At 41.2% G+C, this 72,089-nt stretch overlaps 1 protein-coding gene and 1 long non-coding RNA gene across 2 annotated transcripts; both read left to right on the top strand.

Moving 5' to 3' along the window:
- The first annotated feature begins 33,413 nt into the window (after positions 1-33,413).
- Positions 33,414-36,336, top strand: LOC132113290 (potassium channel subfamily K member 17-like). The gene is made up of 5 exons (XM_059521103.1): positions 33,414-33,647; positions 34,182-34,296; positions 34,401-34,567; positions 34,731-34,899; positions 36,049-36,336. Exons 1-5 carry the CDS (start codon positions 33,414-33,416, stop codon positions 36,261-36,263), a joined length of 900 nt encoding a protein of 299 aa, XP_059377086.1. The 3' UTR covers positions 36,264-36,336.
- Positions 36,337-40,857: 4,521 nt separating this feature from the next.
- On the top strand, positions 40,858-48,779 carry LOC132113291 (uncharacterized). Its single transcript, XR_009425135.1, has 3 exons — positions 40,858-41,151; positions 41,367-41,441; positions 47,662-48,779. It is a non-coding gene; the product is annotated as an uncharacterized LOC132113291 (long non-coding RNA).
- The last annotated feature ends 23,310 nt before the right edge of the window (positions 48,780-72,089 follow it).

Consider the following 72,089-nt stretch of genomic DNA (forward strand, 5'->3'; position numbering starts at 1 on the left):
TGCCTCCCGAACAATGTTAGGTAATTTATTCCAGAGTTTAGGCGCCAAATAGGAAAAGGATCTGTAGCCCGCAGTTGATTTTGATATTCTAGGTATTATCAAATTGCCTGAATTTTAAGAATTTAGCGGACATAGAGGATTATAATGTAACAGGAGCTCATTCAAATACTGAGTTGCTAAACTTTATAAGTAATAAGCAATATTTTAAAATCTATACGATGTTTGATAGGGAGCCAGTGCAGTGTTGACAGGACCGGGCTAATATGGTCATACTTCCTGGTTCTAGTAAGAACTCTTGCTGCTGCATTTTGGACTAGCTGTAGTTTGTTTACTAAGCAAGCAGAACCACCACCCAATAAAGCATTACAATAATCTAACCTTGAGGTCATAAATGCATGGATTAACATTCCTGCATTTGTCATTAAGAGCATAGGCCGTAATTTAGATATATTTTTTAGATGGAAAAATGCTGTCACAGTGTCTGGGTTGTGTTCCCTGGGTTTCCACTAGATGTCCTCTTTCCCACGGTGTCTGTCACTTCATTAATCACATTCCTCACGTCCCTGCCTAATCAGTGCACCCAGCTGTCACTAGTTATCAATTATCTCACTCTGCCAATTTCCCATTAGCGTTTGTCTCTCCTTGTGTATTTAACCCGGTCTGTCTTAGTATGTGTCACAGAGTCCTTGTGTATTCATGTCCGTCAATCAGTCTTGCCCTTGCCCTGTGTTCATGTTTGCTTATGTGTTGGATGGATATTTTGGTTTTGACCCCTGCCTGGACTGTTTATGCTTTTTGGGTTACCCCTTAAATAAAGACTTCCTCGCAAATTGGTTCTCTCTCCGTGCTTCCTTGGATCCCGGACGTGACAAAAGGACTCCTTCACTGCAAGAACCAGCGGGATGTCTTTTTCCCGTTCCCCAGCCAGGATGGCGGAGCGGAGAGCAAGGTATCTCCGGTTGACCGCCTTCCACCAAGAAGGCAATGAGGTGGGTGCCCTGGCACAGGTGTTATGGTCCCTGGCCGAGGGTATGGGGTACAATGATGTGGCTTTGAAGGACTATTTCAACAGCGGGCTGGATGATTATTTGTTTACTATTTGTAGCATAGGCTTCCGTGGGATGCCCCAGCCACTCCTGTCTCTTCCGCCAAGATGGCCGCTAACCCAGCGCCGATGCTCAAGTTGGCCACCGGTCCAGAGCCACGGTTCAAGATGGCCGCCAATCCAGCGCCACAGCACAAGATGGCTGCCAGCCCAGCACCACAACACAAGATGGCCAATGGTCCAGAGCCACGGCCCAAGATGGCCGCTCGTCCAGAGTCCTGGCCCAAGATGGCTGCCAATCCAGCGCCACCACACAAGATGGCCGCCAGCCCAGCACAAAATGGCCGCTTACCCAGCGCCAATGCCCAAGATGGCCACTGGTCCAGAGCCACTGTCCAAGATGGCCGCCTGTCCAGAGTCAGGACCCAAGATGGCTGCTTGCCTAGCACCACTGCACGGGATTACAGTCACAGCTGATCCTCCGGAGTTGAGTCAGGTTCCTGTTGACCCTCCAGAGTCGAGTCAGGTTCCAGTGAACTCTCCAGAGTCGAGTCAGGTTCCAGTGAACTCTCCGGAGTCGAGTCAGGTTCCAGTGAACTCTCCGGAGTCGAGTCAGGTTCCAGTGAACTCTCCGGAGTCGAGTCAGGTTCCAGTGAACTCTCCGGAGTCGAGTCAGGTTCCAGTGAACGCTCCGGAGTCGAGTCAGGTTCCAGTGAACGCTCCGGAGTCGAGTCAGGTTCCAGTGAACGCTCCGGAGTCGAGTCAGGTTCCAGTGAACGCTCCGGAGTCGAGTCAGGTTCCAGTGAACGCTCCGGAGTCGAGTCAGGTTCCAGTGAACGCTCCGGAGTCGAGTCAGGTTCCAGTGAACGCTCCGGAGTCGAGTCAGGTTCCAGTGAACGCTCCGGAGTCGAGTCAGCTTCCAGTGAACTCTCCGGAGTCGAGTCAGCTTCCAGTGAACTCTCCGGAGTCGAGTCAGCTTCCAGTGAACTCTCCGGAGTCGAGTCAGCTTCCAGTGAACTCTCCGGAGTCGAGTCAGCTTCCAGTGAACTCTCCGGAGTCGAGTCAGCTTCCAGTGAACTCTCCGGAGTCGAGTCAGCTTCCAGTGAACTCTCCGGAGTCGAGTCAGGTTCCAGTGGACCCTCCGGAGTCGAGTCAGGTTCCAGTGGACCCTCCAGAGTCGAGTCAGGTTCCAGTGGACCCTCCAGAGTAGAGTCAGGGTTTCGTGTACCCTCCAGAGTCAGGGCTAGTCACCGATGACCCTCCAGAGTCAGGGCCAGTCACCGATGACCCTCCAGAGTCAGGGCCAGTCACCGATGACCCTCCAGAGTCAGGGCCAGTCACCGATGACCCTCCAGAGTCAGGGCCAGTCACCGATGACCCTCCAGAGTCAGGGCCAGTCACCGATGACCCTCCAGAGTCAGGGCCAGTCACCGATGACCCTCCAGAGTCAGGGCCAGTCACCGCTGACCCTCCAGAGTCAGGGCTAGTCACCGCTGACCCTCCAGAGTCATGGCCAGTCACCGCTGACCTTCCAGAGCCAGGGCTAGTCACTGATGACCTTCCAGAGCCAGGGCTAGGTACCATGGACTTCCCAGAGACAAGGCTAGTCATCGTGGAACTTTCAGAGTCAGGTCAGGTCACTGGTGATTTTCAAGGACTGATGCAAGTCACCAATAATCTTCATGAGCAGAGCCAGGTCTGCACCGATCTTCTGGAGTCCAGTAGAGACACCATGGAATTACCAGAGTTTCGTCCTCCCGTTGATCCGGCCGCACGGAAGTGGTGGCCTTCTGATCCGCCCTGGGGGCTTTGTGCATCGACCACAAGGATGTGGTGGTCTTCTGCTCCGCCCTGGAGGCCTTCCGTCTTGACCACAGGGGTGTGGTGGTCTTCTGCTTCGCCCTGGGGGCCTTCCACCCTGACCACATGGTGGTGGTGGTCTTCTGCTCTGCCCTGGGGAACTCCAGCCTCGACCACAAGGACGTGGTGGTATTCTGCTCCGCCCTGGGGGGCTTCCGCCCTGGGGGGCTTCCGCCCTGACCACACGGTTGTGGTGGTCTTCTGCTCCGCCCTTGGGGGCTGCCGCCCGGATCACACGGTTGTGGTGGTCTTCTGTTCCGCCCTGGTGGAAGCCACGTGATGTCCTTCATGGACTTATGTTTTTTGTTTTCTGTTATGTTTTCTGTCTGTTCCCCTCTGTAAGCCTGGCCCTCCGTCCCTCCCCCTGAACCTCCTCCGGTCCTCCTCGCTCCTGGTCTCCCTGTTTGGTGTTTACACTTCTGGTATCTGTTCCCCATGATTTTTTTTTCTCCTGTCCCTCCGTCCCTCCCCCTGAGCCTCCACCTGTCCGTCTCCCTCCTGGTCTCTGTTTCTTGTCTGTCGTGGAGCGTCTGGAAGCCGCTCCGTAGAGGGGGGGTATTGTCACAGTGTCTGGGTTGTGTTCCCTGGGTTATTCATGTCCATCAATCAGTCTTGCCCTTGCCCTGTGTTCATGTTTGTTTATGTGTTGGATGGATGTTTTGGTTTTGACCCCTGCCTGGACTGTTTATGCTTTTTGGATTACCCCTTAAATAAAGACTTCCTCGCAATTGGTTCTCTCTCTGTGCTTCCTTGGATCCCGGATGTGACAAATGCAGTTTTACAAATGCTAGAAACGTGGCTTTCTAAGGAAAGATTGTGATCAAATAACACACCTAGGTTCCTAACAGATGACGAAGAATTGACAGAGAAGCCATCAAGTCTTAGACAGTGTTCTAGGTTATTACATGCAGAGTTTTTAGGTCCTATAATTAACACCTCTGTTTTTTTCAGAATTTAACAGTAAGAAATTACTCGTCATCCAGTTTTTTTTATATCCACGATGCATTCCATTAGTTTTTCAAATTGGGGTGTTTCACTGGGCCGCGAAGAAATATAGAGCTGAGTATCATCAGCATAACAGTGAAAGCTAACACCATGTTTCCTGATGATATCTCCCAAGGGTAACATATAAAGCGTGAAGAGTAGCGGCCCTAGTACGGAGCCTTGAGGTACTCCATACTGCACTTGTGATCGATATGATACATCTTCATTCACTGCTACGAATTGATTGCGGTCATATAAGTACGATTTAAACCATGCTAATGCACTTCCATTAATGCCAACAAAGTGTTCAAGTCTATGCAAAAGAATGTTGTGGTCAATTGTGTCAAACGCAGCACTAAGATCCAATAAAACTAATAGAGAGATACAACCACGATCAGATGATAAGAGCAGGTCATTTGTAACTCTAAGGAGAGCAGTCTCAGTACTATGGTACGATCTAAATCCTGACTGGAAATCCTCACATATACCATTATTCTCTAAGAAGGAATATAATTGTGAGGATACCACCTTTTCTAATATCTTGGAAAGAAAAGGGAGATTCGAGATTGGTCTATAATTAACTAATTCTTTGGGGTCAAGTTGTGGTTTTTTGATGAGAGGCTTAATAACAGCCAGTTTGAAGGTTTTGGGGACATATCCTAATGACAATGAGGAATTAATAATAGTCAGAAGAGGATCTATGACTTCTGGAAGCACCTCTTTTAGGAGCTTAGATGGTATAGGGTCTAACATACATGTTGTTGGTTTAGATGATTTAACAAGTTTATACAATTCTTCCTCTCCTATAGTAGAGAATGAGTGGAACTGTTCCTCAAGGGGTCTATAGTGCACTGTCTGATGCGATACTGTAGCTGACGGCTGAATGGTTACAATTTTATCTCTAATAGTATTGATTTTAGAAGTAAAGTAGTTCATAAAGTCATTACTGCTGTTATGTTGGGAAATGTCAACACTTGTTGAGGCTTTATATTTCATTAATTTAGCCACTGTATTGAATAAATACCTGGGATTATGTTTGTTTTCTTCTAAAAGAGAAGAAAAGTAATCAGATCTAGCAGTTTTTAATGCTTTTCTGTAGTGTAGGTTATTTTCCCGCCAAGCAATACGAAATACTTCTAGTTTTGTTTTCCTCCAGCTGCGCTCCATTTTTCGGGCTGCTCTCTTTAGGATGCGAGTATGCTCATTATACCATGGTGTCATACTGGTTTCCTTAACCTTCCTTAAGCGTAAAGGAGCAACTGTATTTAAAATGCTAGAAAAGAGAGAGTCCATAGTTTCTGTTACATCGCCGACCGTAGAAGGGAAAAAGTAATGTTGTCTAGACAGGAGGCTCTCATCGACGTCTGATGGGAGTTAAATACTCACAACATCAAATGGGATAGCCTGTCTGAACGTAGGACGGAAGGGTAAAGTTGAATGGCCAGTATTTGGCCAGACAGTGAATTTTTTTTTTTTTTTTTTTTTTGAGCAATTACTTTAGTGGTGATCGATGTGGGTTTGGTGAGCTTCTTTAATGTGAAACAGATTGGTTCTGATGTAGCTTTGATAGCTTCTGAAGACCATCTTCATAGAGTTTGGATCTGCTGCTTGGAGAGGCCTTTTTGGAATGCTGATGTTGCTGCCCCAATGCGAAAAGAGTGGCTAGAGAATTTTTTTTGCTGGGATACCTGACAATTGCATGACGGATTTGAGATGATTTTGGAACCAGAAGAGAGTGACAGGATTTTTTTTTTTTTGTCATCTAAAATAGAGGTTCGTGGGAGAATTGCGTCTGAGAATTTCTAAGGAGTAGGTATTTGAAGATGGACTAGCATGGTTGGATTGGAGAAGAAAAAGTCAGTTGTCTAGCCAGGAGGCTTTCACCGACATCCGACGGGAGCTCAATACTCACTGCATCGAACGGGTAGCCTCACTGATGTAAGAAAGAAACGTAATGTTTTGTAGCCGGGATCACATGGGAGCTCAATATTCATGGCATGAATGGGTAAGATTCACTGGTAGTTGGATGGAAAGGCCAAGATTGCGTAACCGGGAGGGCTCTTGCAGCATTCAACAGGAGTTCAATACTCAGTGCATGGATGGGTAAGCAACACCGTTAGTTGGAGTTCAAGGAGTTCAATACTAAGAACAATTTGGTTTTCTAAAAGGGTAGTTGCTATGAGGATTACTTGCATAATTGTTTAACAAATCCAATGAGCTGCTTCCGATAAAGAGTCAGAAAATCTTGGTGCAGTCATTGTATTAAAAAATTAAGTGTGAGATCAACGATACAGAATGACGACAGAGCCTATGGAATCACCAATAATCAAAAAAAATATATACTTTCAGATGTACTGATAAACTGACGTTAAATATAAAAATACTATATTTAAAACAGCTAGTTCATATAGGTGGGCACGACTGTCATCTCGCTTGTCCTGTGAAAAATTTGCTGCATCTGCGCACGGAAGTTATCAGTCTAACGGTGAAAAACAATAGTAGATTTCATTTAAAGTAAAACAATTTAATCCTAATATGGATGTAAACGAACGCATTAAATATAAAGTACAGGTAAAGTACGATACAGGTATGAAACAGGTAAGTTCATATATTTGGAGCAAAGTTCAGTTAAACTGATGCATTGGTCATACAGCACTCTGGACCACGCGCCTCATGATGAGAACGACGCACCGCCACAGAAACAAGAATGAGATGCATTCTAACGTAACTGTGCCATTAGACTCATTGAGACCTCGTTTAGAATATTGCACATATATAGGCCGTTCAGATTATCTGTTAAAGTGCAATGAAATACCTTATATGTGCAGACGATGTACGTCTGTTTGTCGATAGAGACTTCTTCACTGACTACAGGCTCAAATCATCCTTTGCGAGCACGGGCGAGCCCGAAATGCGGTGCTGAAATGAAATAACAGAGCAGTTTGATAGCCAAATTATAGTAGGCCACCTAATAATGATAATAAAATACATTAATAGGAGAATGAGCCTAATTTCATCTTGACTATCGTCGATACACAATACACAACACAACAACCTAGGATGCATAGGCATAACTTTGAAGAGGAGGTGATGTCGACTTTTGCCAGAAAAGTGCCAAGACCCATGGAAAGATGAAAAAATGATTTTTTTTCTTCCTTATCTCCTTTCTTCTCTCTCTCTTCGAGGTGATTATGTTTGAAAACGGCGATTTATGCAGAGCTGAAAGATCGATTAGGAGTTTCTTACCCCAGAATTATCCAAGTAACGTATTTTTCGGACTATAAGTCGCACCTGAGTATAAGTCGCATCAGTCCAAAAATACGTCATGACGAAGAAAAAAAACATATATAAGTCACACTGGACTATAAGTCGCATTTATTTAGAACCAAGAACCAAGAGAAAACATTACCGTCTACAGCCGCGAGAGGGCGCTCTATGTCTTCAATGTAGACTACTGGAGCAATGAGCAGCATAGAGCGCCCTCTCGCAGCTGGAGACGGTAATGTTTTCTATTGGTTCATTTCTCTTGGTTCATTTCTCTCGGTTCATGTCAAATTAATTTTGATAAATAAGTCGCACCTGACTATAAGTCGCAGGACCAGCCAAACTATGAAAAAAGTGCGACTTATAGTCCGGAAAATAGGGTAGCTGCTCCAATAGCTAATGCAAAACTGAGAATGTGGGGCATCGAAAGTGGATCATGAACCCTTGTTCAAATTCACGTCGCCTATTGGGGAAAACTGAACAGCTTATTTCAGTGAAATGGCTTAACGTAATGAAAATCAGAAAAATGGCAACTTTTGATGTCTACATTCATGGATTTATTTTTGATATAATGAGCATGTACATTATATTGTTAGCGATGCATTACATTAAGTTTGTTTCATGGAACAGTATAATTAATTGCTTTTCGAGAATAGTGTCGAGCGGGTTATTTATTTATAATTTTTTTCTTTTTCTTTTTTTTTATAGGCTCCCGAGGGAGCAAAAACTGCTGCGGTAGTAGGGAAAGGCAGAAAAGGCTCCTGTGGGAGCGGACACTGCTGTAGCAGTGGAGAAATATAGATAGAGGTTCCTGCGGGAACTGCTGCGGCAGTGGGGAGATACAGAAAAGCTCCTGTGGAAGCAGACACTGCTGCGGCAGTGGGGAGATACGGAAAACAGAGAGGTAAAGGGGAGCATGAGAGAAGGAGGAGAGATAGCTGCTTGAGCCGCCTGCGGAGCTTGCTTTGGCTACTGTAGTTGTTGGCTGCAGGAAGAGTAGAAGGGTTAGTAACATTTGATGGGGAAAGCTAAAAATGCCTGGGTAGCCTACTGTGTTGCCAGCTTAGCAATTGGTTGCCTGATTTGACAATTTCTCAAGCCTTGTCCGCATTTTCCTGTTGGAAAAGCATCTTTTCCTCTCGTTTCGGCTTTCCAGCATTTTTAACCCTTAAACAGGCAAGAGTGGAAAATAATAAGCAAAAAATATTTTAATTTCATTTTGTACATCATCTGAGCTTAAGTAAAACATATCCAAAAGAATTTTTGAAATATTTGATATATTTTGGATTTTATGAGTTGTGACTCCCAGGTCACGTTGCCTGATTAGGGTATAAAAAAGGACCAAGTCATTAATATGTTAACTGTTACTGGCCTACTTGCCACTGCATGCCTAAAACAATGATATCCTATACTTTACCTGATGTAATGTTGACAAATTATATATCATTCAAAAGGATACGAACTCAAGATTCAGCCTGTGAAAACCATTTTGAAATCGGACCTTGCTTTACCATGAAAATGGTACTCTGTTACCCCCCATTTATTAAATAGGCATTAAAGTGCACTATCCAAACTTAAATTGCTGTAATTTATGAACACTTTGGAATATAAACCTAAGGTTGGTCTCTTTTTAAAGAAGAAAATTAGCAGATTCTGGCAAATGTGAATTCTTTCAAGAAATTGAAGTATCAAAAAGTTATAGAAGTTTAAATGTACTGTAAATAATATGCGCTATATTAATTTTATTATATTTTATTATAAATATTTTACATAACAGGTTTTACTCTAAAATTGGTATACAATTAAAGAATTGTGTCTAAATAAGTTATGTTACAAATTTGAAGTTGATATGAAAAAAATTGAGGTCCATGTGAGATTTTATTTAGGGCGTCATACCACACACAGCCACTGGGTGTCATCAAAACTATTTTGAATTTTGCTTAATGATTTTTTCTCTAGATTTCTCTGTGAATTTCACTTCTATCTCAAAATAATTTTATAATCTTGGTTTGTTGCCAAGATTATAAAAAGTCTTGATTCTAGAAGACCGTAATGCATAATGTTTTATGACACTTGACCCTGCCCACTAAGGGGGAGGTGACCGCCATTAGATTTTAAAGTACTATTTCCATGGTAAAGCAATGTCCGATTCCAAAATGGTTTTCACAGGATGAATCTTGGGCTTCTAATCTTTCAAATGATATATGATTTATGATGATTACTAAAAGATTTAGTAAAAGACAACAGAGAAAAAGACATCAACAAAAAAGAGTGCCAAGCGTCCCACAGGTGGGACAGTGACAGTTATGGGGTTAATTTCTTTTACCAAGCTCTTCACATAGTGGGTGGTGTCAGGTTTTGTATTACACAATTTATTTGAACTACTTTATAAAAAAAATCTTGACAAAACACATATCATCAGAAAGTTCTGAGTCTTACGGTCCCATCTGCCAACTGTTTTTTGATATTGAGAAGGAAATTTATAAATTTGATACAGGAGAATGCATAAAAAAACACCCAGTGGCTATTTTTGGTACAACGCCTAAAAATGTCATGGGAAGTTACATTTTGTGATATCAAATTGAAATTTAGAACACAAATTGGTTAGACATATGACTTTGATTTGATAGTAATTTTAGAGTAAAAATTATTTTGTAAAATATATATTTTATATAAGATATTTAGAGTACATTTGATTTACAGTAAATGTAATCCTTTTTTGAAGTTACTTTTTTTATTTAAAAAAAAAAAAACAAGACCAAACTTATGTCTATATTCCAAAACATTCTTAAATTACAACCATTTAAATTTAGTGTAATGTTAAGTATATTCTCAATATACTCAATACTCTCTTTTTTATACCCTAAACAGGCAACGTGACTCAGGAGTCACATACATTTCAAAATGTGCTAAATAACAAAATAAACAAAATATGACTAAATTTTTTTCTTCAGCACCCTAAGACAATGTTCAGAATGAATGTTAGCAGTAATATAATTTTTTTTCCAATAGAAAAGTAAGTTTAATATATAATTAACTACCTCAAAATCTGAATGTTCTCCACCACTGGCAGCTAGGGTGACCACCCGTCCCGCGTAGCGCGTGCGCGCACAGCGTTTGAAGCCCAATTCATGCGTCCCGCAAATTGAGATTGTGTCACGCAAAATCAATGCTTGCTCAAAAAAAGTTGATGGCTCTATATCCTCGAGCCCCAGGCAGCCAAACGAACATTACTTGACAGTTCAGCACGCTACTGCGAGAGCGGGAGCGAGCGAGTTTGAATGAGAGATGAAGTTTACATCTTTATTATTTCTGTTTTAACGTTTTTCCTACATTATTTATATAAAAATATGTTATGTAGGCAATAACTCAGTTTACTATTTGACTAATTTACTGAGGTGGCATCGTTGTTAACTTACAAAAATGATAATTTGGTGGATAATTGACATTTTTCCGTTAATAACAGGTAGTGTATTCCGATGTAAAATTAACAGTCGCCTGTGGACGCTCAACAACCATCTTATCTGAGCTCAAAACGCTGCTTGAGCGAGTGTCAAGATACTAAAAGTAATAAATACATAATTATGAACGTTTATGTGTGTTTATTTTTGTTCTCAGTACGTTATTTTAATAGCAATTACTGATTATGAACATAAAAGCATTACAATATATATATATATATATATTATTATTATTATTATTACTATATACTATCGATGAAACCACAAAGCTGACGCGGGAGGTATGTATAACTTATAACTGCAATATAAAGTAATTTTGAGTATTATTGCTATTAGTATTATTTTCTAAAATTAGGTAGATGTAATATAAAAGTACACATGGCAATGTTTTTGCAACAGCTCCAAGTCTCACGCGCAGTGTAGGTTATACGTCACTGTCCGAATCCGTTCACTTATTTATTTGTTCACTCCTTCCTGATATAGTGAACTCAACTGCCATACACTATATAGGGATTAGTGAATGAGTGAATTCCCTTCCCTTGAGTTGTGATGTCAGACTTTTTTTTTTTTTTACTTTTCCTGTGGTGTTGAGCAACTACAATTCATTTTAATCCTATAATTTTATATTATAATTTATTTAAAGTGAATAAATTGTAATGAAAAATTAATAAAATAGCATATAGCATAAAATAGTAAATCGTAAGTGGAAGTGCATCTGTCAATTCTGTCATGAGCATACATCAGCAATTACACATGTTAAGGGGAATAGGGCATTATTAATATACCATGTAAGGTGGTATGTGCTAGAAATGGTTAAACCACTATCAGTGAGTCTGCCCATGGGGTGTCCCACATTGTCCCTCAGAAACGTACCCCTTGTCCCCCCTTGGGCTTATTAGCAGGTGGTCACCCTACTGGCAGCCATGTTGTATTTAGATCAGGCTGACTAATATACCACTGAAAACTTGAAGCAAATCATGTGACCAGCATACGTGAGACAAACCAGGCATTGATAAATGATAAAAGGATTTAATTAAAACAATTTTCTTATGCCCCAAAAAAGACAATAAAACTATGTGACTCATGGGTCACGTTGCCTGATTTAGGGTTAAACAGCCTCGAGAGCAGATAAATTTGGAACGCTGTTTTCATGTTGTAGTATGGACTGTGGAAACAGAGGCTTTTGAAAACGATGAAGCATGTTTAGTCTTGTAAAACATTGTACCAATAGACATGATTATAGCAGTAACGTTAATTGCAGTTATGTGCTTTTCACTTCCAAGTGGTTTCTAAAGATATTTACTTTGTATGCTTTTAGTATTAAAGTCCTAAAAAGACAACATAAATTTTACTCACACTTGCTGTGGCAAAACACGAGGGTAGTTGTGTTTTAGATAAATTCTGAGTGATAATATGTCCCTAAATAAATTGATCCTGCCAGAATAATTGCATTAAACTTATGTCTGTTTCATATAAGTGAGGTTTAAACATGCACAGTAAGGCAAATGTAATGTCTTCGTACATTTCATTGTGGATGACGACTCTGAAAAAAATGCCTTGGCTTCATGGTTAAAAATGGCATCGTCATCTGACAGAATTACGTCATAACGTTGTTTAATAAACTTTAGCCGCGAAACCTGCATTTAGCGTCTTCACCTGAAAATTTATTGATTTACAACACACGGTCAGTGGAGTCAGGAGGCAGCCTCAAACTGCGCCTCGGCCGGAAAAAACTGTGGTGAAAGGCTGAGCCGCGGCGGGAAGCGAGAGAGGCTTGCTGCGGTGAGAACTGGGGAGCGGCCCAGGCTGGTTGAATGACTGCTGCTGCTGCAATCCAGCGCTCGAGGAGAGCCGGGTCTTGGGCGTGACGATTGTGGTGTCGAGCGAGGGGCTTTGCACGGTCTATTGGCCATAACGTGTCTTTCAAGGCTGTAGAGGTCCTTTCTAGGTGCTGATCCACCATCTGGTCTGGATACGTACTGGATCCGGGTGACTGCAATGACCCTTTGATCTGTATACAGACTGGATCTGGTGGCTATGGTGACCTCGGAATAAGAGAGAAACAGACTAATATTAGCGTAGATGCCATTCTTCTAATGATGTAGCAAGTACATCCGGTGTTACCGGAACTGTTCCCGGTTCCGGTTTACCTAATTAATGCAGCCTAAAAATCTTTTAACGGATTTGGATATTAAAAGCATATTAGTGTGTTATGTGTAAGCCAGGTTAAAGATATGGGTCTTTAATCTAGATTTAAACTGCAAGAGTGTGTCTGCCTCCCGAACAATGTTAGGTAGGTTATTCCAGAGTTTAGGCACCAAATAGGAAATGGATCTGCCACCTGCAGTTGATTTTGATATTCTAGGTATTATCAAATTGCCTGAGTTTTGAGAATGTTGCGGACGTAGAGGATTATAATGTAAAAGGAGCTCATTCAAATATTGAGGTGCTAAACCATTCAGGGCTTTATAAGTAATAAGCAATATAGAAATATAGAGCTGAGTATCATCTCTATAACAGTGAAAGCTAACACCATGTTTCCTGATGATATCTCCCAAGGGTAACATATAAAGCGTGAAGAGTAGCGGCCCTAGTACTGAGCCTTGAGGTACTCCATACTGCACTTGTGATCGATATGATACATCTTCATTCACTGCTGCAATCTGATGGCAGTCATATAAGTAAGATTTAAACCATGCTAATGCACTTCCATTAATGGCAACAAAGTGTTCAAGTCTATACAAAAGAATGTTGTGGTCAATAGTGTCAAATGCAGCACTAAGATCCAATAAAACTAGTAGAGATACAACCACGATGAGATGATAAGAGCAGGTCATTTGTATCTCTGGGACGGCAGTGGCTCAGTGGTTCATGTAGGTTGTCTACAAACCGGAAGCTTGGTGGTTCAATCCCCAGCTCCACCTGACCAAGTGTCGAGTTGTCCTTGAGCAGGACACCTAACCCCAGCTGCTCCCGACGAGCTGGAAGTTCACAAGAATCTTCAATACCTGAAGGAAGCCAAGAGACTCAATCCCTGCCAGGTCAGGTGGGCCTTATTCTTTACCAGGTTCCATTTCCAAATAGCTTACCGTCCAGGATCCAAGAACACTAGAGCTGATACTCTGTCCTGCCTCCACACCCTTGAGGAGACCCCAGAAGAACCAGAACCCATCTTGCCCACCAAGTTATTTGTCAATCCCATCCAGTGGGACCTAGATGAAATACTCCGCGAACAATCACAACACCAGCCCATCCCACCTGCATGCACATCTGGTAAGGTATATGTATATGAAGATCACCGTAGACCCCTCATCTTCCATGCACACTCTTCCGTAGGAACAGGTCACCCCGGGGTCAGTAAAACCCTCGCTTCATTACAATTAAAATACTGGTGGCCAGGAATGCAGGAAGACGTCCAGGAATTCATCCGAGGGAGTGCCCTTTGTACCATGACAAAAGTTCCCCGACAACTACCTACTGGGAAACTGATCCCCTTGCCGGTTCCACATTGCCCTTGGTCCCACATCGGAGTGGATTTTGTCACTGACCTCCCAGATTCAGATGGTAAAACCTGCATACTAGTAGCCATAGACAGATTTTCTAAAGCATGCAAACTAATTCCCCTGAGAGCCTTAGCCACAGCCTTTGAGACAGCAGAGCTCTGGTTTGAACATGTGTTTAGTAACTTTGGAATCCCTGAGGACATCATATCGGATCGAGGACCCCAGATTATCTCCAGGGTATGGCGGTCGTTCTTCACGCTACTCAATGTTACTGTAATTCTCACTTCCGGCTATCACCCCCAAAACAAATGGACAGACAGAACACAAAATCCAAGATATCAGTCACTTCCTTCGAACCTTTTGCCATCAAAATCAAAACCTCTGGAACGGTTACTTAGTCTGGGCAGAATATGCACAAAACTCACTCCGACAGTCATCCACCAACCTGACCCCTTTCCAATGTGTTCTAGGCTACCAACCTCCTCTGTTCCCCTGGTCTGTTGAGCCATCCGAGGTCCTCACTGTGAAAACCTGGTTCATTAAGTGACTGATGGTTGTTCATGTCAATGCATTTTCACTTATTGCTGTAAACTTGGGATGTCCCATTTTCATTCTCTTAAACTCATTCTTCTCTAACATTCTATCTTCCTGCAACTTGTGTGAATGTGTGAGTGCGTGTGCTTATGTGTTAGATTATTTTATGTCTTAGATTTATCTAACAAAGCCTTATTCATATTGAAAAGGGAAGTATCTTGTATTTTCTGCTGACAAGTTCATGTCTTAAACTGCCCATCTTGTTACTGTGCTAATTAATAGTGTTTTCACTATAGTTTGGATATTAATATCCAGTGCAGATTTGATGTTAAACGGCTCGTTCAGTGAATCGCTGGCCATTTCAGTGATCAGCCATGAAAGTGATTCTGTTCAAATTCCCTTTAAAATCTTAAATGATTCCCTTTGAGCTAAATTGACCTGTTTCCCTTACACTATTTAAACTGATCTGAGAGGATGACATCATAGAATTCAATGATGAACTGCCTTTAACTGTCATTTTGCATTATCGACACACTGTTTTCCTAATGAATGTTGTTCAGTTGCTTTGACCCAATGTATTTTGTTTAGAGCGCTATATAAATAAAGGTGACTTGACTTGACTTGAGGAGGGGTAGTGCACAGTAGGCCCCTGTGGCACAGCCTAAGCTTTTGTCCTTAATTTGTCCTTAATTTGTCCTTTTCCTTACATTACTTTTACTTTTCTATATTACGTAGATTTGAAATCAGTACTTTTAGACTTTTACTTGAGTAAAAAGCTTCAGTTGATATGTCAACTTCTACAAAAGTCTTTTTAAACCCTAGTATCTATACTTCTACCTAAGTAATGAATGTGAATACCTTTGACACCAGTGCTTAACAGGCTGTGAGTCAGAATCTTCAGACTGTCCTTGCAAAGTTGGAACTTCCTCACTATATAGAAACAGCTTTTGTGCCACAAATGCATTGTAGGCTACTGGTTCAGGAAACAGTCCTCATCCTCCATAAAATGTGCAGCACACATCTGAATATTTGGGTTGAATGGTCTGGAAAAGTGTTGTAAATATAACTTAACCACTGATTTCTGAATCGATTTATCACCTGGGCCGAGTATGCACAGCCCTGTATGGATTTTACCCCCTTCCAATGCATACTCGGCTATCAGCCACCTCTGTTCCCCTGGTAAGGGGAACCTTAGGATGTACCATCAGTCACTCATTGGTTCCAGGAGAGTGAAAGGGTCTGGGATTCAGCACATCAACATCTCCAACGTGCACTACAACGTCACAAACATCATGCGGATGTCTGGAGAGCCTCTACTCACACATTGCACCCAGGACAGAAGGTATGGCTCTCCACCCGGGACATCCGACTAAGACTTCCCAGCAAAAAGCTGAGTCCCAGATTCATTTGTCCTTTCCCATCATCTGTCAAGTTAATCTGGTCTCGTATGAACTCAAGCTCCCTCCACAATACAGAATCGACCTCATATTTCATGACTCCCTGCTCAAGCATTACCACTCCAAACAAACCCCCTCTTCCGATGGTGTTGGAGGATGGAATGGTCTACTCGGTAAAGGAGATCCCGAGTTCCTGACGTTGTGGGGGAAAATACCAAAGGGTCCAAAAGGGTGAGTAAATCGCTGCTGGAAAAGGCCATGCTGCTGTTCCATCCACAAAAGTTATTGGAAGGGAGTTCAATCTTCAGTGAAAGATTGATTCAAATCTTTCCTATTTGTTCTTTCAGCATGGCAGAATGATGGGGAAGCGAGCCTAGGAAAAAGGTTGCTACAGAGACCACATCCTGACATGTGGAGATACTGATATAGAATGATCCAGGGGGCAGTACAACATATGGAATGGTCTCTGAGGCAGGTCCTACCTTAGAGTAGAGATGGAACAGCTGCAAGAAGAGACTTACAGAGTGGGTCTGACAAGGGAAGACACAGGTTTATCAAGAGGGCAACCTTACCGTGGAAGAATACACATATGGGATTACCCGTAGGAAAACGAGCCATATGGACACATAACCAAGTACAGGGCCTGACTGGAATTCCAGGCATGCTACAGTAACACCAGTACTGGGCCTGGCGACAGACTGCTCTGCCAAGTCTGACCTCCGAGGGTGCTGGAAGATGCTTGACCAGAGTATGCCAACCAGGGAACTCTACTAGGAGAAAAAAGACGCTCACATCCCCGTGTGAGGTGGAATGGCAGAGCCAATATAACACAGAGCCAGTTCTTCTCACCAATTACCTGTTACCCAACACACGGGAAGAAACTGGCTCTACACGAAGGTTGTATAACCTCGCAAAGGTGTTAGATTTCACCCAGTCCACAGCTCGACTGCCAGAGAGGCGCCATGCGCCAATGCATAGGAGGGGGCAACACTCCATGTTGAGTGAGCCCTCACCCCCATGGTACGCCAAGGCGATTGCACCCACTATCCAGTGCGCCAACCTCTGCTTAGAGACAGCCTACCCTTTCTGTATCCAGGCCGGGGTCTCAGGACAATGTACAAAACAGCCGCAGTGTTGTCCGTGTGGACCAACACGTGCTTGTCTAGCAACAGCTGCCGAAACCAGCGTTTCAATCAGGACCACTTCCATCAAGCATATTTATGACAATTATATTGCATACAGTTAGTGTTGGTGGCATGGTTATGTTCTGGGCAACACTCCACACGCCTGTCCATGCAGCCATGCTTGGACAGAGTGGGGAGAGCAGCAAGACAAACCACCAAAACAACCATATGCCAAACTCCCCAACACATCTGATGCAATTTGAATGGTCAGCAATGGGAAATGTTGCTTAATTCTGTTTTTATGGTGGAAGCATCACCCCAACTCAGAAAGGGTGCATACAACAAGCATGTTGCTTAAGCTGCTTATGCAAATATTTGAATATACAGGGGGAAGCATACACCCCTAGCAACAGCAGCAGCCGCAGCAGTCTACTATGATGACAGTTTGTAAATTATCCAATTTTAAGTGACTAACATACTGTAAAATCACATTAAGGGGGAAGCAGACACCCCTCGCAACAGCAGCAGTCTAATATGACGGAAATTTGTATATCATCCAATTTTAAGTGTCTAACATGCTGTAAAATCACATTAAGGTGGAAGTGTCACCCCAAGTTAAGCAATCGAGGATGTGCAACAAGCATTTTTCTTAAAGCAAATAACCCCTTGCTGTGGCACGAGGAGCATGTAAAATGCATTACTGCTGTAAATTGCGTAATTGTGGGAGGTAGTCCAGCAGGCGAAGCATATACCCTTCGGAAACTTAGAATGACAGTGCAATCTGAATATAAACACTTCAGTCAGAATAAAATTGCCCAGACCGAAATGTTACTCAGTTTGAGAGGGGTGGGATAACGTTCTATAAACCAAACAAAATTAAAATCCCTCCATGTAAATGCATTAAACCTATTATTTTGTATCTATGTAATCACATCAACAAGTCGTGGTCCTCAGAATGGGAACATGATGTCTGCAACGCTGTACATTCTGTGATTTGTACATAGACACCGACACTACAGTAGAGAATGGGTAATAGTGGATGTAGAAGTAAAAATTTCAGTTATACAGTTAACACACATTAGAATGGAGAACACTTGTTGTGAACTGTCATATCTGCTCTCATGACCAGAGCAAAAAGCTGATGTATAAAATGAAGCACAACTGCTTTTCAGCTTGGAAACAACATGATGATAGTGAATAGCTCAATGAAAATAACAACTTGACCAAAATTTACCTTTGTCATTTGTATTAATTATTACAGATTCATAATAAAATCCATTTGTAAATGTTGTGTGATAGCTCGTTGTGAGCACTATCTGTGTTCATAAAGCAGCGCTCCTTTAATTCATTGTTCAGCAACACTTTGTGAGAAATTGTGTATTTTTCCATTTATGTACAGTAAAACTTTTTTTTTTTTGTATAAGAAAACAATTCACTTCAGATCTGCATTACAGAGGGTCTTAGGCTATAGATATTTCCCTTAATGCTTTAACATTAAGAAATTAGGGAGATATGATGATAGAACTATCAACTGTTTAGAGCTATATTGGTTCTATGTATGGTAAGATAGAAGATGGCCGTAGTTATTATGTGATCGTGTTCTGGCCACATGACTGAGCGCACAAATGAACACTAAATGTTCAAATATTAGTCTGTTTATTCCAAGCAAGTGCAAGCAGTTAAAAATATTAATGAAAATGTGGGCTTTTTCCTCTGGTGATTTATATGATGTCATCGTAGGCCACTTAGCATGTCCCAAAATCATGCGGCACATGTAAACAGGCACATGTAAACACCATATTGGATTAGATAACGTCTCATGTAAACAGTCCACCGAATCTTTAAATCTGAATGCCAAAAATTGTACATGTAAACGTGGCTATTGATATCACCTTTTTATAGGCCGATGTATAGAAGACATAGAGCGATAAACGTGTGCTTCTGATGCTGCGTGCATCTGAATCAATCGCTCACTTACCCAGCTAATGTAATATCCACCTTAGAAATAAACACCCGTGACATTGAGATTACGCTGTAAATACAGCGAACCCCAGTTGAAACACCTACACGAGAATGCTTGTCTCATTTATCCCTGTTCTCATGGCCTTATCAGTGTGTATTCAGAGCGATTACATGCTCTAGCCATTTAACTGTCACCCCGTCCTGTATACGGGACGCCTACAATTACTTCACTATATTACAATTAAATCTAATCTAATCTTGACAAACTATATATTGTTGGAAAGGTCTAAGACTCCCAAATTTATATTTACCAATGTTTTTTGTAAAAAATTATTTAGGAAAAGTAATAGATTAATTTCTGACAAGAGTGCACCCTCAAAAATATAAATTATAACAGGTGTTTTGACCTAATAAAAAAAAAAAAAAAAGACTTCTTTGTCACATTTTAGAAATCATCAGAAATTATATATCAACTGAAAACTTAAAATCTCAAAATTTATCCTTTAAAACCCATTTTAAAAGTGCATTACCATGTAAATGGTACATCAATATCATGTTACAAAATGTTTTCTTTCATGAATTATAAAAATTTAAGTTTGAATCGTGCATTATATAGTCTATGTTCAAAAATGTGAGTGACAGTAAAAGGGCTAGGCTGTGTATTGCTCCAGGTAAATATGTAAATATGCTTAACCAGGCAATATACACAGCGATATGGATTAAAAGAGCAATTACTTATTTTAGATGTGGATTTCAGATGTTCTGAAACACGCTGCAACAGTTTGATTTACAAGCAGCGATGCGATCAGTTAATTGCAAGCAGTGATGCGATGAAAGAGATGCTGAAGAATGGGAATTTTAATAGACCGCCTGTTATAGGTGTCAACACTGGATTGGTACACGTCAGGAACAGCTGACTGTCAGCTGATGCAAGCTTGACTAACGTGGCCTGCCTGAACTAACATGATGCTGATTAAAGCTAGATGCACTCCCAAGCAACTCCAGACAGTTGATGCGCCAAAGCAGTCGAGGTCCTGTCCAGGACCCTGAAGCTGCCTGCCCATTGCATGTCGCACCCCAACCTGTGCTGGAGGCATCTGTTGTGACAACAACATGCCGGGAGACTTGTTCTAAGGGCAACCTGCCCGGTAGAAAGGCAAGGTTCGACCAGGGGCTGAATAGGCAGCGACATATCAGTGTGATGGTGACACGATGTTTACCATGGCACCATGCCCATCTCGGGACATGGGAGTGTAACCAGTGCTGAAGTGGTCTCATATGAAGCATTCCGATGCACCCCTTAGCTGCCCCATCATCAGAGATAGTAAGGATGGAAGGAAGGAGACGAGTGGCTTCTGGCTGTAAAAGGGGCCATCCATAACTACGTCACTTCCAAATGCACATCCAGGAAGAAAGGCAGTTGTGAGCCATGCTCTACATCGAGAACCAATCGACCAGCCATGAGCACTCAGGGCTGGGCTGTGTATTCACCTCCAACCTGATGCTCACAGCTGCCTGGGCAAGCATGGCTGTCAACTCTGGGTCTGATTCGGCAGTGGCAACAACTCCCGAGGGGGGGCAGCGCCACCGAATCTTCATCCACAGAGGTCAACAGCCCATTCCAAATGCTGCAATCGACATCTGATCCTCTGGCGGCACACCAAATGACATGCTGGGACTGCCATAAGACAGCCCAGCAGAATCACCCAGGAGCCACACAGTAAAAGCACTGCAAAAGGGATGAGAGGTCCATGGGGCATGGCCCAGCGAAGAAGCCCTCACTATCACCCTCAAATCTCCCAGAGCACTAGCCGATGGTCCTCTGCTCGTGGCAGTGAAATCGGAATGGGTAGTGACAGAGGGATCTGCTCCTTTCCCTTTAAGAAAGGAGAGACGCGATTGCAGCGTTTCCATGGTCAAGCATGCAGTGCGAGCATGAACCATCCACGAACGCGTTTTCAGCGTGCTGAGTGCCCAGACATGGAAGACAACGCTTGTGGCATTTGTCAGAGGACAGGAAACGACCGCATCCAGAAGGACATTGGCGAAACGGCGTCTTTAAAAACATGTAAACTTTCAGTGGTTTACTCTTTTAGGAAATCTGCTCTTCTAATTGAAGTGCCCAGGAGAATCGCTGAAAGGGACACCGCTGTCCACGCCGCAACACCAAGCAGAACAGATTCCTGACACACAGCAGATGAATGACTTTGTGGGGTATAACAGCTTTTCATACAACCACTCGGCTCTGAAGCAAAAATCTGAATGCGTGGATTCACACTGTCGCCTTATATACCCGTAGGCACGGGGGGTGGCTCAGCATGCAAAATCCATTAGCCAATTTTCATTGCTGTTTTCTCTTAAACTCAGAGATGATTGTCCTCCCAAGGAAGACACCATATGTCATTCAACATAACTCATACTGACTGACAAATAGGGAACTCTAGTTGCTGCATTTTGGACCAGCTGGAGTTTGCTTATGAAGTGTCCAGAACAACCACCCAATAAAGCATTAAAATAATTTAACTTTGAGTCATAAACGCATGATTTAACATTTCTGCATTTGACAATGAGATCAAAGATCATAATTAAGATATATTTTTGAGATGGATAAATGCAGTTTTAAAAAAATGCAAGAAATGTGGCTTTCAAAGGAAAGATTGCCATCAAGTATCCCACCTAGGGTCCTAAATGATGACGAAGAATTGACAAAACAGCCATCAAGTCTTAGACAGCATTCTAGGTTATTACATGCAGAGTTTTTAGGTCCAATAATTAACACCTTTGTTTTTTTCAGAATTTAGCAGTAAGAAATTACTCCTCATCCAGGTTTATATATCGGCTGTGCATTCCATTAATTTTTCAAATTGGTATGTTTCTCCGGGCCTCAAAGAAATGTAGAGCTGAGTATCATCAACATAACAGTGAAATTTGATACCATGCTGATGATGATATCTCCCAGGGGTAACATGTACCTTGTGGTACTCCATACTGCACTTATGATTGATATGATACCTCTTCATTTACTGCAACAAATTGATGGCAGTCAGGTAAGTATGATTTGAACCATGACAATGCACTTCAATTATTGCCAGCAAAGTTTTCTAGTCTATTCAAGAGAGTGTTGTGCTTAATAGACTCAAACACAGCACTAAGATACCATAGCTCTAATAGACAGATACAATCACAATCAGATGATCAGCACAAGTCATTTGTAACTCTAACTCTAAAGTCATTACTGCTGTGCTGTTGGGAAATGTCAGCACCTGATGCTTTATCTTTCGTTAATTTAGCCACTGTATTGAATAAATGCCTGGGGTTATGTTTGTTTTCTTCTAAAAGAGAAGAGAAGTAATCAGATCTAGCAGTTTTTAATGCTTTTCTGTAGAATAGGGTACTTTCTCACCAAGCAATATAAAATACCTCTAGTTTTGTTTTCCTCCAGCTGCGCTGCATTTTCAGGGCTGCTATCTTTAGGGTGTGTGAGGAGTCAGCTGCCTCCTCCCTGATTATCATCGGCACCCCGTCCTAAATCACCGCCCTTCACCAGGCTCCCGACTGGAGTGGGTGTGTGAGAGGAGGGGCGCTGGACGAGTCAGGGCTGGCAGCTTGTGATGGGGCACACCTGATGGAAATGGAGCCTCATCACTGCAAATGTGTTTAAAAGCCCAACGTGCCTCTCCTTGAGAGACCGGTCTCTTCCCCGTGCATGCACACTGGTGTCCTCGTGGGTACAGGAAGGGTGCGTTCGTTGAGGGACTCCCGTGCCACCAGAGACGTGAGCTGCCGGACCCGCGATCCGGATGAGAACCGCACCCGTTTACACAGCCGATGGGCCAGGATGCCGGGCCGTCCATCCTATGCCAGCGCCGCGGCCAACGAGAGTGATTCGGCCGGTAGAGGAAGCCGCCGCCCCTTGCGTCCCGGACCAAAGAGGGGAACGCGTGCGGCCGCCGGACTCCGCCTCTTACCTGGACCCTTCCTCCATGAACACTGCCCGACCCATACGAACCCCGCAGCAGGACGAGGACACCGGATTCCGTGTTTATTTTGGACACTTTCCCCTTTGGCCACCTTTATCCCCTGTTTTATTTGATTTTCTGTTAATAAAAGCCTCTCCGAGAACTGACACCACGCCCACTGTGTCTGTCGTGTGCTCCTCCCGTCACAGGTGCAACTGTGCTCATTATACCACCATGTCAGACTGTTTTCCTGAATCTTACTTAAGCATAATGGAGCAAATGTATCTACAATGCTAGAAAAGAGAGAGTCCATATTTTCTGTTACATCATCAAGGTTTTCTTTTTTTCTTTTTTTCTTTTTTTTTTCTTTTTTGATGTGCTAAGGAATTGAGATAAATCAGGAAGATTACATACAAAGCAATCTTTTCTGGTAGAAGTGATGGTTCTAACATACATGTAATAAGGAGTTTTTATAATATATATAAAATTGTAGCAACACCTCCCCATTTACCTTTTGGAAGTGGTTCATGTTTATAAAAGTAATCTTAGAGGGTAGACTCATAAAAAAAAAAACATAATCATCTTGTTTTAGCTAGGTTTCTGTCAAGCAGAGCACATCTAGGTTATGGTCAGTGATCATATAAGTTACAAAACGTGCTTTAGTAGAAAGGGACCTGATATTCAATAAGTCAAGCTTTATCATATGTTTATCCTTATTACATCTGTTTTTTTATTTGTTGAACATCGATTAAATTGTTACTCTTAAATTCATTAGGATATTTTTTGTATTTTCTAGTTCGGGGAACAGACACAGTCTATATAGTGTGATATCTAGGTGAAAGAGTCTCTATGTGCTGAGAATTAACTGATTTCTGTGGCGTGAGGCGGCTAGCAGATGGTCATTTTAGCCAGTCTGTCTGCTTCCTGACCTGGGCCCCAGTTAGACAAGTGCAGACTCTTAAGACTACGTGCCAAGAGTTTGGTGATTTTACATCCGAGTTAGTTCTGGCTGCAGATAAAGTCTTAATAGTTGGTGATTTTAATATCCATGTCGATAATGAAAAAGATGCATTGGGATTAGCATTTATAGACATTCTGAACTCTATTGGTGTTAGACAACACGTTTCAGGACCTACTCATTGTCGAAATCATACTCTAGATTTAATACTGTCACATGGAATTGATGTTGATGGTGTCGAAATTATTCAGCCAAGTGATGATATCTCAGATCATAATTTAGTTTTGTGCAAACTTCATATAGCCAAAATTGTAAATCCTACTTCTTGTTACAAGTATGGAAGAACCATCACTTCTAACACAAAAGACTGCTTTTTAAGTTATCTTCCTGATGTATCCAAGTTCCTTAGCATATCCAAAACTTCAGAACTTGATGATGTAACAGAAACTATGGACTCTCTCTTTTCTAGCACTTTAAATACAGTTGCTCCTTTACGCTTAAAGAAGGTTAAGGAAAACAGTTTGACACCATGGTATAATGAGCATACTCGCACCCTAAAGAGAGCAGCCCGAAAAATGGAGCGCAGCTGGAGGAAAACAAAACTAAAGGTATTTCGTATTGCTTATCGGGAAAGTAACATATCCTACAGAAAAGCATTAAAAACTGCTAGATCCGATTACTTTTCTTCTCTTTTAGAAGAAAACAAACATAACCCCAGGTATTTATTCAATACAGTGGCTAAATTAACGAAAAATAAAGCCTCAACAAGTGTTGACATTTCCCAACATCACAGCAGTAATGACTTTATGAACTACTTTACTTCTAAAATCGATACTATTAGAGATAAAATTGCAACCATTCAGCCGTCCGCTACAGTATCACATCAGACAGTGCACTATAGACCCCCTGAGGAACAGTTCCAATCATTCTCTACTATAGGCGAGGAAGAATTGTATAAACTTGTTAAATCATCTAAACCAACAACATGTATGTTAGACCCTATACCATCTAAGCTCCTAAAAGAGGTGCTTCCAGAAGTCATAGATCCTCTTCTGACTATTATTAATTCCTCATTGTCATTAGGATATGTCCCCAAAACCTTCAAACTGGCTGTTATTAAGCCTCTCATCAAAAAACCACAGCTTGACCCCAAAGAACTAGTTAATTATAGACCAATCTCGAATCTCCCTTTTCTGTCCAAGATACTAGAAAAGGTGGTATCCTCACAATTATATTCCTTCTTAGAGAAAAATGGTATATGTGAGGATTTCCAGTCAGGATTTAGACTGTATCATAGTTCTGAGACTGCTCTCCTTAGAGTTACAAATGATCTGCTCTTATCATCTGATCGTGGGTGTATCTCTCTATTAGTTTTATTGGATCTTAGTGCTGCGTTTGACACAATTGACCACAACATTCTTTTGCATAGACTTGAACACTTTGTTGGCATTAATGGAAGTGCATTAGCATGGTTTAAATCGTACTTATATGACCGCCATCAGTTCGTAGCAGTGAATGAAGATGTATCCTATCGATCACAAGTGCAGTATGGAGTACCTCAAGGCTCAGTACTAGGGCTGCTACTCTTCACGCTTTATATGTTACCCTTGGGAGATATCATCAGGAAACATGGTGTTAGCTTTCACTGTTATGCTGATGATACTCACCTCTATATTTCTTTGCAGCCCGGTGAAACACATCAATTTGAAAAACTAATGGATTGCATAGTCGATATAAAAAACTGGATGAAGAGTAATTTCTAACTGATAAATTCTGAAAAAACAGAGGTGTTAATTATAGGAACTAAAAACTCCGCTTGTAATAACCTAGAACACTGTCTAAGACTTGATGGTTGCTCTGTCAATTCTTCGTCATCAGTTAGGAACCTAGGTGTGCTATTTGATCGCAATCTTTCCTTAGAAAGCCACGTTTCTAGCATTTGTAAAACTGCATTTTTCCATCTCAAAAATATATCTAAATTACGGCCTATGCTCTCAATGTCAAATGCAGAAATGTTAATCCATGCTTTTATGACCTCAAGGTTAGATTATTGTAATGCTTTATTGGGTGGTTGTTCTGCACGCTTAGTAAACAAACTACAGCTAGTCCAAAATGCAGCAGCAAGAGTTCTTACTAGAACCAGGACCAGGACTGTCAGACCATATTAGCCCGGTCCTGTCAACACTGCACTGGCTCCCTATCAAGCATCGTATAGATTTTAAAATATTGCTTATTACCTATAAAGCCCTGAATGGTTTAGCACCTCAGTATTTGAATGAGCTCCTTTTACATTATAATCCTCTACGTCCGCTACGTTCTCAAAACTCAGGCAATTTGATAATACCTAGAATATCAAAATCAACTGCGGGCGGCAGATCCTTTTCCTATTTGGCGCCTAAACTCTGGAATAACCTACCTAACATTGTTCGGGAGGCAGACACACTCTTGCAGTTTAAATCTAGATTAAAGACCCATCTCTTTAACCTGGCATACACATAACATACTAATATGCTTTTATTATCCAAATCCGTTAAAGGATTTTTAGGCTGCATTAATTAGGTAAACCGGAACCGGAAACACTTCCCATAACACCCTATGTACTTGCTACATCATTAGAAGAATGGCATCTACGCTAATATTTGTCTGTTTCTCTCTTGTTCCGAGGTCACCGTGGCCACCAGATCCAGTCTGTGTCCAGATCAGAGGGTCACTGCAGTCACCCGGATCCAGTACGTATCCAGACCAGATGCTGGATCAGCACCTAGAAAGGACCTCTACATCCCTTAAAGACAGCGGAGACCAGGACAATAACATATTGACATAACTGAATTCAATGATGAACTGCCTTTAACTATCATTTTTTCATTATTGACACTGTTTTCCTAATGAATGTTGTTCAGTTGCTTTGACGCAATGTATTTTGTTTAAAGCGCTATATAAATAAAGGGGACTTTGACTTTGACTTTGACTTTGCCATATTTCTAGAGAGATGAGCGGCACCACCCCAGTAGGGATGAAGCCCCTTTTTTTGCAACAGATCAGGTCTGCCCCCCTAAAATTTGTTCTTATCTTATTCTGCAGGCACCACTTAGACCTCCAGCCATTGAGTGATGACAGTCTGCTATGTATCTCATCAACACGGTAAGCAGGACGGAGACCAGAGCATATTACAGTGTCTGACATTGTACTTGCAAGTTCAAACACCTCTTTAATGTTATTTATACTGATCTCTGACTGGCGAAGTCGAACATCATTACCGGTGTGAATAACAATCTTACTGAATTTACGTTTAGCATTGGCTACAACTTTTAAAATTTGCCATGATGTCTGGCACTCTGGCTATCAGTAAATAGTGGACTATGGTGGCTGGTGGCTCTATTTTCACGTTCCTTACAATAGAATCGCCAATAACTAGAGCACTTTCATCAGGTTTTTAAGTGAGTGTGGAGAACCTGTTTAATGTTTTGATTGGAACGGAACAGCAGTGTTTTGACCCACGACTATGCTGCCTCACAGTCACCCAGCTGCCCTGCTATAGAGGTGCTGTAACCAGAAGCAAACAATGTACAGGACTCCCTGAGCAAGTCACATCCAAAGCCACATCTACAGCCCTTATATTCCTTCTGTCCTCAATTAAAGTTTGGATGCGTGTCACTAATTCTGAAACCTTCTCTGTCAGCCTATTTCCCTGCTTTTATCCCATGTGAAAACTTTGTTGCCGACAGAGAGTGCTAAATGTGTAAAATGGTGCAAACAGCAAAAGCAGTGATTGAAGAATGATTCTGACTTACCACTGTTGTTTGATGAACTTGTGAAAGAGGATGCGAGAGAGAAAAGAAACAAGGCAATAGAAAAAAAGAAAGAAAACAGTAATAGACATGAATAGAAATACAGATGGAAACATGAATATAAAGCTAACTGGCTAAAGAATGCTAACGCACTGTAGGCGCACTGCACTTGTGATTTAAAATTTTAATTGTTTGCTCAGATTAGTCAAATTAGTTTGAAGATAATATTGGATATATTGTGGGAATTAAATTAATATTTTATCACTTTAGACAACAGAGAGTGATACTAAGATAAAGATTCAACAGAAAAGTGGAGCTACAATCACAAACAACTCTGCAACACACAGTTAACACATAAAGATAATTAATGTTATTCACTTAAATTCTGATTCTGGCAAAATATCAGTGCTAGTACTACTAGATCTCAGTGCTGCGTTTGGCAGTGTCGATCATAATGTACTTCAAGAAAGACTGTAAAACTTGGTCGGTCTTTCTGGAATGGTACTCAAATGGTTCAGGTCATACTTTGAAGGGAGAGGTTATTATGTGAGTATAGGAGAGCATAGGCAGTGTTGGGAAGGTTACTTTGGAAATGTAATAGGTTACAGATTACAAGTTACCCTGTTTAAAATGTAATAGTAGTGTAACTTTTTCAATTACTTTATTAAAGTAATGTAACTAATTACTTTTGAGTACTTTTTGATTACTTTCTAAATTTGTAAAAATGAAAGAATAATAAATAAAAGCATATACATCAACTTAAATACAGTTATCTAATAAGCATGTGACGTATTCTGTGTAATAAACTCCTGAAACATTGGTGTTTTTTTAAACTGCTGTCTCTGTATATGATGATAGTTTTCTCAAAATAAGTAAAATGCACATGAAGTGACACAGAGCAGTTCTAGAAATTATGTTTATGTGCTCGTGTACTCCTATACTGAGGCAGGACTATGTGTAGTAAATGAAACCATGTCGTTGCCATTAATTAAAAAAAACTATTTTTGTATGGACCTGACATAAAAAAGGTTTAAATCTTTAATTTGGGGACATGCAAAATAATTAAAAGTTCTCTCCCGAACTGCACCTTCACTTCCATTTTTCTCTTCAGTCTCTTTATTTTGCCCTGTTATCCATCTCTCTCATGACTTTAATACTCAAGATTGAACAAAACTATACTTTATAATACAATACTACAATATCTTCATAGAAAAATCCTAATACTGTACACGAGTCATGTTTTTCCCTTACAAAAAATTACCATGCTTTTATTAGCCTATATAAAAGTAAAATAACCTTGTTTTTTTGCAAATGGATTTGTATTTATTTTTAAATAAATACATTTGTAAAATAATTTTACATTTTTGGTTTTCACAGTTAAACAATAGTAACCATTTTCTCTGGATTTATAGTTAAATATTAAAATGTAAATTTTCATAAGGGTTGTGTTGTTGTCTGTCGTAGCTCCCCCTAAACCTATAAAAAATAATCGGAATTTTTTTTCAGCTAAATTACTACTGTAACATTACAACAGATAATAATGATGTCCTTTATATAGTATTTTGAGTGATGACTGATGAGCAACGTGCTGCCTGATTAAATAAATAAAAAAACAAAGACAAAAAAGCATCTTTACAGATGAAACCCAGAACAGGAGTTCTGCTTCTCTGCTCCAGCAGTCCACTCTAGTCAGTCTCTCTATCTCTCTCGCATTGATTACTCTGAGTCTGATCCAAACCGTTTGGCGGAGGCGCGGAGAGCGCGCGAGTCATGACTAACAATTCATGACTTATTAGAGATTCAATTATCAAATGGCGGATTCGCAATTTAGTACATTCGGCAGGCAATTATACAATAATGATATTAAATAGTGGGGCAAAATCGGCTGCCAGGCCACCGGGAATTGTCCCGGTTCTCCCAGTGTCCAGTCCGCGCCTGATTTCCACAGACACGCAGAATGTGCAAGTCATATATTGCATTTTTGGGGCTTTATATTCACAGACACTAGTCGATGTCATGTTTTGATTCAAGTGTACTGACCTACTTTTGATTTAGTCATCCAAAATGTGGCATATTCCTTCCGCGTTAGGCATTCCGTTTTTATGACTGGATTCTACGAACCAGACTGTGTTTCCGCATCCCGGAAATTATTAGGGCGGTATGTTTCAGAATAGTCAGTGCAATTTGGGAAAGAAATCAGTTAAATCTGTATGTGGATGTGTGTAAATATTCAAATGTAATCCCCTTTGTAATCGTAAAAAATTTCATAAGTAACTGTAATTTAATTACTCATTTTTTCTTAGTAACTGTAACTAATTACAGTTACAATAATTTTGTAATTAAATTACGTAACGCCGTTACATGTAACTAGTTACTCCCCAACACTGAGCATAGGTCTAAGTGGACATCCAAGACAAGGCTCAATTCTTGCACCCAGGGCTGGCCCATGGCATAGGCAACATAAGCAGTTGCCTAAAGCCAGGCATAGACTGTGCGATTTCGGCAAGGTACCAACTCACACTGTATGAGTAGATCGCATGCGATGTAAAGCCAAAGCTCATGATTTATATGCGCTCACTGTACGGTCCGATCGTCGAGTTGCGATTTGAATGCTCACACTATACGAGGGGAATCAACACGTATGATCCCTCAGAACCTCAGAACAGTTTGTGGCTGTTTCAGAATAAACATGTTTTCCCGGGAAAAACGCACTGCTTTGGTGATATGTGCAATTCTGTGTGCTGAAACGTCCCAAAAAAAAGTTCAGTTCAGCAGCTATATCCTCCCAACTTTTCTCTCTGGCATTCCGGTCATGGTAAGTTGATGATGACACGTCAAAAAGGCTGACATGTTGCTGCCATTACTCCACAAGTTTTCCCTCCATCACTTCAGTCCACACTACATGCCGTGTCGCCATGGTTTCGTTTATTGTTTCACACATGCGCAGTGAGGGAAACGCGGAAAATCGGTTTGTAGCCCTGCTTCAATAGTGCGATACCAAAATTTCTGACATGTCAGAGATCCATCCGACCAACCGATTGCCGGTCGGGAGAGGTTAATCGCCTCTCGTTTCCCCTTGTAGACTGCACGAACACTGCAGGACAAACGACGCACGACAATGTTGAAAATCGGACCGACCCGAAAAAGAGTCGCACAAGTCAGAATTCGGCTCAAAATCGGTTGAAAATCTCACAGTGTATGCCCAGCTTAAGGCGCAAAATGACATATATTAAGCAAAATAATTTCTGAAAGTTAACAATTTTAGTACTCCTCGATCATCGAACTGATTAAAATAATGTTAGAATAAAATAAAATTGACATCAACGAAAAATCATACGATTTGACAACAAGTCATGTTGGACTAATTAAAACACTTTCTACATTATGACATAATTATAATACATCATCACAACGCAATAATTATGAATGGCATGAATGAATGACAAGAACCAGCAAATCTGAGCATATCACACCAGTAATCATATCCTAACACTGACTACCTTAAAAAAAATCCTAAATGTAACTGGTACTTTTACTCGTTTATAAATCACTCAATGATTAGGACCTAGATACATTGCAGATATGCTCACTGAATATAAATCTAACAGACCACTCAGATAATTAGGAAACAGAAATTAGAAATACCAAGGGTTCACACAAAACGGGGGAAGTCCACATTTAGCTATTATCCCACCTGTAATTGGAAGCAGCTTCCAGAATAGATCAGATGTGCTAAAACATAAGCTACTTTTTAAATCTAGACTCAAAACTAATCTGTTTAAGTGTTAATTTACCGAATGAGCACTGTGCTACATCCAAACTGATTGCACTGTATTTTATGAATAATTATTTTCTAAACTCTTAACTCTTTTAATTTATTTTAAAATAATTTTTAAATAATTTAACAAAAGTTTTTAAATTCCTTTTTCTTATTCTTGTGCTTATTATTATTATTATTATTTAATTTTATTATTATTATATTATTTTCTTTTCTTTTATGTAAATAATTACCATTGTGTTTGTGTTTGAAATGTGCTATATAAATAAACTTGCCTTGCCTAAATTGGTCTTTTCTGCCAAGAGCCTCTTTTGGGAGAATGCAAATGGAATTAGTGTGCATTATTTTTCTAATAATTCAACGGCCCGTCGTGAATTATTATTACCTCGCTAGTGAGAAATATCATGTGTATTTACTTTCGGAAAATCATCTGTCATGTTGTTGTTTTTGGTAGTCCTGCAATTTCAGTTATTACAGCTTTACTATGCGAAGTGATATAGAATTGTAATGTGGCCAGGAGAGCTGCCTGGAATTACATTCGCCGTGCGTTTCTCAGAAAATAATTGCACTTATTTAACGAAATAAATGTTAATACTTATTCTAAAAATTGACATTTCTTTGCTCAAAAGTCTTAAGACTAAGATCTGCTCATTTTTGTTTTATGATGCACTGTTTTGCATGACTATGAATAGATTTGCTTGAGCAATGAGATTCTGAGCAGTAATTTGCATAAGGGAGCAACACTTTCTTTTATCAGATTGAACAGGCATAAACTGGCCTTTCTTTGCTTTCTTAATCCATGCAATCAGTACGGTACAGATCACGTGTATAATTATTATAAGACCATAAGTATTGTATAAAATAACATGGTAATTTATAATGTTGTTTTAATCTAACATTTTAGATTTACGATTTAAGACTTTATAATGTAAAATCATGACCAGTCATTTCCAAGTTTTAGACAAATGAATAAACATAATTTTATTAACAAGCTTGGTACTTAATATATTAGTAAATGTTAATTGATAATAAATAATAATATATTTCAGTATATACAGGCAATAAGTCACTCATCTCAAATATCTTTCAAACTGCATTAAAATTAGTAGCAAAATTATTGGAGATGAATAGTGAGCAGCCAACCGTCTCTTGACTCTCCATTTGGATAGTCAAGAAAACTAAAACTAAAAACTATACAACTGCTACATTATTTTATTATTTATTGATTGAGATTATATATGAATAGGGTTTTTAAGAGTTTTTTTTCTTTTTTTATTGTAAATGGTATATTTTATTGATTGTATATCTAATATTAAAACACATATCACAAATGTTTATCCTAACTTACATCTATTTTATGCACACATCTTGTTACATTTATTTTAACTTGCACCCATACATGTATAGTTAGAATAAACGTAACTATAATAAACGTTATAGTTAATAAACGTTTAACCAGATTTACTTTTTAAAGTAATTGATTTATGTAAATAATAATAATAACAATTATAGTATTTAAGTGGAAAAGATACATTTTTATACAAGAACATGAAACCATTGGCAAAGAGCACTGACTTGAGCTTCTAACCACTTCATTCCCCCTCTTTAACTCCTAACTCACTGTGTCTTCTGCTCTTCTTAAATCAACATTTGCATGCCAGGTCATAAGGTCTGATTCTGGCATTCATTACACAGGGGAGTGATTTGACTGTCACATAAACAAAGTAAATCCACACCCAGTAGCACGATCCTGCAGCTGCATTGGCAGACAGGTGAGCCAGGCGACCAAAGAAACCATGCTTCCCATTTTTTCGGGAAAGTTATGCCAATTTCTCTGCGTATCTCGGTTCCCTTCTATCCTATTCCTTGGAATAATTTATGTAGCCTATGTCCTTGTTGGAGGGCTGATCTTCTGGAAACTAGAAGGATGGTATGTGTTGCAACAGACTGATCTCCTTAAAGAGAAAAGAATGGAACTACTTGAGAATTACCCATGTGTGGGTCAGAATGGGCTGCGAGAACTAGCACAGGTAAGACTGGAGAGTAGATTTAGCACACATCTATCTATCTATCTATCTATCTATCTATCTATCTATCTATCTATCTATCTATGTATCTATCTATCTATCTATCTATCTATCTATCTATCTATCTATCTATCTATCTATCTGTGAAGCCATTTTCATTCATTTAAATAAACTGCTTTTGGTAAAAAAACTAATAAAATTAAAAAAAGTATTTAAAATGAAAATGTATGTAAGAAACCTAGACCATTTTTTGGTTGTTAAACAAGTTTGACATTTTATAATTAAATTTAATTTTACATAGAATTATCTTTGTTGGTCTATTGTTGAAATTATTGACATCATTATTTTAGCTCTTTTTTAAATGAAATGGCCTTTTTCTGCTCAAGTAGATAATAATAATAATAATTACAATAAAACTTGACAACAGAATTTTAAAAGAACACAACTGTTATATGTCATTTACATGTGCACACTGTTTTTATTTTCATTTCGTGTATTACAAATAGGACTTTATTGATTGTTATTACTGTTTTAAAGATGATAAAAGCTGCTTCCCTGAGTGGCTTGAGTCCAGACAGCAATGACACTGCAGATGGCTTCTGGAAATTTACCAGCTCATCTGTTTTTGCGGCAACTGTGGTCACAACTATTGGTGAGGGATGGAACTCTTAACTCATTGAATTTGACAGTCCAATGTTATTGTGTGGCATCTATACAGATGGGTAGATATTATATAGAGTTTTCATCTTTTTACAGGCTATGGGAATATAATTCCAATGACGACAGCTGGTCAAATCTTCTGTGTGTTGTTTGCACTTTTTGGCATTCCCCTGAATGTAGTGGTCTTAAATAGAGTCGGCAAATACATGCTGGCCATTGAAAGGAATTTTTGTGATTTTCTGGAGAAAAAAATTGATAGAGGGGTAAGAATTAAACCTATTTTACAGTAATCAGTAAATATGATGTGTGGGTTTGAATGAATGAATGAATGCATGCATGAATGTGATCAACAATAAAACTATGAATTAATATGCTTTACCTTTATGTGCATACACACTGTACCCATGATTCTATTCCTTCCCACAGAAATGTGTACGAATATCCATTCACAGCATATCATTTGTGAGCTCAGCATTTCTGTACTTTGTGGTTCCTATGCTGCTTTTTAAAGAGTATGAGGGATGGAGTTACGCTGAAGCAATTTATTACTGCTTCATAACACTCAGCACTGTTGGATTTGGAGATTATGTTGCAGGTAGGAAACTACACATACAAAAATGAGCAAATTATTTATACTTCAACTTTTATACTTCACTATTTTTTATTGTCATCATGTACCTTTATAATGACGCTTATGTGTTCACACCCTGGATATTAGAAATGGACTATTTAGCTGTGTATGTGTGTATTAATTACATAAAGTCTTCTTTGTTTTACCTTTAATCCTCTGAGGTTCTTCACATTTTGTAATTATTATTTTATGTAATTATTCTAGTAAGGAAGTGACATCACAGCTTGGGTTGTGTGTCATTTAAAATTTATTTGGAATTTTCCTGAATTTGAATACTGAATTGAGATAGCAAGTAAGATGCAGAATTGTAATTAAAATTTAAAATGTATTTAAGCCAGTAGAAATACATTTGTATTGATGTTGTATGCATAGCATTTAATAATATATTTAACACACTAAATGTAATAATATATATTGTTTTTTACAAGATATGGTGAAACACCCAGAAAATCTTCAAAACAGAGCTAAATAAATAAAAATAATACTTATTTACTTACATATACATTAAGGGTATAATGAGAGTGCAAATAGGCATATTGTAATAGGCATACAGTAAATAGGCATACTGAGTCAAAAGTGTTGTAGTCATTATTTGTTTTCATGCAAAACTTATGTTGGATCAATCAAATTCCCTTGTTGTGTCAAACTACACTTCTGGAAGGAACACGGTGCAGAGGATAATCCAAATAGTCTTTATTAATCCAACACAGGAGTAAATCCAACAGGTAGAACAGGGGGAAGACACACGTATGGAACTGGTAACTGGTATACCCGACAAAAGTGAAAAGAAAGGACATGGGCTTATAAAAAGGCAGGTTAATGGGGAACACAGGTGTATGGAATCAAACAAACAATCAGACTAAACAAGGACAGGAAACAGACCAAATAAGGCAAAACAGGAACTGAAACACATGACAAAACAGGTCCGATCCTGACATGTTGTGTGTTGCAATACATTAATTAACATTAACTAATAAAACCTTAGTGTAAAGTGTTACCAGTAAATGTATCATCTTGAAATTACATTACATCCATTTCCAAATCCAATTTAATTCAAATTATATCAACCCAACCCTGATAATAATTTCTTTACATCACTGTTTTCTCTGCCAGACCGAAACCCAGCAATACACTACCCAGAGTGGTACAGTTGTCTGATAGCAGCCTGGATATTCTTTGGCCTGGCTTGGCTCGCTCTTCTGATCAATCACTCCATTGATTTACTGGAGAGTGTGAATGTTTACATGAGAGGAAGACAGAATGCACAAACACAAGTGGAGGAGTCCAAAGAACAGCCAGAAAAAGGACTGAAAGGGGAAGAAACATGAAACATGAAAAAAATAATTTAACAGTTGTACGACAAAACAGGAGGGTGTCTGGTGTATGAATAATGCTGTATCTATTTATAATTAAACAATATATGGTTAGTCATTAAGCTAAATACTCAATGTTTAAAGCATCCTTCAAATTAATCAATAAAATTCTAACAAGTTGCTTCTAAAAACTGAGTTAAATGTTTTGATTATGTTTTGTTTTGACAATAATGACATTTGAGCATCACTTGTCTGACTGGCAATGTTTGGCTTGAAAATCTTTCTTGGTTCACTTAAAAATAATTTCTGTCACACTACTAATCACCGGGCGTGTTACACTCACAACAGTGAAAGAATTTAAGTTTATTTATTATGATTATTATTATTATTTCTTATTATTAACACCATTATTTCATACATTGGTAATATTACATATATTCAGATCTTTCTTAATCAATATATTTCAGTGATATCAAACTAGAACACCAGTTAATCATTTTGATGGTATCTTTGTTTGAGTGTGAGTTATACAGTGACTGTTTTTAAGGGATTTTCTATAGTTAAATTTTGTTTTGTGGTATGTTAAGATTTGTACAAATACCACAATTGTTTTTGCTGCCCCAACAAAGGCATGCATTAACTTTCAAATACTTTTCAAACAAAACATTTAAGTTTTGATACTTAATATAATTGTGATATATAAATCTAAAATAAACTGATAAATATTGACAACGTTACGTCATTATACCTTATGATATAAATCATGATTCCAGAAAGAAGACAATCGATTGCTTACCTATTGATATGCACTCTAAAAACTGCTGGGTTGAAAACAACCCAATTTGGGTTATTTTGGCAACCCAGTGTTGGGTCAAAAAGGGACGAACCCAACGCTGGGTTATTTTAACCCAGCCAGTTGGGTTAGGGTTGCTTTTTTTGTGGTTTAAAATTACTACATTGCAGAGTTTCAAACACCAGGGTTTTTTATCACTTTATTTCAGAAGGAAAATCGACTGTATTTAGAAAATGTTCAAATTTCATTTTGCATGTAATGCTTGATAAGGCAGCGTTTGTGAGCTCAGCGCCGTTTTGCAGCCGTTACCAGAGAAATCTCTACCTCTCCCGCTCTTAGCGCGTCCTGCTGGCAGAAAATAAACTTGCGTAATGCTGCCACTAATTAAGTGTAAGGCTGTGGGAAACACTTTATTGCTAGGCTAAAATGAACCCAAACTGAGCTAGGCATTAAACCTACAAATCTTGTTCATTTTAAAAATCACTTTTACACACAAATAATAACTAGCAAAAGGTAAATATTTAATAAAAACAAAATAAAAGTCAAAAAGTTACATGCATGTAAGAAGAAATGCAGAAAAAGTATGGCATTAACAGCTATAGAGTTCATAAATAAAGCACTGAACATTTGTTGAATATAACTTTTAAGATCAAATTGGACTTTGTTAAATTGTATATATTGTATAAAAATATACGAAAACACTTTTATACAAATGTACAATGTAAATGTACAATTAGTTAAGTTCTTTACCAACTATTCTAGCATGACAGTACACAAATAAACCACAACATTAACACTGATATTATAACATTTAACAGATGTGTGAAAGAATATAAATGACATTACAAACTCCATTTCTACTAAACACAGAACATGCATTTAACATTGTTTTTACAAATTATACAGATCATGCATCACTGTCAACTTTCATGATCTCTTTAGCATAATTGATGTAGTCATGAAGAAGCCCCATCCAGCACATGTGACATCTTTTCCATCATCCAGGGCAGTGTCCTCCTTTAAAACCACTGGTTCATCAGTTTAGGGGAAAGGACATTTTCCTCTTTGAACAGCATTCATTCCAGTCACCGCCTGCTCTTCGTCAGTGGCCTAAAAAGAGAAACACATTTGAAAAAAGAAAACATTTAATCAAACTATCCATTTTCAGATAGAGGTGTTTCACATCTGTAAGGATAGGTAAATAATCTGTTTTAAAGTTTCAACACTTTGTGTGGTTGTTTAATGTCTCGGTCTACCACAGCGCTCTAGAAGGCTATAATGGCAGCACTAGTGTGAGGGCATGTAATATTGTTTGAATAAATATATTGCTTTCAGAAAGCTACTTTACTGAAACATTAAAACAGACATGACATTCACATACCTCACAAATGTTCATGTACGTGGAGGGCTGCTCTTCAAAGGGTTAGTTCACCAAAAAATGTAAATGGTCATAATTTACTCTCTTCGTGGTGTTCCAGACCCATACAACCTCTGCTCATTTTTGGAACACAAATAAATATATTTAATATTCCCTTATTTTTTTCCTTCATTGCTAGTCTGGGAGAGCAATATTTTATTTTGAACATACATGTTTGCTATCATATAATTTAAGATTTATTCACATATAAATATCGGAATGGATTACTCCAAATCAGACAACTCCAAAGTTGGTTTGAGTTCTGCAATGAAAAACACAGACATCAATGAATGGTTTTAATGAAATGGGCACGTAATCACACTGTTGTTGCATCAAAATGTGAAGTAAACAGGCAGGAGACACCAGAAACATTCATTTTCTAAAAATAACTTGCATAAATCTCAAAATAATAATGCTCTCCTATGTCTCTGGCTTTCAACATCTACAGAAACAAACAAAAAAAATCATTATTTTACTCTTAGTATAAAAAATAAAAAAAAACACACAACAACAACAACAACTGATAACTGATAACATGAAATTATGAAGTTTACTTGCCTTAAAGCTGAGAAAACCGCCTCCTCCTCACACAAGCAGGCTTCTGTGTACTTAACTCCAAAGTTAGTTTCAGTTCTGCAAAGAAAAAAGGGACATCAATGGTTTCAATAAAATATGAACATATAATCATACTGTTGTTGCATGTGAAGAAAACAGGCAGGACACAACAGAAACATTAAAAAAATAACTCGCATCATTCTCAAAAGAATAAAGTTATCTTCTCTCTGGATTTCAACATCTACAAAAACAAACATTATGTTAGTCTTAGTAAAACAAAAGATAACTTGATAGAATTCTGAAGTTTACTCGCCTTAAACCCATCTTTCCCCCTCTTCTGAAGAAGCTGAGAACACCTCCTCCTCCTCACACAAGCAGGCTTATGTGTACTTAACTCCAAAGTTATCTTGAGTTCTGCAAAAAAAAAAAAAAAAAAAACTTTTATCCTGGTTTGGGGTTGTATTTAATCCTGTCTGGATGTTTTATGTCTTATTGAGGTCTATAATGATAAATATAAATTTCAAAGATTTCTATGTTCTCTAATTATATAAAACTATACTGTTAGTGCACCATAGTTATGCAAATGAAGTAGATCACCTCGTTTATTTCAATTTATAAGGATGAAAACTTCGCGAAAAAAACTATTATGCTTATAATTCTGTTGCTCCATCTAGTGGACAACATTAATGTCACAGCCTCCATCTTTTAGTTAAAATGGCTGATTAGCATCCCAAATATTATAAATTCATAAACATAAGCATGTTTGCTCAGAATGACTTTGTTCTCACTGCCATTTAATGTTGAAGATCGAATGTCAAATGAATATCTAATATAAATACAACTTTATTTCTGTTAAAATTACACTCTTTTAAGTTGGGATCACAAGGAAACAAAAAAGAAATGTCATTCATTCAAAGATCATGCATAGCCTCTTAGTGTTTCCGTACTTTTGTAGCATCCAAGCAAAATGAACAATAATGTGCTGTACTTCACTTCAACACCAACTTAACAGCTAAACAGAAGTTATCAAACATAAAATAGACTATATTATGCAGTAATTATTATGCACTACTGCCACTTTTTGGGAAATAACTAAATAAAAGTTATAACCTATTACAAATACATCTACTGTAATGGAAACATTACATTTCGTTGAAGGCAACGTACATGGAGACGACATTTATATCAGCCGTCATTAAGGTGATGTACATTGAGACGACCGCTGTGTTCGAAATGGCCTACTTGCTTACTGCATACTGCCCAGTACACAGTGTATACTGCCTTCTATTTTTTTAAAGAATAGTTTGTGAAACTGTATACAATAAGCAACATATGTTTCAGATTAGTATGCTAAAGTGTTGTCACATGACAAAACATTAATTCAGCAAAGTTGCTGAGGTTGTTACCTCACAAAAAAATATACTAACCACGCTTTTTACAAAGGATTCATTAAGGATTCATTCTAGTAAACAATGCTATATTGCCTATATTGGGGAAGGACGGAGGGCCAGGTCCATGTGGAAGATGAGGGGCTGGGACCGGGGCCTAACTCGGGAAAACAGGAGCCCTTCCTGGGTCTAACTCAGGAAAACAGGAGCCCCTCCTGGGCCTAACTCAGGAAAACAGGAGCCCCTCCTGGGCCTAACTCGGGAAAACAGGAGCCCCTCCTGGGCCTGACATAGGAAACAGGGGTCCGCCATGGGCTTAACTCGGGAACAGGGTTTAACTCAGGAACAGGGACCCACGTGGGCTTAACTCGGGAACAGGGCGTAACTCGGGAACAGAGGCCCACCATGGGCTTAACTCGGGAACAGGGGCCCGCCGTGGACGTAACTCGGAAACAGGGGCCCGCCATGGGCCTAACTCGGGAACAGGGGTCCACCAAGGCAGAGCAGGTGGTGTGGGAGGCCACCAGAGTGGAGCAGGTGGAGCTGGAGCCCACCAGGGCGGAGCAGAGGACCACCACAGCCGAGAAGACGGGACAGAAGCCCACCAGGGCGGAGCAGAGGACCACCACAGTTGAGAAGACAGGACAGAAGCCCACCAGGGAAGAGCAGAGGACCACCATAGCTGAGCAGACGGGACAGAAGCCCACCAAGGCAGTGCAGAGGACCACCACAGCCGAGTAGATGGGCCAAGTCAAGTCACCATTGATCTTCATGAGCCAAGTCAAGTCACCGTTGATCTTCATGAGCCAAGTCAAGTCACCGTTGATCTTCATGAGCCAAGTCAAGTCACCGTTGATCTTCATGAGCCAAGTCAAGTCACCACGGGTTTACCAGAGCCTCGCCATGTCTCAGCCGAACTTCCAGAACTCTCATCCTATCCTGAGAAGCCCACCAGGGTGGAGCAGAGGACCACCACAGCTGCACAGGAGAGCAAGTCTGCTCAGGTGGGACTGAAACAGAGTTAATGTTAACATAAACTGGTTAATAGCGGCTTCCGTGGCCATGATGAGATGGTAGCTGGCCTCCGTGGCCGTGACAGGGCGGGTGGAGAGTTCATGGATGGCCTCCGTGGCAGGATAGGATGAGAGTTCTGGAAGTTCGGCTGAGACGTGGCGAGGCTCTGGTAAACCCGTGGTGACTTGACTTGGCTCATGAAGATCAACGGTGACTTGACTTGGCTCATGAAGATCAACGGTGACTTGACTTGGCTCATGAAGATCAACGGTCACTTGACTTGGCTCATGAAGATCAATGGTGACTTGACTTGGCTCATGAAGATCAACGGTAACTTGACCTGTTGATATGCTGACCTTGAAGTGGGAACAGACATCTCAGTAACGAGAGTATATTGGGCTGCTGGATCCTGGTATGGCGAAGTCTTCTGTAACACGGAGTCAGAGGCGTTCGGATCCATGTGCAGCATTTATTAAACAGAATGGTCAGACAGGCAGAGATCAGGAATGGCGTCAGGTGTGTCAGGGATAACCAGAATCATAACCAGAAACAAGCAGAGATCGGGACAGGCAGCAGAGAATCAGAATCGGAATACACAGTCCAAAGGTCAAACACAGGAATAACAAACACAGAGAAAAATGCTCGGAAATGTCAGACTGGTTAATCAAGACTTTGCAAGGTGACTGTGTGTGAGTGCTGCTTATATGAGTGTGTAAAGGAGGTGCAGGTGTGGCAAGGAGATTAGTTAATGAATGAGGTGCAGGTGTGGCAAGGTGATAGTGATGCAGTGACTAATGGGAGATGTAGTTTGGGTGTGGTGTAGTGTTGGGCGATATGGTCATTTTTCAAATCGTCATATCGTCAGCCCGTGAGATCGACGATACACGATCTTATCGTGCATGTGTGGAGCAAGAGAGAGACTCTCTGTTCTTGTGTTTTAAACCGTGCAGGTGCGTGAGAGAGCCTATGGAATCACCAATTATTGAAAAAATATACTTTAAAACATACTGAAAAACTAATGTTAAATATAAAAATACGGTATTTAAAACAGCTACGTTCATATATATAGTCGGACACAACTGTCATATCGCGCGTCCTGTGATAAATTTGCTCCATCTGCACATGGAAGTTATCAGTCTAAATGTTCTGCATAATCAGTCAACGGTGAAAATCAATATTAGATTTCATTTAAAGTCCAACAGTTTAACACTAATATTGGGCATAAACGAACAAGTTAAATATAAAGTATTTAAAACAGGTAAGTTCATATGTTTGGAGTAAAGTTGAATTGAACTGATGCATCAGTCATACAGCGCTCCGGACCGCGTGCCTCATGACGAGCTCGACGCACCGCAACAGAAACAAGAATGAGATGCATTCTAACATAACTGTGGCATTAAACTCAGTGAGGGCTCGTTTAAAATAGTGCACATATATAGGCCGTTCAGATTACTTGTTAAAGTGCAATGAAACACCTTATATCTGCAGACGATGTACGTCTGTTTGTGGATGGTGACTTAGTAACGGCCAAAACTGTATTTTGCATGCATCACATTATAGTGCGGTGTGCATGAAAATAATAACAAGGCTGCAGAGCAAACTTATCATCCATAGTGGTTCTCGCGTAGTCCTTCTACGTCATCACCACATAGTGAGTGTTATAAGTGATAAGTCTAATAGAAGGTCTTCATGAGAACCACTATGGATGATAAGTTCGCTCTGCTGCCTTGTTAATATTTTGTCTTTACTTTATTTGTAACGCCAAGAAAGAGTTAATCTGTCATGTATGAGAAGAGCGTGTTGTCGTGTAGCAGCCATTAAATGTGTGAGACACCAACTCCTCGTTTTCTATCTCTTTCATTTCATGGATTTAACGAGTTATCAGAGTCAAGGCGGACAGTTTCAGTGACTACAGGCTCTAATCCTCCTGCGCTCGCACGCGCTGTGTGTGTGTGTGTGTGTGTGTGTGAAATGCGATGCTGAAATGAAATAGCTGGGCAGTTTTATTTTAATAAGCAGCCTAATAAAAATAATAGTTATTATTATTATAATCTAATACATTAATAGGAAAATGATATCATATCAAATCATATCATCTTGATTATCGACAGAGAAATCTGCTTATGTCGATATCTCTGACTATCGTCGATACACAATACTATCGTCTATCGGCACAACCCTAGTGTGGTGCAACAGATGAGAGGTGCTAGTGTCCAAGTGATGATATGGTGACAGCTGGTGGTTGATGGGTGGAATGGTCCTGAGTGGAGTGCCCTCTACTGAAGTTCGTGGGCACTCCAGCTAACGATCGTGACAATAGTGTGTTTAAATTATCATACTTAAAAATATTATTAAATTAATGCAACTTTATTGGAACAAAAACCTCGCTACACCTATACTGCTAGTGCTAACCACCTAATAACACTGTATTATTAATGAGATGTTTTATTTCTAATTTTCAAATATTCATTTTTATTGAAAATAAATCGTCCCCTTGGAATTATAAGGTTCTATCTGACATTTTTGTCAAAATTGAGTTATTCACATATTCTTATTCTGTGTCAACGTTTTTACATTATGTGATAGATTTTTTAATGTTGTGTATTATGGGACTTTTTATTTAAAAAAAAGCTCATGTCAAAATAATTCATCTCACGTCTTTTACCCACTGCGCTCCTGAAATTACAGATAAATGGGCATCTTTTGCAGTGCTGTTTATCAGAAAATCGCCAGGCATTGGTGGGGGGAGTTAATGTACATAGTCTCTGCCAACAAATCATTATGTTATTTATATATTATATTACTTCATTATTTTTATTATTCAATATCTTTGAATTGATCTGTACTGTATAAAGCATTATAGAGATGAAGGTGACATCATTTGATTTTATCGGAAACGTGCTGTAGAGATTAAAGTACAATGAATGTTCTACTTACAATATTGGTTTTTTTTTATACACAGTGATAGTTTGTAGTTTACAGTAACATATATGTATAGAAGTGTTTTATAATTGCTATTCCCCGCCTTCAGTTCACTCACAAGTTTGAAAATGAAACATTACATGGAGTGCGTTGCATTCTAGGAAACAGTATCCCATGCAGTGTCTTCAGAGGCATACGTCAAATTTAAGCAAAATGTAGCAGGCAATCCGGGCATTCCATGCATACAGAAATTCACTTACTATTCACAGTATACATGCAGCATACTGACATATAGAATGAGTTGTATGGTAGTATGCTATTCCGAACACAGCTTCTGAACTGATTTCAGTGTACGTAAGCAATATTTAGCAGATTAGGGTATTTGATTCATACAGAAAATATGAACACTATGAACAGCATACATACTAGATACTGCAGATATAGTCAAGTCAAGTCACCTTTATTTATATAGCGCTTTAAACAAAAAACGATTGCGTCAAAGCAACTGAACAACATTAATTAGGAAAACAGTGTGTCAATAATGCAAAATGACAGTTAACGGCAGTTCATCATTGAATTCAGTGATGTCATTATCTCAGTTCAGTTTAAATAGTATATGTGCAATCATTTGCTATCAAGTCAACAATATCACTGTAAATGAAGTGTCCCCAACTAAGCAAGCCAGAGGCGACAGCAGCAAGGAACCAAAACTCCACCGTTGACAGAATGGAGAAAAAATCATGGGAGAAACCAGGCTCAGTCGGGGGGCCAGTTCTCCTCTGACCAGACGAAACCAGCAGTTCAATTCCATGCTGCAGCAAAGTCACATTGTGCAGAAGAATCATCTTTCCTGTTTCCTGTGGTCTTGTCCCGGTGGTCGTCAGAGACAAGGTTTTTACAGGGGATCTGTATCTGGGCCTCTAGTTATCCTGGTCTCCGCTGTCATTCAGGGCTGTAGAGGCCCTTTCTAGGTGCTGATCCACCATCTGGGCTGGATACGTACTGGATCCGGGTGACTGCAGTGACCCACTGATCTGGATACAGACTGGAGCTGGTGGCTACGGTGACCTCGGAATAAGAGAGAAACAGACTAATATTAACGTAGATGCCATTCTTCTAATGATGTAGCAAGTACATCATGTGCTATAGGAAGTTTTCCCGGTTCCGGTTTACCTAATTAATGCAGCCTAAATATCATTTGACGGATTTGGATATTAGAAGTGTATTAGTGTGTTATGTGTAAGACAGGTTAAAGAGATGGGTCTTTAATCTGGATTTAAACTGCAAGAGTGTGTCTGCATCCCGAACAATGTTAGGTAGGTTATTCCAGAGTTTAGGTGCTAAATATGAAAAGGATCTGCCGCCCGCAGTTGATTTTGATATTCTAGGTATTTTTTGACATAATTTTTGTGTGAATTTGTCCATTTAAACACAATACTTCAGATTGAGCTTAATATTTGCATGCGTTCTGAGGCACGTGTTTGCTTCGGGTGAGTGCATGCCAAATTTTTGTCTCATGTCCTTTGGCTCTTAAAATGTTTAAACTGACAAAGCTTAAATGAGGTTGGTTTAAATACATATTAATGTGTGCTGTTCAGGTCTCATCTGTGTTCGCCCGCTATCACCGTTACCACCACGTTTTAGGCAGGTTTCTGACAAACAGAGCACATCTAGATTATGATCAGTGATCATATTATTTACAAAAAGTGCTTTCGTAGAAAGGGACCTGATATTCTATAAGCCAAGCTTTATCATTCATTTATCCGTATTGCATCTGTTTTTTATTTGTTGAACCTCAAATAAATTGTTACTTTTAAATTGGTTTGGATGTTTTTTTTATTTTCTAGTCCAGGGAACAGACACAGTCTCTATAGTGTGATATCTAGGTGAAAGAGTCTCCTAGAATTAACTGGCTTCTGTGATGTGAGGCGGCTAGTTGATGGTCGGTTTAGCCAGTCTGTCTGCTTCCTGACCTGGGCCCCAGTTAGTCAAGTACAAACTCTAAGACTATGTGCCATATTTCTAGAGAGAAGAGTGGCACCACCCCAGGAGAGATAAAGACCATCTCTTTCCAACAGGTCAGGTCATCCCAAAAAGCTTGTCCAATTGTTTATTAAACCTATGTGATTCTGCAGGCACCACATAGACATCCAGCCAATGAGTGATGACAATATGGTATGCATCTCATCATCATGGTAAGCAGGGAGGGGACTAGAGCATATTACAGTGTTTGACATCATGCTTGCAAGTTCACACACTTCTTTAATGTTATTTTTAGTGATCTCCGACTGGCGAAGTCTCACATCATTAGTGCCAACGTGTATAACAATCTTACTGTATTTACATTTAGCATTAGCCAGCACTTTATATTTGCAAAGATGTCAGGCACTCTGGCTTCCAGTAAACATTTGACTATGGTGGTTGGTGTCTCTATATTCACGTTCCATACTATAGATTTGCCAATAACTAGAGCACTTTTATGAGTGCATCACTGAGTGGGGAGAACCTGTTTAATGTTTTGATTGGAACAGAAGAGTGGTGTTCTGACCCACGATTCACTGTCACCCAGTTTAGAGCTGTAATCGGGCCATAAAAGTCAGGCCCGACAGGACCCGAGCACGTCAGGTTTCGGCCTGAGCCCGACAAGTACATTTTGATTGACAGATTTTTAAAAGCCCGAACCCATTTACAGCCCGACATTATTCAAATGTAAGCACACACACAGCTCTTTTGCCTTTTGTCAAGAATGAGTCATTTATACATGTTTTAACAATGTATTCGTGACTAACGTAGACTATAGGGCACTTGGAAGTTGGAATAAAGAAATAAAATAAGTCCTCTGTAACACCGTAACATCTTAGCACTCTAAACAGACATTGGATTATTAAGCCTATAAATAGACCAACGCACCAATAAAACGATTCTTTTTAATAAATTAAATTAAGTTACATTTTAAATTAAGATGGGTATGTGGCAATAACGAAATTAGATAAAAGTCTCCGCCGGATTTGCTTCACCACTAGCAGCTGACATTTAATAAAAGAATGCCAACATTATCCTATATACTCTGTCTACATTATGTATTTAAGACTCGATGAATATTTAGTTATCATTTGAAAAATCTTTACTCACAGAGATTAGGCTAAGCCTACATGTTTTTGTGGAGAAAAATTATTAAATCCACTGTAGATGGCTTCAGCGCGTTCCTGCACTCACTGATGGTGCGTCATTATTCACTCATTCTCATTATAAACATGGTCAAAACATTTCGACACCTCAGACTTTGCTTTAGTTGTTGGTGCAACCAAAACATAATCACCAGAGGCAAGCCTCCATTACACCTACTCAGCACCCATCTTTCTTGCACTAATCACAACACATTACATGACCGCTCGTTTACCTCCGGAGCGCAAGCCCGAGCCTGCCCCGAGCCCGTGTAAGATGATATAAATTAAGCCCGAACCCGTCGGGTCCCATCGGGTCCCGTCGGGTTCAGGCAAAGATCTTGAGCTCTAACCCAGTTGCCATGCTGCAATGGGTCTGTTGCCGGAACCGAACAATGTACCGGACTCCCTGAGCTAGATGCATCCAATGCCGTATCTAGAGCCCTCACATTCTTACTGTCCTCAATTAAAGTTTGGATGCGTGTCTCTAATTCTGAAATCTTTTCTGTCAGCCTATTTCCCTGCATTTATCACATGTGAATCCCTCGTCGCCAACGGAGACAGATAAACTATACATGTGGCAAGCGGTCCAAATAACAATAGCAGGAGAAGCCATTACTCACCGTGCTTGATGAAAGATTCTTACCACAGTTGTTAGATGAATTTGTGGAAAACCGGAGCGAGAGAGTAGCAAGAGAGAGGAGAGGAGAAAGGAAAGAAAACAGCAATAGGCACAAATGGAAACGCTAATGACAAGCTAACGAATGCTAATGCGATGCAGGTGCACTGTACTCTCGGATTTAGAATAAAAGCGAACAATCAAATTAATCAGTCTAGATTGATAGATAATATCAGAAATATGGTGGGAATTAAGTTATATTTTATCACTTTAAACAACAGAGAGTGATAGTAAGAAAGAGATTCTACAGAAAAACGAAGCTACACGGAGCTACGATCACAAAAGAGCAGCAAAGGAAGCAGGAATAACACTGTCCAACAGCAGGTATAGTAGTAGTAGTATGGCAGTATGGCATTTCTAACACAGCACACGTATATATATCAGGCATCATGTAAGGCGACGTACATTGAGACAACGTATATTTCAGGCCTTATGTCATAAGGTACTTGTAAGGTGACAGACCTAGTTCAGACGTACTTAGTATATATACCATTTTTGATTCATTTCTTACATACACTGCTGTCATGTCGACGCCTATGATTGGTTCCAACAGTGATGTCTCCACAGGTCTGTCGTCTGCCTACAATCCCATTCAAAAATTGACAAAAATGGGTGCAAGCTGAGTGGAGATAATAACATTGGAGATCAGTGTGTACATTGCTTTAAGTGTGTTCAGCCAGGCCATCTCTCTAAAGGCTGTAGACGACAAAGAGAGTAGACAGAATTTATGGCTCAAGTGGACATGGCCACCCAAACCATGTCACATAACTCATTAGCACTCATTAGCTTGTCATTAGCATTTCCATTCGTACCTATCGCTGTTTTCTTTTCTCCTCTCCTCTCTCTCGCTAAACATAGATTATAGACCCATCTCTTTAACCTAGCTTACACATAACATACTAATTTGCTTCTAATATCCAAACCATTAAAGGATTTTTAGGCTGCATTAATTAGGTAAACTGGAACCTGGGACACTTCTCATAACACCTGATGTACTTGCTACATCATTAGAAGAATGGCATCTACACCAATATTATTCTGTTTCTCTCTTATTCCGAGTTCACCGTAGCCACCAGATCCAGTCTGCATCAAAGTCAGAGGGTCATTGTAGTCACCCAGGTCAGATGGTGGATCAGCACCTAGAAAGGGCCTCTACAGCCCTGAATGACAGCGGAGATCAGGATAACTAGAGGCCCAGATACAGATCCCCTGTAAAGATCTTGTCTCTGACGACCACTGGGACAAGACCACAGGAAACAGATGATTCTTCTGCACAATGTGAATTTGCTGCATCCTGGAATTGAACTGTTGGTTTCGTCTGGTCAGAGGAGAACTGCCCCCCCGACTGAGCCTGGTTTCTACCAAGGTTTTTTCTCCATTCTGTCACCGTTGGAGTTTTGGTTCCTTGCTGCTGTCGCCTCTGGCTTGCTTAGTTGGGGTCACTTCATTTACAGCGATATCGTTGACTTGATTGCAAATGATTGCACAGATACTATTTAAACTGAACTGAGATGATGACATCACTGAATTCAATGATGAACAGCCGTTAACTGTCATTTTGCATTATTGACACACTGTTTTCCTAATTAATGTTGTTCAGTTGTTTTTGACGCAATTTTTTTGTTTAAAGCACTATATAAATAAAGGTGACTTGACTTGACTTGACATTAAGGTCAGGAAATAAGCAGTAAAATTGACACACATAGAAGTGTGGAGGGACACAATTTTAATTTTAATATTCGTGTTGATAATGAAAAATATGCATTGGGATCAGCATTCATAGACATTCTGAATTCTATTGGGGTTAGACAACATGTCTCAGGACGTACTCATTGACAAAATCAGATTTGATACTGTCACATGGAATTTATGTTGATGGTTTTAAAATTATGCAGCGATGATATCTCAGATCATTATTTAGTTTTGTGCAAACTTCATATAGCTAAAATTGTAAATTCTACTTCTTGTTACAAGTATGGTAGAACTTCTAAGGTTACGTATGTATCCATAGTTCCTCGAGGGAATGAGACGCTGTGTAGGAGATTGATTTAAGGGACCGCTTCCAGCGTGACATCTCTGAATCACGTGTGTAATCAGTCCAATTGATGGGTGAGACATCATAGGCGGGTGACGTTAGAGACCAGGAAGCTTAAAAGCATGAGCGGTGAAGCCGGCATTTAGCCTCAAATAATGAAGCAAGCGCTGGCCAGAGATGCCAGAAGTGTGGCACTGTGACGCAGCGTCTCATTCCCTCAAGGAACCATGGTTACATACGTAACCTTAGACGCTCCTCTTCTGGTACTCCAGCTGCTTCGGAGAACGCTTTTTGGAACGAGAATGCCCATTCCGTCAGACTTTCAAATCTCTGCTTAGTGTGGAAGAGCACAGCTAAAGCAAGAGAAGGAGACAGTAGCCTGACAGTAATCGGGGACAACCCATCCAATGGCCAAGCTTCAGAAGGAGTGAGTCTTGACCCCCAAGGGAGGGGAGATCAGAGAACTCGAGGCTTAGAGCAAGCAGCCTCCAAGCTCCATGCGGGGGCGCAGCCTCTGCCTGAGAGTGGAGATCTCTCCTGACGGAACCTCCCTTGAAGTGCCATCAAAAAGATTAAAAATTAGGCCCAAGAACCATACCCGGCCCGGCCAGAACGGGGCTGCTAACAGCAGCCAGACTCCGTCCCAGTGCACTCTCTCCAGAACTCCCAGGAGCAGAGCAATCAGGGAATTATTTTACAGATGAAGCCTCGACTACGTCTGTACCATGGCGTCCAGCCCCAGTGGAGCGGGATGAGTCAGAGGGAGCCAGAGGGGACAGTACAATATCTCTTGATTCGCAAACAGATCCACCCGAGTCTGGGCAACCTCTCCAACTCTGCTTCATCACCTCAATGTGAAGCTGCCATTCCCCGGGCCTCGACCACTGCCTCGACAGGATGTCTGCTTCAATGTTAAGAATCCCAGGAATGTGGAATGCTCTCAGCGAGAGGAGTTCACCCTGGGATCACACAAGGATCTGGTACACTAGTTTGTATAAACGGCGTGAGCGCAGAGCTCCTTTGTGCTTGATGTAAGATACCACTGCTGTGTTGTCGGTGCGCAGCAATACATAGTGACCTCTTAGGTTTGGGAGAAAGTAATGTAGTGCTCAAAGCATGGCCAGCATCCTCAGGCAGATGATATGCCATGTCAGAGGGTGGCCACTCCACAGATCGCAGATAGGGTGGCCACTCATGACCGCACCCCAGCCGGTGAGGGATGCATCCGTCGCTAGCATTATGCGGCAACAAGGAGCTCCCAGCCCTGGGCCCCCTGACATACATGCCTGCATCGTGGTCGAATCCCACACCATGCCCAGATAAGTGGTTCTCTGTATTGGCAGGGAAAACACACAGCCTGAATGCTGCCTGCTCTCACCCAAGACCTCTCTTGATTGAAGCTTTGACAAATGGAGCTTATCAGTTAAAAAACGACACCAAATAAGACTCACAAACAGATAGCAACTGACACACACACACACACACAGAGTGCTTGCTGAGGACAGAAGGCTTAATGCCTGCCGGCTTCGCCGCTCATGCTTTTAAGCTTCCTGGTCTTTAATCTCAACCACCTATGATGCCTATCGCTCATCTGATTACACACATGATTCAGAGACGTCACACTGGAGGCGTTCCCCAAAACGTTCTGCGACGCAGCTTGAGTTCCTGAAGAGGAACCACCAATTCTTCCACAAAAGACTGCTTTGTAAGTAATCTTCCTGATGTATCCCAATTCCTTATCCAAAACCTCAAAACAACTTGATGATGTATCAAACTATGGACTCTCTCTTTTCCAGCATTTTAAATAAAGTGTATTCTTTACGCTTAAGTAAGGTTAAGGAAAACAGTCTGACACCATGGTATAATGAGCATACTCACACCCTAAAGAGAGCAACCCGAAAAATGGAGCTCAGCTGGAGGAAAACAAAACTAGAGGTATTTCGTATTGTTTCGTGGGAAACTAACCTATCCTACAGAAAAGCATTAAAAAGTGTTAGATCCGATTACTTTTCTTCTCTTTTAGAAGAAAACAAACATAACCCCAGGTATTTATTCAAAACAGTGGCTAAATAAAACTAAAAACTTCGGACTCCGTAACACAGACTCAGACAGACCGGGTATAAATACACAGAAGGATAATGAGGGAACCGGAGACAGGTGGGGAACAATCAATTACTCAACAGGAGGAAGGTGACCAAATAAGGGAACAGGAAGTGATAAGAAGACAGACACCGTGAGAAAGGAGGACACCTAGTGGAAACCCAGGGAACACAACCCAGACACTGTGACAGGACCCCCCCCCCCTCTACGGAGCGGCTCCCAGACGCTCCACGACAAGACATGACACAGACCAGGAGGGAGGCGGACAGGTGGAGGCTCAGGGGGAGGGACGGAGGGCCAGACTCACTGAGGGGAACAGACAGAAACATAACAGAAAACCAAGAAACACAAAACAGAAATCCATGAAGGACATCATGTGGCACCCCCCAGGGCGGAGCAGAAGACCACCACAGCCGTGTGGTCAAGGCGGAGGCCCCCAGGGCGGAGCAGAAGACCACCACAACCGTGTGGTCAGGACGGAAGCCCCCCAGGGCGGAGCAGAACATACACGGAGCTACGATCACAAAAGAGCAGCAAAGGAAGCAGGAATAACACTGTCCAACAGCAGGTATAGTAGTAGTAGTATGGCAGTATGGCATTTCTAACACAGCACACGTATATATATCAGGCATCATGTAAGGCGACGTACATTGAGACAACGTATATTTCAGGCCTTATGTCATAAGGTACTTGTAAGGTGACAGACCTAGTTCAGACGTACTTAGTATATATACCATTTTTGATTCATTTCTTACATACACTGCTGTCATGTCGACGCCTATGATTGGTTCCAACAGTGATGTCTCCACAGGTCTGTCGTCTGCCTACAATCCCATTCAAACATTGACATGGACAGACAGCGACGGAAGGGAAGACTCCTCCTTCTCCTTCTGCTAAATATTTGATGTGTCAGATTGCTCGCCATATGTGTATGAGTGAAGACAGCATCTTTGATAAGCTGTTCATGTTTGTACATTCAGTTTTGGGATCTCTCACTAAAGAACTTAAATTTAATCATGTTCATGGGGCGGTGTGATTACTCGAATTGTGCTACAAAATTTGTGAGCCAGCTCAAGAGAATTAACTGTGCACACAAGGGAGATGAAGACACGCATGAGAGACGTAGATGTGCATGCAGAGCACGTGAGAAGAGATAGCACGGAAATCACACACACACACAAAAATGGAGCTGGAAAGACTGCAAGACCGGCTGAGTGAGGCTCTGCTAAGCCTGCATAACGAACAGCTGAGGGAGGTGTGCAGTTTCTTGAAAATCCTTGTGTCTCCAGATAAGAAAAAGCACACGTTAATTTCCTTTATCAGAAACATCTGACAATGTAATTGAGTCAGAGGAAAAAGAGGTGGCAGAGCAGCACCTAAATAATCTACTGGAGACATGTGAACTCAAAAAATTGCAAAAACAATATTTAGAGCTTCAGCTGAGTTTTTTTTAGATATTCACTCAAGCTTTAGTTGACCAAATTAACAGACGGAGTGATTTAAAAAAAAAATTGTAAATAAACTGCCTAAGGTTAAAATAAGGAGGGAATTTAAAACATGTGGTCAGTGAAAGAGGCCAAAAGCAGAAACTTTCATATACCAATTTAATGCACCAAATTGATATGGGGCTCAGCAAGAGATATAATGAGTCTGAAGTGATTGGTACTGTGGTAAAAGCTATTAGCCTTGGCCTCAGGTTACGCCACATGCTGGAGATAAAAAAGTAACCTCCCCTTTCCCCAGCAGAAAACAATCTTTAAATTTCAACTTAAACCCTACCTGGATGTCCTGCAGATAACTGATGATGTGCTCATAGAAAGGATGAACAAAGCAGCTAGTGCTGAGTATGAAAGACAAGTAAAGTTAAAGAAAAACAGCACTAAAGTCAACAAAGTCAATGAAATAGAAACTGAAGTAGCCGTCCCTCAGAAAAACAGTGGAATAGGAGGGATGCACAGTGAGGTCCCAGAGGCCCAAAGCCAAGTTGTTAAGAGTAGAGTTTGCAAACTAACAGCTAATAACCAGAAAGAAACTGAACTATTTGAAGTAGTGAAACTAAAGAAGGAAATGAGGAAAGCCTTGTACAGTCAGAAAGAGCCATCAACTTATTCAAAATGGAAGATAAAAAATGGGTGCAAGCTGAGTGGAGATAATAACATTGGAGATCAGTGTGTACATTGCTTTAAGTGTGTTCAGCCAGGCCATCTCTCTAAAGGCTGTAGACGACAAAGAGAGTAGACAGAATTAATGGCTCAAGTGGACATGGCCACCCAAACCATGTCACATAACTCATTAGCACTCATTAGCTTGTCATTAGCATTTCCATTCGTACCTATCGCTGTTTTCTTTTCTCCTCTCCTCTCTCTCGCTAAACATAGATTATAGACCCATCTCTTTAACCTAGCTTACACATAACATACTAATTTGCTTCTAATATCCAAACCATTAAAGGATTTTTAGGCTGCATTAATTAGGTAAACTGGAACCTGGGACACTTCTCATAACACCTGATGTACTTGCTACATCATTAGAAGAATGGCATCTACACCAATATTATTCTGTTTCTCTCTTATTCCGAGTTCACCGTAGCCACCAGATCCAGTCTGCATCAAAGTCAGAGGGTCATTGTAGTCACCCAGGTCAGATGGTGGATCAGCACCTAGAAAGGGCCTCTACAGCCCTGAATGACAGCGGAGATCAGGATAACTAGAGGCCCAGATACAGATCCCCTGTAAAGATCTTGTCTCTGACGACCACTGGGACAAGACCACAGGAAACAGATGATTCTTCTGCACAATGTGAATTTGCTGCATCCTGGAATTGAACTGTTGGTTTCGTCTGGTCAGAGGAGAACTGGCCCCCCGACTGAGCCTGGTTTCTCCCAAGGTTTTTTCTCCATTCTGTCACCGTTGGAGTTTTGGTTCCTTGCCGCTGTCGCCTCTGGCTTGCTTAGTTGGGGTCACTTCATTTACAGCGATATCGTTGACTTGATTGCAAATGATTGCACAGATACTATTTAAACTGAACTGAGATGATGACATCACTGAATTCAATGATGAACAGCCGTTAACTGTCATTTTGCATTATTGACACACTGTTTTCCTAATTAATGTTGTTCAGTTGTTTTTGACGCAATTTTTTTGTTTAAAGCACTATATAAATAAAGGTGACTTGACTTGACTTGACATTAAGGTCAGGAAATAAGCAGTAAAATTGACACACATAGAAGTGTGGAGGGACACAATTTTAATTTTAATATTCGTGTTGATAATGAAAAATATGCATTGGGATCAGCATTCATAGACATTCTGAATTCTATTGGGGTTAGACAACATGTCTCAGGACGTACTCATTGACAAAATCAGATTTGATACTGTCACATGGAATTTATGTTGATGGTTTTAAAATTATGCAGCGATGATATCTCAGATCATTATTTAGTTTTGTGCAAACTTCATATAGCTAAAATTGTAAATTCTACTTCTTGTTACAAGTATGGTAGAACTTCTAAGGTTACGTATGTATCCATAGTTCCTCGAGGGAATGAGACGCTGTGTAGGAGATTGATTTAAGGGACCGCTTCCAGCGTGACATCTCTTAATCACGTGTGTAATCAGTCCAATTGATGGGTGAGACATCATAGGCGGGTGACGTTAGAGACCAGGAAGCTTAAAAGCATGAGCGGTGAAGCCGGCATTTAGCCTCAAATAATGAAGCAAGCGCTGGCCAGAGATGCCAGAAGTGTGGCACTGTGACGCAGCGTCTCATTCCCTCAAGGAACCATGGTTACATACGTAACCTTAGACGCTCCTCTTCTGGTACTCCAGCTGCTTCGGAGAACGCTTTTTGGAACGAGAATGCCCATTCCGTCAGACTTTCAAATCTCTGCTTAGTGTGGAAGAGCACAGCTAAAGCAAGAGAAGGAGACAGTAGCCTGACAGTAATCGGGGACAACCCATCCAATGGCCAAGCTTCAGAAGGAGTGAGTCTTGACCCCCAAGGGAGGGGAGATCAGAGAACTCGAGGCTTAGAGCAAGCAGCCTCCAAGCTCCATGCGGGGGCGCAGCCTCTGCCTGAGAGTGGAGATCTCTCCTGACGGAACCTCCCTTGAAGTGCCATCAAAAAGATTAAAAATTAGGCCCAAGAACCATACCCGGCCCGGCCAGAACGGGGCTGCTAACAGCAGCCAGACTCCGTCCCAGTGCACTCTCTCCAGAACTCCCAGGAGCAGAGCAATCAGGGAATTATTTTACAGATGAAGCCTCGACTACGTCTGTACCATGGCGTCCAGCCCCAGTGGAGCGGGATGAGTCAGAGGGAGCCAGAGGGGACAGTACAATATCTCTTGATTCGCAAACAGATCCACCCGAGTCTGGGCAACCTCTCCAACTCTGCTTCATCACCTCAATGTGAAGCTGCCATTCCCCGGGCCTCGACCACTGCCTCGACAGGATGTCTGCTTCAATGTTAAGAATCCCAGGAATGTGGAATGCTCTCAGCGAGAGGAGTTCACCCTGGGATCACACAAGGATCTGGTACACTAGTTTGTATAAACAGCGTGAGCGCAGAGCTCCTTTGTGCTTGATGTAAGATACCACTGCTGTGTTGTCGGTGCGCAGCAATACATAGTGACCTCTTAGGTCTGGGAGAAAGTAATGTAGTGCTCAAAGCATGGCCAGCATCCTCAGGCAGATGATATGCCATGTCAGAGGGTGGCCACTCCACAGATCGCAGATAGGGTGGCCACTCATGACCGCACCCCAGCCGGTGAGGGATGCATCCGTCGCTAGCATTATGCGGCAACAAGGAGCTCCCAGCCCTGGGCCCCCTGACATACATGCCTGCATCGTGGTCGAATCCCACACCATGCCCAGATAAGTGGTTCTCTGTATTGGCAGGGAAAACACACAGCCTGAATGCTGCCTGCTCTCACCCAAGACCTCTCTTGATTGAAGCTTTGACAAATGGAGCTTATCAGTTAAAAAACGACACCAAATAAGACTCACAAACAGATAGCAACTGACACACACACACACACACAGAGTGCTTGCTGAGGACAGAAGGCTTAATGCCTGCCGGCTTCGCCGCTCATGCTTTTAAGCTTCCTGGTCTTTAATCTCAACCACCTATGATGCCTATCGCTCATCTGATTACACACATGATTCAGAGACGTCACACTGGAGGCGTTCCCCAAAACGTTCTGCGACGCAGCTTGAGTTCCTGAAGAGGAACCACCAATTCTTCCACAAAAGACTGCTTTGTAAGTAATCTTCCTGATGTATCCCAATTCCTTATCCAAAACCTCAAAACAACTTGATGATGTATCAAACTATGGACTCTCTCTTTTCCAGCATTTTAAATAAAGTGTATTCTTTACGCTTAAGTAAGGTTAAGGAAAACAGTCTGACACCATGGTATAATGAGCATACTCACACCCTAAAGAGAGCAACCCGAAAAATGGAGCTCAGCTGGAGGAAAACAAAACTAGAGGTATTTCGTATTGTTTCGTGGGAAACTAACCTATCCTACAGAAAAGCATTAAAAAGTGTTAGATCCGATTACTTTTCTTCTCTTTTAGAAGAAAACAAACATAAGCCCAGGTATTTATTCAAAACAGTGGCTAAATAAAACTAAAAACTTCGGACTCCGTAACACAGACTCAGACAGACCGGGTATAAATACACAGAAGGATAATGAGGGAACCGGAGACAGGTGGGGAACAATCAATTACTCAACAGGAGGAAGGTGACCAAATAAGGGAACAGGAAGTGATAAGGAGACAGACACCGTGAGAAAGGAGGACACCTAGTGGAAACCCAGGGAACACAACCCAGACACTGTGACAGGACCCCCCCCCCCTCTACGGAGCGGCTCCCAGACGCTCCACGACAAGACATGACACAGACCAGGAGGGAGGCGGACAGGTGGAGGCTCAGGGGGAGGGACGGAGGGCCAGACTCACTGAGGGGAACAGACAGAAACATAACAGAAAACCAAGAAACACAAAACAGAAATCCATGAAGGACATCATGTGGCACCCCCCAGGGCGGAGCAGAAGACCACCACAGCCGTGTGGTCAAGGCGGAAGCCCCCCAGGGCGGAGCAGAAGACCACCACAACCGTGTGGTCAGGACGGAAGCCCCCCAGGGCGGAGCAGAACATACACGGAGCTACGATCACAAAAGAGCAGCAAAGGAAGCAGGAATAACACTGTCCAACAGCAGGTATAGTAGTAGTAGTATGGCAGTATGGCATTTCTAACACAGCACACGTATATATATCAGGCATCATGTAAGGCGACGTACATTGAGACAACGTATATTTCAGGCCTTATGTCATAAGGTACTTGTAAGGTGACAGACCTAGTTCAGACGTACTTAGTATATATACCATTTTTGATTCATTTCTTACATACACTGCTGTCATGTCGACGCCTATGATTGGTTCCAACAGTGATGTCTCCACAGGTCTGTCGTCTGCCTACAATCCCATTCAAACATTGACATGGACAGACAGCGACGGAAGGGAAGACTCCTCCTTCTCCTTCTGCTAAATATTTGATGTGTCAGATTGCTCGCCATATGTGTATGAGTGAAGACAGCATCTTTGATAAGCTGTTCATGTTTGTACATTCAGTTTTGGGATCTCTCACTAAAGAACTTAAATTTAATCATGTTCATGGGGCGGTGTGATTACTCGAATTGTGCTACAAAATTTGTGAGCCAGCTCAAGAGAATTAACTGTGCACACAAGGGAGATGAAGACACGCATGAGAGACGTAGATGTGCATGCAGAGCACGTGAGAAGAGATAGCACGGAAATCACACACACACACAAAAATGGAGCTGGAAAGACTGCAAGACCGGCTGAGTGAGGCTCTGCTAAGCCTGCATAACGAACAGCTGAGGGAGGTGTGCAGTTTCTTGAAAATCCTTGTGTCTCCAGATAAGAAAAAGCACACGTTAATTTCCTTTATCAGAAACATCTGACAATGTAATTGAGTCAGAGGAAAAAGAGGTGGCAGAGCAGCACCTAAATAATCTACTGGAGACATGTGAACTCAAAAAATTGCAAAAACAATATTTAGAGCTTCAGCTGAGTTTTTTTAGATATTCACTCAAGCTTTAGTTGACCAAATTAACAGACGGAGTGATTTAAAAAAAAAATTGTAAATAAACTGCCTAAGGTTAAAATAAGGAGGGAATTTAAAACATGTGGTCAGTGAAAGAGGCCAAAAGCAGAAACTTTCATATACCAATTTAATGCACCAAATTGATATGGGGCTCAGCAAGAGATATAATGAGTCTGAAGTGATTGGTACTGTGGTAAAAGCTATTAGCCTTGGCCTCAGGTTACGCCACATGCTGGAGATAAAAAAGTAACCTCCCCTTTCTCCAGCAGAAAACAATCTTTAAATTTCAACTTAAACCCTACCTGGATGTCCTGCAGATAACTGATGATGTGCTCATAGAAAGGATGAACAAAGCAGCTAGTGCTGAGTATGAAAGACAAGTAAAGTTAAAGAAAAACAGCACTAAAGTCAACAAAGTCAATGAAATAGAAACTGAAGTAGCCGTCCCTCAGAAAAACAGTGGAATAGGAGGGATGCACAGTGAGGTCCCAGAGGCTAATAACCAGAAAGAAACTGAACTATTTGAAGTAGTGAAACTAAAGAAGGAAATGAGGAAAGCCTTGTACAGTCAGAAAGAGCCATCAACTTATTCAAAATGGAAGATAAAAAATGGGTGCAAGCTGAGTGGAGATAATAACATTGGAGATCAGTGTGTACATTGCTTTAAGTGTGTTCAGCCAGGCCATCTCTCTAAAGGCTGTAGACGACAAAGAGAGTAGACAGAATTAATGGCTCAAGTGGACATGGCCACCCAAACCATGTCACATAACTCATTAGCACTCATTAGCTTGTCATTAGCATTTCCATTCGTACCTATCGCTGTTTTCTTTTCTCCTCTCCTCTCTCTCGCTAAACATAGATTATAGACCCATCTCTTTAACCTAGCTTACACATAACATACTAATTTGCTTCTAATATCCAAACCATTAAAGGATTTTTAGGCTGCATTAATTAGGTAAACTGGAACCTGGGACACTTCTCATAACACCTGATGTACTTGCTACATCATTAGAAGAATGGCATCTACACCAATATTATTCTGTTTCTCTCTTATTCCGAGTTCACCGTAGCCACCAGATCCAGTCTGCATCAAAGTCAGAGGGTCATTGTAGTCACCCAGGTCAGATGGTGGATCAGCACCTAGAAAGGGCCTCTACAGCCCTGAATGACAGCGGAGATCAGGATAACTAGAGGCCCAGATACAGATCCCCTGTAAAGATCTTGTCTCTGACGACCACTGGGACAAGACCACAGGAAACAGATGATTCTTCTGCACAATGTGAATTTGCTGCATCCTGGAATTGAACTGTTGGTTTCGTCTGGTCAGAGGAGAATTGGCCCCCCGACTGAGCCTGGTTTCTCCCAAGGTTTTTTCTCCATTCTGTCACCGTTGGAGTTTTGGTTCCTTGCCGCTGTCGCCTCTGGCTTGCTTAGTTGGGGTCACTTCATTTACAGCGATATCGTTGACTTGATTGCAAATGATTGCACAGATACTATTTAAACTGAACTGAGATGATGACATCACTGAATTCAATGATGAACAGCCGTTAACTGTCATTTTGCATTATTGACACACTGTTTTCCTAATTAATGTTGTTCAGTTGTTTTTGACGCAATTTTTTTGTTTAAAGCACTATATAAATAAAGGTGACTTGACTTGACTTGACATTAAGGTCAGGAAATAAGCAGTAAAATTGACACACATAGAAGTGTGGAGGGACACAATTTTAATTTTAATATTCGTGTTGATAATGAAAAATATGCATTGGGATCAGCATTCATAGACATTCTGAATTCTATTGGGGTTAGACAACATGTCTCAGGACGTACTCATTGACAAAATCAGATTTGATACTGTCACATGGAATTTATGTTGATGGTTTTAAAATTATGCAGCGATGATATCTCAGATCATTATTTAGTTTTGTGCAAACTTCATATAGCTAAAATTGTAAATTCTACTTCTTGTTACAAGTATGGTAGAACTTCTAAGGTTACGTATGTATCCATAGTTCCTCGAGGGAATGAGACGCTGTGTAGGAGATTGATTTAAGGGACCGCTTCCAGCGTGACATCTCTGAATCACGTGTGTAATCAGTCCAATTGATGGGTGAGACATCATAGGCGGGTGACGTTAGAGACCAGGAAGCTTAAAAGCATGAGCGGTGAAGCCGGCATTTAGCCTCAAATAATGAAGCAAGCGCTGGCCAGAGATGCCAGAAGCGTGGCACTGTGACGCAGCGTCTCATTCCCTCAAGGAACCATGGTTACATACGTAACCTTAGACGCTCCTCTTCTGGTACTCCAGCTGCTTCGGAGAACGCTTTTTGGAACGAGAATGCCCATTCCGTCAGACTTTCAAATCTCTGCTTAGTGTGGAAGAGCACAGCTAAAGCAAGAGAAGGAGACAGTAGCCTGACAGTAATCGGGGACAACCCATCCAATGGCCAAGCTTCAGAAGGAGTGAGTCTTGACCCCCAAGGGAGGGGAGATCAGAGAACTCGAGGCTTAGAGCAAGCAGCCTCCAAGCTCCATGCGGGGGCGCAGCCTCTGCCTGAGAGTGGAGATCTCTCCTGACGGAACCTCCCTTGAAGTGCCATCAAAAAGATTAAAAATTAGGCCCAAGAACCATACCCGGCCCGGCCAGAACGGGGCTGCTAACAGCAGCCAGACTCCGTCCCAGTGCACTCTCTCCAGAACTCCCAGGAGCAGAGCAATCAGGGAATTATTTTACAGATGAAGCCTCGACTACGTCTGTACCATGGCGTCCAGCCCCAGTGGAGCGGGATGAGTCAGAGGGAGCCAGAGGGGACAGTACAATATCTCTTGATTCGCAAACAGATCCACCCGAGTCTGGGCAACCTCTCCAACTCTGCTTCATCACCTCAATGTGAAGCTGCCATTCCCCGGGCCTCGACCACTGCCTCGACAGGATGTCTGCTTCAATGTTAAGAATCCCAGGAATGTGGAATGCTCTCAGCGAGAGGAGTTCACCCTGGGATCACACAAGGATCTGGTACACTAGTTTGTATAAACGGCGTGAGCGCAGAGCTCCTTTGTGCTTGATGTAAGATACCACTGCTGTGTTGTCGGTGCGCAGCAATACATAGTGACCTCTTAGGTCTGGGAGAAAGTAATGTAGCGCTCAAAGCATGGCCAGCATCCTCAGGCAGATGATATGCCATGTCAGAGGGTGGCCACTCCACAGATCGCAGATAGGGTGGCCACTCATGACCGCACCCCAGCCGGTGAGGGATGCATCCGTCGCTAGCATTATGCGGCAACAAGGAGCTCCCAGCCCTGGGCCCCCTGACATACATGCCTGCATCGTGGTCGAATCCCACACCATGCCCAGATAAGTGGTTCTCTGTATTGGCAGGGAAAACACACAGCCTGAATGCTGCCTGCTCTCACCCAAGACCTCTCTTGATTGAAGCTTTGACAAATGGAGCTTATCAGTTAAAAAACGACACCAAATAAGACTCACAAACAGATAGCAACTGACACACACACACACACACACACACACACACACAGAGTGCTTGCTGAGGACAGAAGGCTTAATGCCTGCCGGCTTCGCCGCTCATGCTTTTAAGCTTCCTGGTCTTTAATCTCAACCACCTATGATGCCTATCGCTCATCTGATTACACACATGATTCAGAGACGTCACACTGGAGGCGTTCCCCAAAACGTTCTGCGACGCAGCTTGAGTTCCTGAAGAGGAACCACCAATTCTTCCACAAAAGACTGCTTTGTAAGTAATCTTCCTGATGTATCCCAATTCCTTATCCAAAACCTCAAAACAACTTGATGATGTATCAAACTATGGACTCTCTCTTTTCCAGCATTTTAAATAAAGTGTATTCTTTACGCTTAAGTAAGGTTAAGGAAAACAGTCTGACACCATGGTATAATGAGCATACTCACACCCTAAAGAGAGCAACCCGAAAAATGGAGCTCAGCTGGAGGAAAACAAAACTAGAGGTATTTCGTATTGTTTCGTGGGAAACTAACCTATCCTACAGAAAAGCATTAAAAAGTGTTAGATCCGATTACTTTTCTTCTCTTTTAGAAGAAAACAAACATAACCCCAGGTATTTATTCAAAACAGTGGCTAAATAAAACTAAAAACTTCGGACTCCGTAACACAGACTCAGACAGACCGGGTATAAATACACAGAAGGATAATGAGGGAACCGGAGACAGGTGGGGAACAATCAATTACTCAACAGGAGGAAGGTGACCAAATAAGGGAACAGGAAGTGATAAGGAGACAGACACCGTGAGAAAGGAGGACACCTAGTGGAAACCCAGGGAACACAACCCAGACACTGTGACAGGACCCCCCCCCTCTACGGAGCGGCTCCCAGACGCTCCACGACAAGACATGACACAGACCAGGAGGGAGGCGGACAGGTGGAGGCTCAGGGGGAGGGACGGAGGGCCAGACTCACTGAGGGGAACAGACAGAAACATAACAGAAAACCAAGAAACACAAAACAGAAATCCATGAAGGACATCATGTGGCACCCCCCAGGGCGGAGCAGAAGACCACCACAGCCGTGTGGTCAAGGCGGAAGCCCCCCAGGGCGGAGCAGAAGACCACCACAACCGTGTGGTCAGGACGGAAGCCCCCCAGGGCGGAGCAGAAGACCTTCACAACCGTGTGGTCAGGATGGAAGCCTGCCAGGGCAGAGCAGAAGACCACCACGTCCTTGTGGGCGAAGCCAGAGTCCTCCAGGGTGGAGCGGAAGACCCCCACAACCGTGTGGTCAGGGCGGAAGGCCCCCAGGGCAGAGCAGAAGACCACCACAACCGTGTGGTCAGGACGGAAGCCCCCCAGGGCGGAGCAGAAGACCACCACGTCCTTGTGGACAAAGCCAGAGTCCTCCAGGGCGGAGCGGAAGACCCCCACAACCGTGTGGTCAGGGCGGAAGGCCACCAGGGCAGAGCAGAAGACCACCACAGCCATGTGGTCAGGACCAGAGCCCCTCAAGACGGAGCAGACCTCCGTGCGGCTGGACCAACGGGACTACGAAGCTCTGGTAATCCCCTGGTGTCCTTACTGGACTCCAGAAGATTGGTGCTGGCCTGACACTGCTCATGAAGATCATTGGTGACTTGTATTTGCTCATGAAGATCAATGGTGACTTGCCTTTGTTCATGAAGATCAGAGGTGACTTGCCTTTGTTCATGAAGATCACCGGTGACTTGACTCGGTCCTTGAAGATCACCGGTGACTTGACTCAGTCCTTGAAGATCACCGGTGACTTGACTTGACTCTGAAAGGTCAATGGTGACCAGCCTAGTCTCTGGAGGATCAGCGGTGATTAGCCCTGACTCTGGAGGATCAGCGGTGACTAGCCCTGACTCTGAAGGATCAGCGGTGACTAGCCCTGACTCTGGAGAGTTCACTGGCACCTGACTCGACTCTGGAGAGTTCACTGGCACCTGACTCGACTCTGGAGAGTTCACTGGCACCTGACTCGACTCTGGAGGGTCAACTGGCACCTGACTCGACTCTGGAGGGTCAACTGGAACCTGACTCGACTCCGGAGGGTCAGCTGAGACTCTCATCCTGTGCAGCGGCACTGGGCAAGCAGCCATCTTGGGCCATGACTCTGGCGCTGGACCGGTGGCCAATTTGGGCATTGGCGCTGGGTTAGCGGCCATCTTGTGCTGTGGCGCTGGACTGACGGCCATCTTGTGCTGTGGCGCTGGACTGACGGCCATCTTGTGCTGTGGCGCTAGGCTGACGGCCATCTTGGGCTGTGGCGTTGAACCGGTGGCCAATTTGGGCATTGGCGCTGGGCTGGCAGCCATCTTGGGCTGTGGCGCTGGAACGGTGGCCAATTTGGGCATTGGTGCTGGGTTAGCGGCCATCTTGTGCTGTGGCGCTTGGCTGGTAGCCATCCTGGGCAGTGGTGCTGGACTGGCGGCCATCTTGGGTTGTGGCGCTTGGCTGGTAGCCATCCTGGGCAGTGGTGCTGGACTGGCGGCCATCTTGGGTTGTGGCGCATGGCTGGTTGCCATCCTGGGCAGTGGTGCTGGGCTGACGACCACCCCGCCGGAAGAGACAGAAGTGGCTGGGGCATCCCACCGAAGCCGATGCTGCAGGTAGCGCACGAATTCCCAGAATTCCAGTGTCTCTAACTGCGCCATCTCCTCCTGAGACACTGGATTATCCAGCCCGCCATTGAAATAGTCCTTGAGGGCCGCATCGTTGTAGCCCATGCCCTCGGCCAGGGACCAGAACACCTGAGCCAGGGCACCCACTTCATTGCCCTCTTGGCGGAGGGCGGTCAACCGAAGGTACTTGGTTCGCCGCTCCGCCATCTTGGCTGGGGAACGGAAAAACGACATACCGCTGGTTCCTACTGTGACGGAGTCCTTCTGTCACGATCGGTGTTACAGAAAACACAGGAGAGGGAACCAATTGCAGGTAAGTCATTTATTTAAAGGGTAATCCAAAGGGGTAAACAGTCCAGGCAGGGTCAAAACCAGAATATCCAAACATAACATAAACAAGACACGAAGACAGGGTAAGGCAAGGCAAGAAGCGACGGACATGAATAACTATCAACATTAAACAAGGACTCCGTAACACAGACTCAGACAGACCGGGTATAAATACACAGAAGGATAATGAGGGAACAGGAGACAGGTGGGGAACAATCAATTACTCAACAGGAGGAAGGTGACCAAATAAGGGAACAGGAAGTGATAAGGAGACAGACACCATGAGAAAGAAGGACACCTAGTGGAAACCCAGGGAACACAACCCAGACACTGTGACGGTCTGCCTCCCGAACAATATTAGGTTGGTTATTTCAGAGTTTAGGCGCCAAATAGGAAAAGGATCTGCCGCCCGCAGTTGATTTTGATATTCTAGGTATTATCAAATTGCCTGAGTTTTGAGAACGCAACAGGATTCAAATACTGAGCTGCTAAACCATTCAGGGCTTTATAAGCAATATTTTAAAATCTATATGATGTTTGATAGGGAGCCAGTAGCAGTGTTGACAGGACCGGGCTAATATGGCCATACTTCCTGGTTCTATTAAGAACTCTTGCTGCTGCATTTTGGACTAGCTGTAGTTTGTTTATTAAGCGTGCAGAACAACCACCCAATAAAGCAAGGATAAGGAAAGGAAATAAGGAAAGATTGCTATCAAATACCACACCTATGTTCCTAACTGATGATGAAGAATTGACAGAGCAGCCATCAAGTCTTAGACAGTGTTCTATGTTAATACATTTAGTGTTTTTAGGTCCTATATTTCACACCTCAGTTTTTTCAGAATTTAGCAGGAAGAAATTGCTCGTCATCCAGTTTTTAAAAAAAAAAACGAAATTGATGGCGGTCATATAAGTACGATTTAAAGCATGCTAAAGCACTTCCATTAATGTCAACAAAGTGTTCAAGTCTATGGAAAATAATGTTGTGGTCAATAGTGTCAAATACAGCACTAAGATCCAATAGAAGAGAGAGATACAACCACGATCAGATGATAAGAGCAGGTCATTTGTAACTCTAAGAAGAACAGTCTCAGTACTATGATACGGTCTAAATCCTGACTGGAAATCCTCACAGGTATAATTTTTCTCTAACAAGGAATATAATTGTGAGGATACTACCTTTTCTAGGATCTTGGACAGAAAAGGGAGATTCGAGATAGGTCTATAATTAACTAGTTCTTTGGGGTCAAATTGTGTTTTTTTGATGATAGGCTTAATAACAGCCAGTTTGAAGGTTTTGGGTCATATCCTAATGACAATGAGGAATTAATAATAGTCAGAAGAGGATCTATGACTTCTGGAAGCACCTCTTTTAGGAGCTTAGATGGTACATGGTCTAACATACATGTTGTTGGTTTAGATGATTTAACAAGTTTATACAAATCTTCCTCTCCTATAGTAGAGAATGAGTGGAACTGTTCCTCAGGGGGTCTATAGTGCACTGTCTGATGTGATACTGTAGCTGACGGCTGAATGGTTACAATTGTATATCTAATAGTATCGATTTTAGAAGTAAAGTAGTTCATAAAGTCATTACTGCTGTGGGAAATGTCAACACTTGTTGAGGCTTTATTTTTCCTTAATTTAGCCAATGTATTGAATAAATACCTGGGGTTATGTTTGTTTTCTTCTAAAATCTAGCAGTTTTTAATGCTTTTCTGTAGGATTGGTTACTTTCCCTCCAAGCAATACGAAATACCTCTAGTTTTGTTTTCCTCCAGCTGCACTCCATTTTTCGGGCTGCTCTCTTTAGGTAGATAATGCTCATTTATACCATGGTGTCAGACTGGTTTCCTTAACCTTCCTTAAGCGTAAAGGAGCAACTGTATTTAAAATGCTAGAAAAGAGAGAGTCCGTAGTTTTTGTTAAATCATCAAGTTGTTCTGAGGTTTTGGATATGCTAAGGAATTCGGATACATCAGGAAGATAACTTACAAAGTATTTTGTGGTAGAAGTGATGGTTCTACCATACTTGTAACAAGAAGTAGAATTTTGGCTATATGACGTTTGCACAAAACTAAATAATAATCTGAAATATCATCACTTGGCTGCATAATTTCAACACCATCAACATCAATTCCATGTGACAGTATTAAATCTAGAGTATTATTTCGACAATGAGTAGGTCCTGAAAAGTGTTGTCTAACCCCAATAGAGTCCAGAAAGTCTATAAATGCTGATCCCAATACATCTTTTTCATTATCAACATGGATATTAAAATCACCAACTATTAAAACTTTATCTGCAGCCAGAACTAACTCAGATGTAAAATCAGCAAACTCTTTTATAAAGTCTGTATGGTGCCCTGGTGGCCTGTATACAGTAGCCAGTACAAACATCACAGGGGATTTATCATTAACATTTGTTTCTCTGGATAATGTTATATGAAGCACCATTACTTCAAACGAGTTATACTTGAAGCCTGCCCTTTGAGAAATCCTGAAAACGTTGTTATAAATTGAAGCAACACCCCACTTTGCCTTTTGGATGCGGCTCATGTTTATAACAGTAATCTTGGGGGGTGGACTCATTTAAAATAATGTAATCGTCAGGTTTTAGCCAGGTTTCTGTCAAACAGAGCACTTCTAGATTATGATCAGTGATCATATTATTTACAAAAAGGGTTTTTGTAGAAAGGGATCTGATATTCAATAAGCCAAGCTTTATCATTTTTTTATCCGTATTGCATCTGTTTTTTGTTTGTTGAACCTCAATTAAATTGTTAATCTTAAATTGGTTTGGACTTTTTTTGTGTTTTCTAGTTCGGGGAACAGACACAGTCTCTATAGTGTGATATCTAGGTAAAAGAGTCTCTATGTGCTGAGAATTAACTGACCTCTGTGGCGTGAGGCAGCTAGCAGATATAAATATAGGACAACTTTGAAGAAAGGTTTTGATCCACTTCAAATGTTGACTACTGTATATCACAATATAGTTTATTAGTTATTATAACTTAATTTCAGAGGAAGTTGTCTTAACTCAAAAAATTAATAAATAAATAAATAAAAATAATGCAAACTGTTGCATCAATTTTATTTTGTTTCATCTAAACAATATTTTTTAGAATATGAAATATAAATTCTCACAGAATGTAGCCTATTAATTACCAATATACTGAACAACGTCTTTATGTTTTTCTAATTCCCAAACAGAGTTCAGACATCAGTAAACTATCCGTCTATGAACATGTTTTATAGGCTGTTTTAGATTTGGGAAATACACAACGCGCTACAAAAAAAAAAACACCACAGTTTTTGGAGACATTATAACATTTTAATTTTTTATTATTATTATTTTTTTGTAGCCTATTTACAATGCAGAAACCAGAAGCAACAAACAGACAGAAATTACTTGTAACATTATAGAATTAAGTGTACAATAAATGTATTTGTTCATCCGCAGGACAGTGTTAATCGCCTATTGACCCTAAGTAAAATTATTTAAAAATAATCTTACTACTAATAAATTGCTCCCATAACATAACTGGAATGTTAACATGACCTCGTCCTGTGAGCAGCACAGTTGGGGCGGCTGGTTAGAGAGGTTGGACTTGTAACCCGAAGGTCGCAGGCTCGAATCTTGGTGCTAGCAGGAGTTGTAGGTGGGGGAGGGAGTTAATGAACATCACCCTCTTCCACTCTCATACCCATGGCTGAAGTGCTCTTGAGCAAGTCCCTGAACCCCCAGTTGCTCCCTGGGCGCTGGATATATAGCTGCCCACTGCTCCGGGTGTGTGTTCACTTCTCACTGCTGTGTGTGTGCACTTGGATGGGATAAATGCAAAACATCAATTCTGAGTATGGGTTACCATACTTAACAAATGTCCCTACTTTCACTTTCACAGCAAACACAGACAACCAAGTGTGAATACATATGGATATTTATAAAACTACACTACAGGGGAACATGCAACATGCTATACACTAACATACACACATTAAACATAGATGCCAATGCAAGGAAGGCATGGAGATAGAGGTAGCGCTTGCACGCACAACCTGTTAAGAAACATCAAAGAATCACATCACCTTAATTAAAGGGGGCAAAGCGTAGAAGCGCATATAAACAGTTAACAAGCGGTTACTTGCATTTGTTTTGTAGGTGCTGAGTGAAGTGTCCTGACGTAGATTCCTGTTGAATCCTGTTAGGAGTAAAAGGTTTGTCATCTCAACCATGGGTTGACTGCTACGAAGTGAATCAACAAAGTTGCTGAAAACTGCCAGAAGATTTGACTCCACTGGAAGGGGAGTCGCGAGGTTTCCAAGGTGATGGGTGTCTCTAGGGAATCTCAAGTTAAGAGCAGCCTCACTTTTTGGATGAGGGGGAGGTTTTATCTAGTTTCCCTGTAACACCCATTTTGGTTAGATTGACCAGTAACAAAGTGTATAGTTTCAGCGGGAAAGTGCTTCTTTGTCCCAGTGACACTTCATTTACATGTTTTATGATGGTCCTGAATACTTGGTCCTGAAAATATGGAACAAATAATATGATGCATTTCACGATCACATAGAGAACATCATGGTTTTAGGAATAAAGAGCAGATAATTTTGATACCAAGAATAAGACATCTAGAAAATATTAAACCAGATATACATTCATACCCCTGAATATTAGCATTGAGAGATTAACTAATACAAACCCGATTCCAAAAAAGTTGAGACACTGTACAAATTGTGAGTCAAAAAGGAATGGAATAATTTACAAATAATTAAATTAAATTAATTTAATTTAATTTAATTCACTGCATCACATACAGGAATGCTACTGTAATGGAAATCACAACATAGGCTCAGGAATATTTCAAGAAAACATTGTCAATGAACACAATCCACCATGCCTTTCACCGTTGCTGGCTTAAACTCTATAGGTCAAAAAAGAAGCCATATCTAAACATGATCCAGAAGTGCAGGCGTTTTCTCTGGGCCAAGGCTCATTTAAAATGGACTGTGGCAAAGTGGAAAACTGTTCTGTGGTCAGATAAATCAAAATTTGAAGTTCTTTTTGGAAAACTGGGTCATGTCATTGCATGTCATCCAGCCTAAAGAGGACAAGAACAACCCAAGTTGTTATCAGCGCTCAGTTCAAAAGCCTGCATCTCTGATGGTATGGTGTTGCATGAGTGCATGTGGCATGGGAAGCTTACACATCTGGAAAGTCACCATCAATGCTGAAAGGTATATCCAAGTTCTAGAACAACATATGCTCCCATCCAGACATCGTCTCTTTCAGGGAAGACCTTGCATTTTCCAACAGGACATTGCCAGACCACATACTGCATCAATTACAACATCATGGCTGCGTAGAAGAAGATTCCGGGTACTGAAATGGCCAGCCTCCAGTCCAGATCTTTCACCCATAGAAAACATTTGGCGCATCATAAAGAGGAAGATGCGACAAAGACCTAAGACAGTTGAGCAGCTAGAAGCCTGTATTAGACAAGAATGGGACAACATTCCTATTCCTAAACTTGAGCAACTTGTCTCCTCAGTCCCCAGATGTTTGCAGACTGTTATAAAAAGAAGAGGGGATGCCACACAGTGGTAAACATGGCCTAGTCCCAACTTTTTTGAGAAGTGTTGATGCTATGAAATTTAAAATCAACTTATTTTCCCTTAAAATGCTACATTTTCTCAGTTTAAACATTTGATATGTCATCTATGTTGTATTCTGAATAATATATTGAAATTTGAAACTTCCACATCATTGCATTCTGTTTTTATTAACAATTTGAACTTTTTTGGAATCGGGTTTGTACAAATAAACACTGGTAACTAGACTAATGTTATAGGGAAACATACAGACAACATGCATATACCAGATACATTTGTAACTGATTCATTATAAGCTAAACAAAGTAAAGTTGTGTGTGTGTGTGTGTGTGTGTGTGTGTGTGTGTGTGTATTGTGAAAATGTGAGTTTGCTGGTCAGCCAGGGCCTTGGTCAATCATCAAGGCCTATCTAGTTATCTTGGAATGTGTTTGAAGCCAGATGGGAAGACTAGAGAATTTATACGTTCAGCATCTTCCAGATAATGGGGTAAACATTGGCCATTTAACACCCATATAACTTTAGAATATGGGGCCAGATTCTGTAATTTATATGCAAATATAAAAAGGCTAAAA

This window comes from Carassius carassius, chromosome 32, assembly GCF_963082965.1.
Source record: "Carassius carassius chromosome 32, fCarCar2.1, whole genome shotgun sequence".
Taxonomy (NCBI): domain Eukaryota; kingdom Metazoa; phylum Chordata; class Actinopteri; order Cypriniformes; family Cyprinidae; genus Carassius; species Carassius carassius.

Coding starts and splice junctions, on each gene's coding strand:
- LOC132113290 (XM_059521103.1), top strand. CDS start 33,414: ATGCTTCCCATTTTTTCGGGAAAGTTATGCCAATTTCTCTGCGTATCT. Junction 34,297..34,400: donor AACTGTGGTCACAACTATTG/GTGAGGGATGGA, acceptor ATCTTTTTACAG/GCTATGGGAATATAATTCCA. Junction 34,900..36,048: donor ATTTGGAGATTATGTTGCAG/GTAGGAAACTAC, acceptor TTTCTCTGCCAG/ACCGAAACCCAGCAATACAC.